Here is a 72,089-nt window from a genome sequence, read left to right as displayed (position 1 = left end):
CTTTCTCTCTAGCAGAACTGCATGCATCACTCGCCTGCTGCAACCAATCTGCCCCCGGCTCTGACCGCATACTATATGAAATGTTGAAGAACCTGCCCTCTGAAACGAAGAAAACCCTTCTCTGTCTGTATAACTCCATATAGAATTCCGGCGAGATCCCCTCTGCCTGGAAAGAGGCCATAGTGATCCCTATCCTGAAGCAAGGCAAGGATCCATCGTCCGTATCGAGTTATCGGCCCATAGCTCTAACAAGCTGCATCTGCAAAATCATCGAGGAGATGATAAACCGCCGTCTGATACATTTCCTAGAATCAAATAAGCTGCTTGACCCATACCAATGTGGGTTTCGCGATGGGTGATCCACCACTGACCATCTGATACGCATAGAGGCTCAGATTCGAGAGGCTTTTGTCCACAAGCAATTCTTCCTTTCTGTTTTCCTCGATATGGAAAAAGCATACGACACCACGTAGCAGTTCGGAATACTGAGAGACCTCTCCCACTTTGGTATACGTGGTAATATGTTAAATGTGATTGAAAGTTATCTGCTGAATCGCACATTCCGTGTTCAAGTTGCCAATGCATTATCACGACCTTTCGTGCAGGAAACCGGAGTGCCACAGGGTGGGGTGCTCAGTTGCACTCTCTTCATTATAAAAATGAATTCCTTGCGTCTATGCATCCCACGCAACATGTTTTATTCAACGTACGTCGATGATGTACAGATTGGATTTAAATCGTGCAACCTTGCAATCTGTGAGCGGCAAGTTCAGCTTGGTCTGAACAAGATGGCTAAATGGGCAGACGAGAATGGGTTCTGCATAAATCCGCAAAAGAGCACCTGCGTCCTTTTTTCTAGAAAGAGAGGACTGCACCCCGAGCCCGACATTGACCTGCAAGGACAGCATCTACCTGTAAAAACGGAACATAAATTCTTAGGCATAATTCTTGACACAAAGCTAACATTCATACCACACCTAAAACATCTAAAAAACAAGTGCATGAAAACAATGAATATTTCAAAAGTGTTGTCACGCACTACATGGGGTAGTGACAAAAAGTGTCTGTTAAATTTGTATAAAAGCCTGATACGAACACGCTTAGATTACGGGGCCAAAATTTATCAGTCAGCCACTCCAACCGCGTTGAAGATGCTGGACCCAGTCCACCATCTAGGTATTCGCCTCTCTACAGGTGCCTTTAGGACAAGCCCTGTAGAAAGCCTTTACGTGGAATCCAATGAGGGGTCACTCCACTTGCAGAGGACCTACACAGCTTTCATGTATTTCCTCAGAGTGAACGCTGACAGTCAACATCCCACATATTACACCGTAAATGATTTGTCCAGCTCCCACCTGTTTCATAACCGGCCTGCAGTAAGACAGCCCTTCTCGTTGCGTGTGAGAAGTTTGGCTAAGGAAATGGATGTCCCAGTCCTTGAACATCGTCTAATGACACCCACTCTGCAGGTCTCACCGTGGCAGTGGCAGATTGTAGACTGTGATTTGTCCTTTTTACATGTTACGAAGCACGCCCCGGTTACACACATTCGAATGCACTTCCTTGAACTGCAGCATAAATACTCCTGTCCGGAATTTTACACCGATGCATCAAAGTCTCATGCTGGCGTCTCTTATGCAGCGGTTGGCCCATCATTTTCAGATGCCGACGCCCTGTACCCACAAACGAGCATTTTTACAGCAGAGGCTTATGCAATACTGTCGGCTCTTAAACACATCAAGGACTCGAAAATACCAAAAGAAATCATCTACACAGACTCGCTGAGCGTAGTAAAAGCTTTAAAATATCTTAAAAGGCACAAAAATCCAGTAATAGTATCACTTTATTCATTCATATGTAGTATTTATGCGTCTGTGCAGCATGTTGTGGTGTGCTGGGTGCCAGGGCACCGAGACATCGAGGGAAATGTACTGGCAGACCAGCTTGCCACATCCATCGAGGCAAAAGCTGGCAACACATCTATGCCCGTCCCTGTACCCGATATGAAGTCATATGTACGTAAGAGACATCGAGTCCACTGGCAACGTTTGTGGGACGGCCAGACTCATAACAAGCTCCATTTAATTAAGCCCCATTTAGGAAACTGGCCATCGACCACGAAATCTAGAAGAAATGATGTCCTATTCTGTAGGCTCAGAATAGGACACACTTACAGCACGCATAATTACCTGTTGTCTGGAGGCGAACCCCCAACCTGTACTAGATGTGGGGAAGCACTTACTGTACTTCACATCCTAGTACAGTGTCCACTAATAAAACCTGAAAGACAAAAGCACTTTCTTCAAGCCTATAAAGAGAATATACCCCTTCACCCAGCGATGTTTTACATAATGACCCGATATTTCCGCACGATTCAGTTTTAGCCTTTTTAAACGACCTCGACATTTTGCAAGTTTTTCGCCCGAGAGATTCGTAGTGGCATCCTCTTTCAGAGGACGCTGCTGCGACCGTATATTTGAAATGCACTCTCCTCCAGGCCCTTGCTTCTAAGGGTCCCTGTGAGGCAGTAGTTCCTTGTATCTCTTACAACTTTTTTATACTATATTATATTCATTCATTGTCATGATCTATCATGACAATGAATGAATCACGAATGAATCACAAACCCTATCACGTCATTGTCATGATCTTAGTATTTTTGTCTTTTACGCACCTTTAGTGCGCAGGATTTTAGGCCCCTTTACAGCCACCCTACACCTATCCACTGTCATTGATCTTACCATTGCTCATTCAGTAAGTACCCCATGTCTTGGCGCTCTTTGGCCATAGCTGGCCCTTGCGCCACAAAGCAACATATATCATCATCATCAAGAGTGGGTCGAGCCCAAGAGAAGAAAGAAGACCGCGCGCTCCTTCTCTGCTCGAGCCAGCCCCGACGGTCGCGTCTTCCGAGAGCCAGCTGCTCTACGTTTATTAAACCTTCAGGACTACTTCTCGAGGCTCGTGACAAACTGGTGGAGGTGCTGGGTAAGCGTCTTCACGGATGTTGCAGACCCCTCCAAGGATCCGCGCTACGAATCCAGTGCCTGTCGACACTCCCGTTCATCGGGCCAGCCGCAGGATCAGGGGACTGTCTCCAGAAGTCATCAACGCTACAGTTCCCACCACATCAACCGGTATGACCAGCGCTTCTCTTCAAACCGCCCCAACCGGTACGGGAAGCACAATGTCGAACCGTTACACACTTGAGAGCCCACGGATCCCGAAGACGTTTCATGGCACAGTGTTCGAAGACGTCGAAGACTGGATGGTCGAATACGAGCGCGTGGCCTCCGTGAACGAATGGAACGACACGGAAAAACTCCGACACGTCTACTTCTACCTGGAGGATGGCGCGCGTACGTGGTTTCAGAACCGCGAGGAGCAACTGACGTCGTGGTGCGAGTTTTGTCGTCAGCTTTTGGAGACATACACCAGTGCTGATCGCCAGGAACGAGCGGAACGTGCGATTCAGGCCCGCGCCCAGTTGTCAAACGAAACTGTGACCACTTACGTCGAAGACATGACGCGCCTATTCCGACGGGCGGATCCAAGAATGACGGAGAAGAAGTTACGTCATCTGATGCGCGGGGTCAAGGAGCAACTCTTCGCCGGCCTCGTACGGAGCCCTCCGAAGACGGTCGCGGAGTTCTTGTCCGAGGCCGTGACTATGGAAAAGATGCTTCTGCATCGCTCGAACATGTATGAGCGGCAAGCGAGCAGCATGTCTACTGCTGACATTTTCACGGCCATAGGAAGCAACGGTGACTGTCTGCTGGAACTCATCCGCTCTGTCGTGCGTGAAGAGTTGCAAAAGGCCGCCGTAACACCGCACCCTACGGTAAGCTCCATAGTGAGCATTATCAAGGACGAAGTGCACCAGGCGCTCCGTGACACCTTGCCTCCTGCTAACGCTGCGGCAGTACCTCCTGAATAGCCGAGTGCGACCTACGCGGAAGCCCTGAAGCGCCCTGCTCCCTCTCCGCCGCTGTTCGTTCGTAAGACGATCGCAAGACGACCGCGTACCATCCGCAGACCAACGGACTTACCGAGCGACTGAATAAGACTGTCACAGACATGCTCGCAATGTACATCGACGTTCAACACAAAACATGGAATCGGATCTTGCCTTACGTGACCTTCGCGTATAACGCCGCCGTGCAAGAGACGACGCGCTTCACGCCCTTTCGCCTTCTCTACGGTCGCGAAGTCCAGACGATGCTGGACGCTATGCTGCCGTGTCAAGACGCTGACCTATTGACAACTGACGCCGAGAAATTTGCAGAGCGTGCTGAGGAAGCTCGGCAGCTCGCGCGGCTGCATATCGGCCAGCAGCAGCGGGCAGACGCACGACGCTACAACATCCGCCACAGGGACGTGTCCTACAACCCCGGGGACCAAGTTTGGGTGTGGACCCCCGTTCGCCGTCGTGGCCTCTGTGAAAAGCTTCTGAGCCGGTATTTCGGTCCGTATAAAGTGCTCCGCAGCGTCAGTGACGTAAACTACGAAGTTGTTCCGGACACAACATCGCAGACACGGAGTAGGACACAAAGACAACCGACCTCAGACATAGTTCATGTTGTTCGCATGAAGCCGTACATTGCGCGTCCGTAATTTTTTTTAATTTTTTTCTCTCATTCCCTTCTTTGTTTCTAGTTTTCATTTATCTTTCGGAGCTCGCTTCTTCGTTCATTGACTGTGCCGGCGTGACGGCTACATTTCTTTTTGTGCACTTTCGCTTTGCCTGCCTTCTTCTTCTTTGTCTTCTACGCCTATTTTTTTAGCATATAGGCGATGCTTTTGTTCGGAAGGGGGGATATTGCCACCTGTAGGTAGTGGGTCGAGGGCAAGAGTGGGTCGAGCCCAAGAGAAGAAAGAAGACCGCGCGCTCCTTCTCTGCTCGAGCCAGCCCCGACGGTCGCGTCTTCCAAGAGCCAGCTGCTCTACGTTTATTAAACCTTCAGGAATACTTCTCGAGGCTCGTCACAATATTCACGCTGTTATTCTGGGGTCTTTACTTTCCGTGATCTACCCATGGTAGCCTGGACTGAACTGAATGAGTTGCTAGACCGTGGTCACGTCACTACGTATTTCTATGCTGTTGGTTACTTTCCCACTCGGAGTAGCTTACGCAACCGTAATCTTTACCGGGAAACACATGCGGGAGAAGGAACGCTGTAAACGACACCCCACAACGATTACCTATTGTGAGGTCACTTGAATTCACACACGTGGCTCTACAAAGAGTGAAGCCAGAGACACTGCATGGTTTCACAAGGGTTTTGAATGACGTCAACGCCTTTCAAAGCAGCCGCAAGTCTAATCTTTACCGGAACGCGTATACGAGGGTGTTCATGTTGTTCACACGCGCCTTATCATACATCATGTGGTTTTGATGCTTGTTTTGCGGTTTTTCTTTTGGAAACGAGTGCTGAGCTGTATGTCTGATTTTAAATTCAATTTTTACTGTGGCGTTTTTTGCTTACGCCGACACGAAAATTTCCTTGGCTGGTAGAGGTATAGACCGTTTCACTGATTACAAACATAGGCCCTGCACGGCTTCTGGTTTTGCCCACTGACGTAGCTGCTCAATGTAACTGGCAAACACTGTTGCCAGGTTTGGCTATATATAGCCAAATTGGGCTACAGGAAGAAATTTTCGCGTCGACTTGGACAAGTTGGCTATGTGGCTATATTTTGGCTACTGAAAATCTGCGACTTGGCTTTCTTTGGGCTATAAGTGGCGCTCTAATCCATGCTCCAGTACGCTCCAGAGGTGGCTCTGATCGGGTAGAAGCAAATCGCGAAGGCTGTGTTTTAGCTGGCTGAGCCGGCCGCGTGGCTGTGCGTGTGTGCGTGCGCGAAATGCCCCCCCCCCCTTCCCTTCCCTTCCCTGTCTGCGCCGTTGTCTGAGCCGGTGGCTTTGATCTTTGATGCACTTAAACTTAACCCCGCTTGACCGTTATGCACCCGATCCCCGGGCATCGGGATGAGCCTGATAGTAGTGGGTTTTTCATAGTACACTGTACTAACATTGCTATGCTCAGGAAGGGAGAGCCATAACATAGAGTCGGGGCTGTCGGGCGATCATGGCGCCGACATGAAAGATGGGAAGCACGGGTGGATGAGACGCTCCAGTGTGATGGCCATGCCTTCTGGGTGAGGTATCGCGCCGGGCACAGCTTTCGACCTACTGCACGTTTCTCGCGCGAAGCTTTACTGCCATTTTACTTCTCCTGCTAGATGCATTTTTGTTCGTGCTTACATTCGAGATTCATTTCGATAGGTTCGACTTAAGGTCGGATCATCCTCAGAGAGGAGAATCCAAACAAGGGTAAGTGGGCCAAGTATGCGAGAACGTATAAAAAATAATGGGAGCAAAACCCCGAGCCAAAGGTGGGTTCGAGTGCTTTTACTTCTAGATGGTCTGCCCGTAACGTCACGGATGCAGATACTCATTCTGCTAATATCGAAACATGTTTGCCATGATGACATCAGTGCACCACGTCACATGAACTTGACCTACCATGTTAGCTTAGCTTGCGTGGTGAGACGCTGCTGGCTCGAGGACGCGGGTTTGATTTCCGGCCACGGCGCCGAATTTAAATCAAGGCGAAATGCAGGAACACCCGTGTACTTAGATTTAGGTGTACGTTAAAGAACCCGCGGTGGCCAAAATTAATCTGCGGAGTTCCCTACTGTGTCATGCTTCCCAATCATATGGTGGTTTTGGCACGTAAAACCTCAGCAATTATTAAAGAGTTTTAGTATATAGGGCTTCAAACGTTTTGGGGCCCCAAACAAATAGCGTCGAAGCCACTGCGCATGCGCGAGACGCAGACTGTGTTTGGGTTTTGCGTCGAGCACGCTATTTCATTGATTTAGCGGGAGCCCCAAAAGCTACCCCAAATGTTTTGCGTCAACATACATGACGGCGCCCATCGGAGCGACGGCTCTAACGTAGCACCAAACTGGGTTCGATTCGTGGTAACGCGTGAAGTTCGTAAGCTAGGATAAGTGATTGCGGTTATCCCTTTCTCTCAACTAACATTTGTAATGAAGATTGATTTATTAGACGCAGCTGATTCTGAATTCAATTGTCGATTTTATAGCTCGTAGGCATAACACGGATTGACTTGGCTGGGTGAAGGTACGTAAAGTCGGTTGCTCAAAACTAAGCACAACAAGGTGCTTGCTGCTAATAGAATAAGTTCTAAATTGTAATTGAACGCGAAAACACGAAATTCTAAATTACTATTCTTATCATAAAATGGTATATTTCATTTTAATATTTATGACAGCTTTTCCTTGACGCTGTAGTGACGGTGCAAGCGTAGCACGCTATCCGCAAACGCAAAACGTCTGTTATAAAACTCTTCACCCCTGCATGCCCGAACGCTAATACGCGCAAAGCTCTTTGGGGCCCCAAACTTTGGGGGCCCCTATTCTAAAACTTTAATAACACATTAACGTGGTTTGCTTTTTGACAGTAACTGGTTTTCACAGCATAGCCACTGTTATCAATTTGTTGTTTACCTTTGCTCTTTGTGAGTCGTCGCAGCTTTTACCATTTTGAGCGAATTACATTCGGGACTGCGCGCTTCTTAGACTCGTGTGCCATTTTGCGCAGTAATCTTTTAAGGCTTCGCTTACACCTATTCAGACAGTGAGTGGCATCTGTTGCCGGTCACTTTATTTTAACGCATGTTCTTCCGTGCTAAAGACATAAGATGGCTGCCAGGGTGATGTAAATGGACAGTATATACAGCATGTACCAGATAACCTGGGCCAAGCTAATTGAAAAAAAAACGACAAGACAACATAGGACGATGAGACAGATAACATGACATATTACAGCTGGAAAGACTTGTTTTAGCTTATTAAAAAAGAAGCCGTGAGCACGTCACGGTCGCAGATCGCTGGACAGCTGTACTACGCCGCAGGCAGAGATGACGTGAGAGATCGGCGATACTAAACATTATTTTGCATTCACGACAGCTAAAAGGCAGAGTTCGTATAGTTAATATTACTGTAAATAACTAAAAATACCACCTTAGTACTATCGGTCATAAAATAAAAGCACTAATTTCGCCCTCTGCACCGATTCGCTGGAACTTAAGTGCTTCCGGGCCCAACGAAAGTGTGTTCTGTGCAAGCATAATCTGGCTATTGTTGATGTCGAGGGCCGACTGTCACGGCGGCATGGGCCTTTTGTTACGACGGGTTTCGCAAAAAAATAAAGGTTGGCGTAGTCCAATGTGAAAATGTATACACAAATAAAACTGAAAATAAAAATGGCTATATTTGGCTACGAAATGTTTTGCACATTTTTGTACTTTTTTGTGTTTGGCTACATTTGGGCCGCAACTTCTCTAGCTTTTGGCTACGCCGCCTCGTCGAACCTTGCAACACTGCTGGCAAAGAAGCAACCATGCGTTTTAAAGCATAAACCTGATGAGGCACGTGACCGGAAGTTCCTTGGGGGCGGCACGCTCGCTGCTGTTATCGCGAGCATGAAACCGTCTATACAGCTTAGCTGTAATATTAGCTTTCGAAATGTGGGCTTTGAGATGGGTTGGTTTCTGCCGGCCACCCCTGCTTTGGAAAATGGAATGTTCCTGGCACTCTCGCTATCGGCGCGCCCGGGAACAACAGCACCACGTGCCACGATTTTGCCGCTCCGGCCACCAGTCACTTGTGGTAACTTTTTTCGCTAGGACTGTACATTATAAAAGCAGTCAATGCGACGTCGTTGTCGTCTCTGGTTTAACGTGGTAATGTTAAAGGGTCCCTTAAAACGGTTGGGACAAATTTTGCAGGCGCGTAGGGTACAGTACAGCTACAGTAAAACATTCGCACAACAATTTGTGTGAAGTGTCTCATATAAAGTGTTACCCTCCTCCCTATAGCTATGCTTTTTCTCCCCAACTCGTTCGCCGAGTGATCGGGGCTAAGCTCCGATTTCACTGGCTCTACGTCATGATATGACGTCGTTTTATCTACTTCCGGTTTTCTTGGAGTCAGCACGCGAAGCCTCTCCAACCACTCCGCCAGCCGCCAGGCAGTCGATCCCAAGCGAGAGCTTCGAAGTAGCGTGAGTTGCGAGCATTCTGTCGCAGCGCCGAGCGCGTCCGGTATTCCGGTAACCATAGTCGAGCTGGGCATTTTGACGGATGGGTCGAAGCGTAAACTAAAGCTCCTCCATACTACTATTGCTGTGATGACGAAGTTTCAAGCCGGCATAGACGTAAGTGAGCGGAGTGAGCGGCCTGATTGGTCTAAAGTCGATCTGAATGGTCCAGCCACCTGGTGGCCGCAGAGCTTAACCAGCCCAACAAATATCTAATATTGTTATCATCATCAGCCTATATTTATGTCCACTGCAGGACGAAGGCATCTCCCTGTCATCTCCAATTACCCCTGTCCTGTGCTAGCTGATTCCAACTTGCGCTTGCAAATTTCCTAACATCATCACCCTACCTAGTTTTCTGCCGTCCTCGACTGCGCTTTCCTTCTCTTGGTATCCATTCTGTAACTCTAATGGTCCACCAGTTATCCATCCTACGCGTTACATGGCCTGCCCAGCTCCATTTTTTCCACTAAATGTCAACTAGAATATCGGCTATTCCCGTTTGTTCTTTGATCCACACCGCTACCCGCCGAAGTGGCTCAGTCAGCTAAAGCGTTGCGCTGCTGAGCACGAGATCGCGGGATCGAATCCCGGCTGCGGCGGCCGCATTTCGATGGAGGCGAAATGCAAAAACGCCCGTGTGCTTGCGTTGTAGTGCACGTTAAAGAACCCCAGGTGGTCAAAATTGATCCAGAGCCCACCACTACGGCGTGCCTCATAATCAGAACTGGTTTTGGCACGTAAAACGCCAGAAAGAAGAAGATCCACACCGCTCTCTGTCTCTTAGCGTTAGGCCTAACATTTTCCGTTCCATCGCCCTTTGTGCGATCCTTGACTTGTTGTCGAGCTTTTTTTGTTAACCTCCAAGTTTCTGCCCCGTAAAACGCCCGGCCCTATCAGCGTGCGCTTGCGTTTACCCGAATGCCGTACACGCGAATCACTATCCCTGTTTATAATCCTTATTCCTCGTGTGCTACTCCATTAGTCAGCCATCTTTTTTGATTTTGGATTTCCAGACCAGCTGACAATGACGGAACAGGGTAAGTGCCCCTTGTTATCCTTTGCACATGTAGCGATCCTTGCAGATAGCCAGTACAAGTACCTGAAGAAATACTTTCCACCCGGACCACATGCGCCGTACATAAGACATTTGAGCGGGGCGCAAACATCAGATATTTTTCCATTAGTTTGTGACACACCAGTGGACACCACACACTTCATCATCAATGTAGGCACTAACAACCTCAACACACACAACGCCACGGAAACGATCGAGTCCATGAACGACGTAATACGCACCATACAAACAGCTCGCCCAAACGCACACATAACCGTGACAACGGTTGCTCCCCGCCTACAAAACAAACACCGACCACTAATCCACCAAACTAACAAGCTCATGAAACACAATGAGGAAATCAACAAACTCAACTCGCTAATCTTTAACTTAGAACACGTCCACAAGAACGTCGACACAATGCACCACGCAGAAATACACGAAGCACCGCGTGAACACCTAGCTTGGGATGGCTTCCATCTAAACCGCAGAGGAATACATCTAGCTTCCGAACACATCAAATCCTTTATTAAGGACAAGTACAGAAAAACACTCTGTAAATCTAACCCTACCGACAGTGCCACCCCGCACAACACAACTGCAACAGTCACTTCGGGCACACAGACAACTCATTGTGAAACGAGCCACCGCGCACATGTTATTCCAAAGACGAAATCAACGGCAGTGCAAACAGACACAACTGTTACAGGCAACACGATATCCATAACCGACGCATTCACACAGACACACACACGCTCGCCTGCACACGCAACGGCAGTACAAACAGACACAACTGTTACAGACAACACAAAATCCATAACCGAAGCATTCACACAGACACCCACACGCTCGCCTGCACACGCAATGGCAGTACAAACAGACACAACTGTCACAGACAACACAAAATCCATAACCGAAACATTCACACAGACACCCACACACTCGCCTGCACACGCAAAGACTCAAACAGAAACAGAGGTGGAACTAAGTGAGGCATGCGGAAACAAACCTGCCAAACAGAAGCAAACGACACGCAAATCTACCCGCCAAAAGGCAAATAAATGACAGTCATTGCAAGTTAATAACCACTCTCAGCCACGCAGTACAGAATTTCTGCAGGCCATAAAACTTACCAAGAAACGTGTGAGTTACACTTTTCATCTGAAAACGTACACAGACTGCACACAGAACAATATAATCCCCAAGGGACTAACCCTGAAGGCTATACCAGCTCTAGGAACACTCCCACCCCATCATCGTGCAAACTGGCAGACAACATTAAACAATGCCTCCTTCTCACTTTTGAATATACTCACGGAACACTGCGAAGAACAACTGGAAAGTTTTAGCCATAGACTTCAGAACATAGCTCTGACACCGGATGAGACGAAAGATTTAGAACAGTACCACGAAGCACAGTCTCGAAAACTGGTTCAAAAACAGAGGAAGAAAGCGAACTTCAATCGGAAAACAACCTTCCAGGCAAACGGCTACCTCACGCCAACAAAAGGGAGCTCGAATCTACAAATAGCAGACGTGGCTGAAGGCTCCCCAAAATTAAATCAGTCAAATGTTGTAGATATTTCAAAAACATTAAGTAGGGAAGAAATAGACGTACTTAGCAAGGGCGTAAACTTTTGTCCCACGAACAACACAATAAATGAATTTGAGCTTCACAAGGATCTTTCGGAATTTTCCCGACGAATGCGGATAAGACATTTTTTCGCCGACAACAACGCACCAGACACCGGGACGACACCACTTAGAGCCCAATCTACTTGGACTCCTGAACCAGAACAAGCCATAGAACTCGACCTATACCTCAAAACTGTTACTAAAGAAATTATAAGCCAATCCAAGACAGCTAAGCGACCTAAAAACATAACTTCATCAGAGAATCGTATCATTTCAAATCTTAGTTGCCGGAACGACATTGTCATTAAGGAAGCAGATAAGGGTGGAAGTATAGTTATTTGGCCGATAGATAAGTACAAGCACGAGGCTTACAGACAGCTAAACAACCCTGAACATTACCATAAGCTAGACAATGATCCGATCCTGTACACCAACATTCCAATCCCTGATGGTTTAAACTCGATAAAAGAAACGCTGTCCAAACACAATGCACAACACTCTATTGAAGTATACTTGTCTCTTCTTGAACTAGTTCTGACATATAATTACTTCGAATTTGAGGAAAATTACTATCTACAAATACATGGGACAAGTATGGGCACACCTTTTGCACCAACCTACGCCAACATATTTATGGGTACTCCAGAAACGGATTTCCTATCTCGTTGCACCCACAAGCCCCACACATACCTACGATACATAGACGATATATTCATAATATGGGAACATGGTCAGGAAAGTTTAGATAAATTTGTAACTTTCCTAAATTCTTTTCACACAACAATAATATTCACATCGGAATCTTCAAGTGAGCGCATAAACTTTCTGGACACAACAATATATATTGATAATGGGACACTAAAGACAACGCTGTATAGAAAACCTTTTGATAAACAACAGTACCTAGAATAAACAAGCCACCATCCCAGACATTGCAAACAAGGTATCTTTAAAGGCCAAGCCACACGACTTCGTCGCATTTGCGTTGAAAACCATGACTACATAGACAGACTCGATCACCTTAAGGAAACCCTATCAAGCAGGAACTACCCGAACACTGCCCTTCAGAAAGCCTACACCGCTGCAACCAAGCTTGATCGAGCCAAGGTCCTCAAACCCTGCCCTAAGATCACAAGGACAACAACGCCTCTTCTTACTACTAAATTCTCAAACGCACTCCCCAACGTGAACAATATCCTCAGGAAATACCACCCAATTCTCACCAGCAACCAGAAACTTAATAAGATCTTTCCCGACCCGCCCAGAGTAGCCTACAGACGGAACAGTAATTTCAAGGACATTCTTGTACACGCCAAACTAAGGACAAAGACGAAGCCAACATCCGGTCCCTGTGGCCGCTCCAGGTGTTCCACATGCAAACATATTCAATCTACTACTACAGTAAAAAGTACAGCGTCAGATTACATTCACAAGGTAACTTCGAATTTCACCTGCACGTCAAGCAACGTAGTCTACTGTCTAGAATGTGCCGCTTGTAACAAGCAATACATAGGTGAGACTGGACAAGAAATGCACACGAGACTCAACGGCCATCGCGCAGATACAAAACACAATTTACCTAAAGCAGTAGCCAGCCACTTCAATGAGCACGGCCATATATTTGATGAAGCAAGACTCTATATACTACAAACAAATTTTCGTTCACCTCGCGAGAGAAAATATACAGAATCATACCTCATACACAAGTTTAAATGCCTGCACCCCACGGGGATGAATTTATCGCGTGGCAACTTAGAATCGCTGAAAGCAGTAACATAAACCTTAAATTGTTATACCATTAACAAAGGCGCAAAACAAGTTAAACCTCCAGCTAATCTCGATGCTCAACCTCACCTATTCTTCCATTTCCAGTTCTTCACTGCATCTCCCCGACCACTCAGTTTATTATCCTCCTCCATGCTTTTACTCATTGATAAACCATACGAACGCTTTTCCAGGTACACCTGTCCCCTCAGTGTTCATGTTTCAAATTATATTTCTTCCGCTGTCACTCTCCTGTGCCGGTTTTTTTTAATAGTTTTTTTTTCTTCTTTCCTTTTTTTTTCTTTTTCCCCTCAACCTCACTTATTCTTCCATTTCCAGTTCTTCCCTGCATCTCCCCTACCACTCAGTTTATTATCGTCCTCCATGCTTTTACGCATTGATCAACCATACGAGCGCTTTTCCAGGTACACCTGTCCCCCCCCCATGTTTAAATTTCTAATTATATTTTTTCTACACTGTCACCCTCCTGCGCCGGTTTTTTTTTTCTCAAACGCACGTTTTTTTTTTCTTTCTCCACACAAGATCCACACCGAGACAGTCCAAAATCCCAGACGCCAGGATAGCCTTTTTCGGCGCCTTTACCACACAAGGTCTCGCCAATTCTGTATACCGCCGCGACGACGCCTAGGGCGAACTAGTGAGGCTAACGTCCCTTGACGGACCAAGCTGCTCCCTGTCAACCACAAAATTACCCGATGCCTTGATGCTACGTCACTCAAGTCATGCTTTCAACTCGTATTGTGACCTGCACACTGACCGGCTCTTCAGGGACCCCAAACGCACGCCGACCACGACTCCTCCGAACGCTCACTCGCCTCTCGCTCCCCCAATCCCCTCTGACGGTTTTTTTTTTAATAATTTTTTTGCCACTTTCTCGCTCTCCCGCTCTTCTCCCCTCGTCTTAGAAACCGCGCCTAGCCAGTCAAGCGCCGACGCTCATTTTATTTTCAGTCTCTCCCTTTACAGCCAGCCACAGCGGACATCGACGTGACGTCACTCCACTAACCCTTTAAAACAAACCCGCCGAGGATGACGAGGCCGCCTTTGACGAAGATAGGTCCTCCTATCGAAACGTTGGCCAGCCTTTCTGAGGCACCTTATCCCTGTTTATAATCCTTATTCCTCGTGTGCTACTCCATTAGTCAGCCATCTTTTTTGACTGTGCTGTAAAGTAATTCTTCGACGTGAAGTGACGGCCGTAAAAGCGTAGATGCCGTTGCGATCGGATACCCACAACCAGCGCTGGAGCCACTTCGCTCGCACGTTTGCCTTGCAGAGGGACACGATGTCGCAGCTTGACATGTCGCCGATCGCTACGTTTGCAGCCCACAACGTGAGGGTGAACCATAGTGCTCGCGAAAAGACAGAGTGGGACCAACACAGACCGCGCAGCTCGCGTCAACACGGAGCACGTTGTAACACAAGGAGACGACACTTGCTGTGTAACGGAATTGCTTTCAAGAGTGTAGTTGAACACTGGACTTGTGAACACTGGACACTGGACTTTTTATAGGAACAAATTAACTAACATTTCAACTATTACGAACAACATTTGTTGACCATGATGTTGGAAAATGTATGGATGACGCGCCCTGGGCAGCCAATTGGATAGCTCGGCCTACTGACGTGATATGGTCAAATCGCGTCAATGGTCAGGGGCGATTTAAAATTCATCCGAGTGGCGTGCTGCGATCAGTAGCGATGTGCCTTTTAACTCCTTGAAATAAATTACGCGCTTTACGTAGAGCACTTAGATGCGGCAATTAATGATCCGAAGGACCAACCCTAACAACTCAGCACATTTGTGCAAAATCGTCAAAATCGTTTCAGGGTCTCTTTAAGGGTCCCGTGTCGCAGAAAATCTGTTGTCGGCGCCACTGTCTGTCAGCTAAAATTCCCCTATATATTTTGCTATGTGTATGTGTCACGCCTAGCTATATGACGTGCAATATATGCGGGTTATATTGCCACACCAGTCAATCACCAACGTTGCTCATACCTTGTCTTACGTTCTTGACAAAGTAATTCCTCGGAATTTTGAGAATTTTAACACTATATTACTGTATTAGCACATTTCTAACCCTATAATTTGTGTGTATGTATCACATATGTATTCTAATTATCGCATAAGTTATAATTCTTCAGCGTACTCTCCCTCCTTACAGAATGCCTCTAGGGACCGGTAAGGTATCTTTAAATAAATAACAAATAAAACAGATGTCATTAAACAAAACACCGACAGCGCATGCCTTTTATGTTAAATCTTCGGAGACTTCATTATTTAACATGCGAATCACTAACAGAAACCTGAAAATGATGCAATTTTATTGGCGCGGCTGTGCACAATCTCCGGGATCGGCCCATGCAAGAGGCCACGTTTCCACCAGAAAACTCGTCGTCGTGCATAGCGGTCGGCGCCAGATTTATCCGGTGAACATTGTGATTACATAAGCTGCAGTTGCCGGAATCTTTAGAAGCCGTCAGGGATTTTTGAATGTTATCGCTATTCACTTGAACTTAAGCGTCCTACAAGCTTTCTTCGTCCCGCGCGCTGCTTCATCGTCTTTTTTCTGAAGTATTTCGGCATCAACACGCAGCAACCACATACGATGTTGCATTTGCCCCTTCTGTGAAAAAAAAAAATCACGCGTAATGCTACTTCTGTGAAGGTGGACACCAGCGAAGCAGTTTAGCACAGGACATAGAGGTCGCACAGAATTTAGATCAAAGGTATGAGCAAATTTTATTTCTCTTAAGCGGTAATGGTGGTCATCTCGAAGAACGACGCAGACAAACACACAATTTTATTTCGAACGACGGTCTTGGGCCGCGGCATACATTCCCGTGAAAAACTACCGCCACCTCGGGCAGCCGGAGGAAACTACACACACAGAAACGCGACTTTACAATTGCTAGTAGGTACAGTGGGGGCGTGGCACTGCGGGTCACATGACTTCCGCTTAACACGTGTTGTCATGGCAATCGCGGAGCTCCTAGGTGCCTAGGGACATAATCGTATATGGACTTTAGAGGCACTGGTCTGCGCGGCCGCACGTCGGCTGCTAGTTACTGAGCGTTGCTCTCTTGTCTCCGGGACCGGGCGCAGCGACCTTGCCTAGCGATGCTCCTACGTGCGTAGGGAGCGAATCGTTTAGGGCGCGTTCAATGTCTGGCGGTGTCCGGCCCATGCCAGCCGCGCTTTATTATTGCAGCGTTTCTTCTAGTGCCGGAAATCCTTGCAGTAGTGGTAGTGTGGCATGACGGCTTTTGATCTCGGTGAACTGTGGTGGTGTAAACAAGCGGATAGCGCTCGTGTTTGCGCCCCGGTGCCGCGACGCGAAGCGGCGGTCGTTGGTGTGTTGCGGAGCACAGCGGCGCAAGAAGCTACCTGCAGTCAGGTAGACTGCTCCCCTCCCTGATAGTGAGATTATATTTATTTCTGGGGTTTTACGTGCCAAAACCAGTCCTTATTATGAGGCACGGCGTTGTGGAGGGCTCCGGAATAATTTTGACCACCTGGGGTTCTTTAACGTGCACTACAACGCAAGCACACGGGCGTTTTTGCATTTCGCCTCCATAAAAAAATGCAGCCGCCGCGGCCCGGATTCGATCCCACGATCTCGTGCTCAGCAGCGCAACGCCTTAGCGGACTGAGCCACCCCGGCGGGTAGTGAGCTTATATTTGGATTATCAAAACAGTGATGCGTTTATTTAGGAATACCACCGTTTCTCTCGCAGGCGTGAGGACAAGCGGGTGGGAGAGAGAAACGATGGTATTTATAAATAAGGGCATCACTGTTTTGATGATCTAAATATAATCTCACTATCATGGAGGGAGCAGTCTACCTGACTGGAGCAGCATTTCTTTATTAGCGGTGTTGCTACGCTGCGCTCCGCAACACCCCAACGACCGCCGCTTCGCGTCGGCGCCCGGCACCGGGGTACAAACGCGAGCAGTATCCGCTTGCGCAAGAGCGGACGCAATTTTCTCTCTTCCACCCGCTTGTCCTCGCGCCTGCGGACAAACGACTGGCGGTCCCTCCAAAGACCGTCTCGTGCCAGACCAGTGCCTCAAAAGTCCCTAAGTGATTATGTCCCTAGGCACCTAGGAGCTACACGATTGCCATGACAACACGTGTTAAGCGGAAGTCACGTGAACCGCAGTGCCACACCCCCGTTGTACCTACTAGCAATTGTAAAGTCGCCAACGGGACCGCCACGCCGAGAGAGCGGAAGGAAACTAGGCACTTAAGAGCTTGGAACGGCGAGAAAGAGAGGGTGGTGCAAGGGTATAGGCATGGCCGACACGATTCGCACAGCGGCAAGTCTTCGAGAAACCCTTATTATCTACCTGAGAGCCTACGGATGCTGAAAATGATGCGTCTTGATAACTAATCTACTGAAAATGCATATTCAAGTGATGAGACGTATAATCTTTTGCACAGAATGAGGCAATTCTGCATCATATTCGGAAGCTGAGTTTTTGCACAAGCAGATCTGTTGACGGACACTAAAAATGCATGAAACCCTAGCCATACACAGCTTCGCTGGAAAAAAAAATGCGTCGTCCCTATGCGCCAAGTTCCGAAGGCAGTGCACAGAATGTGGAAAGTTGATGCCACTACGAAAAAAGAAAAAAAAGAATGGCCACATATATGCTTGCTTCGCTACAAATGACGTCGAAAGACGACGTCTCTGATACGTAACACCCTCTCGTCTCGCTCCTCCCACCCCTCACGCTCTTTCCTTTCCCTCTGACTCCTACCATGAAAGCTGCAATGGTTTTGCTGAATGCCCTGCTCTCGCGCCATCTGTTGGGGTCTTTTATTACTGTTGGCTTAAAGCCGGCTACAGAGCCGCAGCTTCAGTCGGCTTGTATTTAACGCCGTAGCGTCTCTTCGACACAATTTCTAACGCATCTATTTTATCATTTGGAGCGTTTTGAGTTTTCATTTCTTTCTGTCTCTCTCTTTCTCTCTGTGTTTCGCTTTCTTTATCTCTCTATTTCTTTAAATGTCTCTCTCTCTCTCGCTCTCATATTTTCTTTTTCTTGAGCATAGTAAGTTCTCTTACAATCGTTGGTACAACGCAATCATATGGTTCCCATAAATGCATGTTCTACAAGCGTGGGTGTAGAGCATTGTGGTTATGACGCTCGCCTTCGGATCATGGGTACCCGGTCTCGAATCCCGCTTCGCCAAGACAGTTTATTTTATTTGTTTATTTATTTATTGCTCTCGCTCTCTGTCTGTCACTCTTTCTCTCTCTGCACCTCCCCTCGCCGTGCTTGGTTTTGGCCGGGCGGTTGAATTGAGTGACCGACAGACAAAGTTTTTCGCGTTTAGGTAGCCCAAAAAAGATAAAATATGGCTTCACAAGAAGCACGTGCACAACCTCGGGCAGATGCCGCCGGCGTCTGGAGCACTAAGGATTGTCGGGAACAACTTCCTAATCCACGTCACTGATGCGGCGCAGAACGGTGTATGGTCCGAAGTATCTCCGCGGTAGCTTCTCAAGTGGCGCCCGCTGACGAATGGAGTCCACACCCACACCTGGTCGCCGACGTTGTACGTAACGGATTTGTGCCGAAGATTGTAGTATCTGGCATCGTAGTCCTGTTGTTCTTTGATTCGCAAAGCGCAAGCGGCCTGGCTTCCTCTGCGCGTTGCGTAAACTCCTCGGCACCAGTCTCGTCATCACTGCAACCGTGTGGCAGAAGGTGTCAGGCGTCTTTTCTCTTGGCAAGCTGTGTTGTATGCTGATGCACAATAAGGTAAAACCTCGTCCCAGTTCTTGTGTGCGATGTCGATGTATATACATACTAATCATGACTGTCAGATTCTTGTTGAAATGTTCTGTCAGCTCATTAATTTGGGCGTGATAAGCTGTAGTCTTTCCGCGAGTGGTACCACTCAGTCGAAAAACGGTATCCAGAAGCGCGGCCGTGAACGCAATGCCCCTGTCATGACTAGTGCGGGAGCGCGATGCCTTAGGACGACAGCTTCGATGAAAAATCGCGCTGCTTCGGCTGCTGTTCCGCGCCTGTTTTTGCGTATCGAGTGAGATAAACTGTGACGACGATTACGCACCTATGCCGGCAGTGACGAAAAAAGAAGTATTTGAGGAGTGGAATCTGCTAGGCCGTGGCAGCGCGCGCGGCGGATCGATAATGTCACGGTCGGGCAAGGAGGAAATTCTGTTTTTGCCGCAGCACGACTGATGACGCGTCGGGAGTTTTGCCATCGTTTACATGTTCTTTTATGGACGCGACGCACAAAAACCGCAATATCGCCTCATATCTTGTAAATTTTCCCAGATTTCATTTTGTGACGTCAACAAATGGACATGGCGGACATTTAAGGAGCAGCTGTTACTGAATACTGTCCTAATTACATGCCGTACTGTGCTTGAAACGAGCTGCAAGCAGTAACGCCGGAGCAGACGACGATTGCCGACACCCCCTTACGAAAATGTCAGATATGGACTGATATGAAAAACGCCATATATGGGCATATTAAAAATTGGGCAGATATGGCCATATATGGCATATAAGGGCCATATATGGCCATATCTGCCCAATTTTGAATATCCCCATATATGGCCCCCTTATATGCTATATATGGCCATATCTGCCCAATTCTTAATATGTCCATATATGGGACCCTTATATGCTATATATATGGCCATATCTGCCAAATATTTAATATGCCCATATATGGGACATTTCTATATAAGGCCACTTCTAAAGCTTTAGTATGTCCATATATGGCGCTCTTATATACAGGGTGTTTCAGCGAACACTTTCAAAATTTATTTAAGGTGGCCTGTGGCAGATAACCCAATTCTAGTTAATGAGCTGGCCTACTGGAAGAGGCGGACATTACTTGCACAAAAAATTGAAATGCATAATCGACTATAATCAACAAAAGTTCACTAATTCAGTTTTTAACTAATTACCTGATGGCCCATATTGCAATTTACAAATTGAAGCCGGGGAGTTCGCAAGGCGATCCACTAGGAACGAATTCTCGGGATGACACCAGTTTCGGGATATTCGCGAACTTTGCGGAGAAATGCATTGGCGTTCCAGTTAATTTGGTGCTTCAATGCATAAAGCAACGATTTGTTAAGAAACTAATTGGAACGCCAATGCGTTTCTCCGCAAACTTCGGCAATTTATATCTCGAAACTGGTGTCATCCCAAGAATTTGTTCCAAGTGGATCCGCCTGGCGCCAAGGCTACAATTTGTAAATTGCAATATCAGCCATCAGGTAATCAGTTAAAAACTTAATTAGTAAATTTCTGTTAAATATTCGATTATGCATTTAAATTTCTTGTGGAAGTAACGTCCGCCTCTTCGAGTAGACCAGCTCATGAACTAGAATTGTGATACCTGCCACAAGCAACCTTTAAGAATTTTTGAAAGAGTTCGCTGAAACATCCTGTATATGGTCATATTTGGAAATTCAATAAATTACAATCTGGGTTTTTACATGCCAAAACCACAACTTTATGATGAGGCACACGCTGGTGATCGAGGCATTCCGAATTATTTTAACTCCCTGTGGTTTTTAAAAAATGTGCACCCAATGCATATGGCACACAGGCATCTAGTGCATTTCACTTCCATCGAAATGCCACCGCGCCCGGGATTCAATCCTGAGCTTTCAGTTCAGTAGAGCAACGTACGTACGCCTTAGCCACTACGGCGGGTCTGGAATTTTATATGAATATCTCCAGTAAAAAATTCCAACCAGCTATCAGCTTACATGTCTGTTGGCTAACCCTAATTTCAGACTTTGATGGTCTACTAGCCAATCGGCATACAAGTTTACAGGTCTACAAGCCTACAAGTCTACTACCTGTCTACTACCTATTCTACTGTTTGTCGGTATGCCATTGTACCGGAGACCACTGTTCAAATGTGTATTGTTTATTGAATTGATGAATTCTGACTGTGATTGCATTACAGTCTTGCAGTCTTAATTAGAATATATTCAGTGCCTTTGAACACTAGAGTATGCCAGTCGGCACTTAAGATGGCTCACTGCATAAATATGCTCACCATTCCATCCAAAACTTCAGGTCATGGTATGTGTGTGATGTGGAAATCACATTTATAACATCTGAAAGCAATATGAACAGAGATAAAACTTTATTGCAAAGTTCACTACTACAGCACATTACCCAATTGCTGCAAGGGGTACCCGTGCACTGATTTCAGTCTCTTTTCCATAACTTCCTTTGACACGGTGTCGTCCGCGTTGTGAAAACAGCTGCACAAACAAATGAACCATTATTGTCATACGACAGAAGACTAAGTACAATACTTGTTGTGTTGATTAACACACTGAGAAATGAGGAATTGAGCATAAACATTAAAAGACTAACAAGTGGTGGAAGCAGCACAAGTAATATTTATGACTGTTTTGAAGCCAGCTTTGTGGCTGGTGAAGGGCCAATTGGAAGCAAATGCATATTTTCAAGTAATTGTAAGCCAGGCACACCAAGCTGTTTTCATTACACAGATTCCTATTGAATAGCAGCAATAATCCCAACATAGGCCTTACTGCATACCTGCTTGGTTAATTAATAATAGTACACACAATAAGTTTGCACATTATGAAAATTCACATATTTTTCCCCCTCCCACACAATGACCACACTTACAACTCAACACTGCAACCGGTGGCCTGGTTTTGACTTCGACTGATGATAATGGCCAGCTGCGAATGCCAGTGGCAGTACCAGCACTGGAGCTATCTAGTGCTATATGCACAAAGCTAGTATTTTTCCCTTTTTTTTGTCAGTCTAGACAAGTCATGCTGCGCATGCATGGAGTGATCAGACTGCTAGCGTGCCACATAAGGTCGCAAGCTAGCTATAGCACCCACTTCAAGCTCAAAGCATTTCAACATGCTTTGTATAAAGGCAGTCGTTAATTCAGAAGGTACTTCGGCGTCAGCAAAGTACATATCTGCCGTTAGAGATGGCCGCATGAAAAGCTGAATGCTACCAGCAAGGCAAGCAGGAATTTCCGCTGACCCAAGACTGATTTTTACTCGCAAGTTGAAGTAGCAGTGCTTTATAGCTCAGAAGCCTCTGGACAGCTGTTCTGTGTAAATTTAAATGATACAGAAGGAGGCTCGCCGACTTACAAGGAAGCAGGGCATTCCAACTACAAACTTCAATGCAAGCAGCGACTGGATGATGTGCTTCATGTGGCGGCATAGGCTTCATGAGTGTGCTGTGTAAATTTAAATGATACAGAAGGACGCTCGCCGACTTACAAGGAAGCAGGGCATTCCAACTACAAACTTCAACGCAAGCAGCAACTGGATGATGTGCTTCATGTGGCGGCATGGGCTTCATGAGAACATGTCAGCAGCTGCCTTCTACATACAAAGAATCACAGACTTTCAGTATTTGTGATCATTCCCTGGCACCGGGAGGCAAGTTTAGAAGGCTGCCAGTGGAACTGTTCTGTCCATTAGTAATAGAGGCACAGAACATGATTTCTGATGACACTGTGATCAAAAGCTTCAAGAGAACTGGCATCTGAAGCTCAACTGACACCACTGAGGACCACCTACTATGGGACGACACTACTGAAGTTTAAGAAACTGGAGGGCCAGCCAGAAGTGCAGATTTCTTAAGCTTAAATTCTTATTTGAAATGTATGTTTTCAAGGTTCGAAAATAAGACTTGTCCATTCTTGTAAGTTACACCTTTGTTTGATTCTTTGGTAGCTGGCTTTTCGACACAATCTTAGTGTGCCGTAGATTAGGCTGAACTAGGTGGCTGTGGAAATTAACTTAAGATTTTACCCTGCATATAACATAGCCTTCCACTTTGTGTCATTTTCTTAAGTGCTTAAAATAGGAATAAACAAATGCATAAAAAATACCTAGTGCGTATGCTCGTTCCACAAGAAGTATGCTGCAAAGTATCAGCAGGACTGGTATACTGTAGTGATTCCTTTCCCTTCATTTCTATATTCCATTCTTATCATCCACTGCACATAGCCAGCCAATCATGATCATGTAGGCAGAATGCTACCCTTACAACGCACAAAACAATTCCAATAGAATAATTAAACTATCCCAGCCCTAGATGCTTTCATAAAGTGTTTATGTAGCACATGGGCATCATACATGAGCTAAATATTTATGTACCTGCCCACAATATTTTATAAATGCTGTAACCACAAAGAAGTTTTCACATATACTGAAAAGTTTTCACAGCTGAAGTCATGATAATGTTAAATTTGTTTAAATACATTGGTACCTCTGACCAAATATTAATGGCAAATCGACAATAGAATGGATTTCAATAATACTTTAGAGGGAATGTGGGTGGCCAGCTTCAAACTTGAGCGCCATGTGACATTAGCATAACTGCAGCATGAATGCATCCTGTGAAGTATCCAAGTTTTTGTGATTGAGCCTACTTCAGCAAGTTGTCTGGGGGGATGTATGAGCTGAAGCAAGAGGCCAGAACAGGGACTGCTTGCACGAAGCCATTTACTGATGGGCAAACTTACCAAGCAGTAGAAAGGTACTTCAGGCTTCTAATTTCGTTGCGCTGTGTCCGGCAGCGCCTGAGGCAAACATATAGCCGAGCTTTCAAGCGACCTTTTACTATTGGCCTACTCATTCACATAGGGTCACAACACAATTACCTGCCTGTCTCCAGTGGGTGAAACTTTCCCAAGAGAATTTTTTGCCCTGCTACTTTGGTGAGTGCATCAGCTCAGTTTGTCTTGTCAAAATGGCTCCCGCTACTTCACATGTAGAATGCATTTGTTTGATTGCCCTTGTTGTAGATTGCCCTCCTCGGCCGCAGGAAGTCGTAGGTTTAATTTCTACCACCGCACGGCGCCCACTGATTCAAATGGACACAAGTGTACCCCAGCATGGCGTTCGGCTTTCTTCAGGGAGAGGAGCCTGTGCTCTAAATACAAGTCAAAACCCTCATGAGCACAAAAAGAAGTAGATCTGGGCCATTCCCAATAGTGGCAATTTCCCATGTGGTGCCCCAAATTCCCTTTCCAAGCGCTGAGGTCCCATAATGGCCAAGCACCAGGTGAAGTGCAAGAACCTTATGAGTGTTGTTTATGTGTGTGGACTGCTTGAAAACTCTTGAGGACTGTGAATGAAGGAAGAAGAAACAGAAGGCGAGCAAGGCGCAGATTGCGTGCTTGGCAGTGTTCAGAAAAGAAACAATAGAGAAGGAAGAAGAGAGGTGGGTGCCAAATGGGCAGAGGGGGCTAGCAACTTAGAAGACGCAGGACCAGTGCGCTGTTTCGGGAGCTCCTGCCGTGGTACCTGAGGCAGCCCTGAGGACAACGCGCCTGCCTGTCGGTGCAGACGTAGAGTGGCGCCTGGCGTGATGCCGTTTGCAGCAGGCCTGGCTGTAGCCTGCTCGTAGCCACCTGTTGGAGCATCTTTAGGCTGTGTCCGGGGTGAGGCCTAACCGAGGCCTTTGCTTTGAAGCCGCCTCTTGCTCGAGGTGGCATGTGAGGTTGTGGCGGTGGAAGCAACCCGCCCGACAGCCATTCGAGTCCTCGGGCCACGGTAATGCAGCCGTCGCCTGCCTCGTCTGATGACCATTGCCGTCACCCTGCCTTGGCTGGCCTTCCACGAGGGTCATCATGCCTTGGGTCGCCTCCAACGGAAATCGTCGCGACAGCTAGACGATCTACCACTGATCGACGACACCATCAGGAATGTAGCCAAGAGACGTACTTGCTCTTTTCTTGAACGCTGCGCGTAGGACTTAGTGTAGACGTGTTTGTTTTAGGGACCTTTGATATGTATTCTGTGTTTAGTGCTTGTCTTGTTACAGTCTTATCATCTTAAATTTTGGTTCACATCGGTTCGCGCGTCTCTGACGTTCATTACTGCTTGACTGCACACAGACATACATGCCAAACAACTATCCATCACACCAGACCGGGAGCATGCTTGTACCTATTTCACCGGTAGGTACCTAGCGGCTGCACTTGCCTCAAGGCAGCCGAGGCTGATGCTCTTCAACAAGGCCATCTGTCGTTGGACAATAAGTGCCCAGAGAGCACGCATGAAATCTCTTTCAAGATGTGAACCCTCACAAGAAGCCGAGCACCAGGCCAAGGGACATCTGTACCCATCAGAAAAAAACGGAGGTTTTTTGGCGGCACGGGGATTTGAACTCAGTACCTCCCACATACGAGGCGGATGCTCTACTGCTATACCACTACTGCGGTAGATTCATCCAGTTGAAATGGTTAGTCATGAGGATCTGAGACCGCTTTAGCATCCAGGAGAACCAAAAATTGGGCAAGCTGTTATGTATTCATGGTTGAAATGTTGAAAGTGGCATGGGCAAACGCAGACAAAGGATTGCTTGCACTCTCTTCATTTCTCTGCCCCTCAGTCTGCATTTGTTTTTTAACTGCTTTAAACATTCTAATCGCTTTAGCTGCACCCATGACTGTTATTTTCATTGTCGACCTATTACAGCACCTGGCATTGTGTATATAGCACAGCATGACTAACATGGGAGTGCCAATGTTGCTGTAAGTGACTGCCATGTACTTAACAGAAAAATTTATGGAGGCGTAATGGAATAAGATGAGCATCTACAGCTCCAACAGTATCCCATATTATTATTATTAAGCCCTTGTCTTCAAGGAGCCTACTGGATAATTATTAGGATAGGAACTTTTCCTTGTGTGTGTTGAGGGCTTTACTAAATGCATTAGGAGCAAGTTTGAATTTTTTTGAGGCTACAGCACCAAGTAGTTCACAAGAAAGTTTCTCATTATTAAGCAACAATGGGAAAGAAGCATTGTTGCTAATATTCAGTAACAGTGACGAACGCTGTTTGCGGCGGTATGCATGAGGAAACAGTTCCCTTTCTTTTTGCTTTTTAGTTTCGCAAGTTTGAATTTGACTGTAGCACGCTGATGCCTACAAGATGAAGAGAAGATATACAATAAAGCTTGCTCAGAGTCGGTTACTTTAGCGAGCCCTGCTCAGATTCTGATCGAGATGTATGAAGCTATGCATGGACTAAATGTACTATCACATATTTCTACTACTAGCACTAAACTTAGTACTAAGTTAAACAGATAGATACTAAAGAACTCTTCCCTGATACCCAACAACAAACAGCTTGCTTGTGTGTGCGTCACTGATGCAGAATGTAACTAACACTTTAATTGTGTTGCCTCAAAAATGAACTTTTTTGAGAACTACCGAATGCTCCGTCCCCAAATAAGGTACGAAAAAAGCAACCTACTCCCACAGTGGCTAGTAAGGCTGCAGCTAAGCCCCTAACGATTACAATGAAAAGCATGCAAGTTATCAATTGGCTAGATTGCCATGCAGCGCATAATACAGGATGCCATTGACCCATGGGCGAGAGCCGTATACCCTGCCATGATGAGTGCTACAGGTGCTGCAAATGTTATCGCAAGCAATTATAATGCTGACACTGCCATCCTAAGACGCTGTTCTGCGTAAGTAGCTGAAGGGCCTCCTGCAACAACTTGGCATTCAAGACAATGCCATCACTGTGGAAGACAAATTGGAGTCAGATCTATCACCAAACTTGTCAAACGGGTGAATATGGTCTCAAAACAAGCACTGGTGTTGCAGTTTTGAGGCAAACCAATGAATGCACACAGGTTGAGAAGCAGCAGAAAGTTCGAAAAACTGAATTGGTAAACTTGATTCAGGGTATCAAGGTAAGAATATGCCACCGACACTCAAGGCAGGCAGATGGATTTGTTTTGTGCCCATGTGAACGAGCGAGCCTGATGCACAAGATCGCAAAAAAAGCTCGACCAATTCTGTTGCCTAAGATGCTGCTGGACGCAGTGCAGTGGCAAATAAAGACCTGAAGTGCCTTCAGAAAACCAACTTACTTGGTTGGTTTTGCTTTCTCGTTTTTTGATCTGCTATGTACTCCTTCCGAGTAATCATTATAGATGCAGCATCTGCTTTTTAAGTCTTGTTTTTTTAGGTTATTATTTGCTGGGCCAGCGCACATGCTTCAACCTACCTTCACATATTTTTAGAGGCAAGCGTCATGCTGTGCGATAATCTGGATTGTCTCTTATCACATCTGGTATACTAGGCCGTACCAATCTGTCATGGCACATGACTATGATGTGGTTGTATTAGGGGGTCCTAGTGACTCCAATATTTGGTTGCTTTATCATTAATGTGATGCCCCATGATGGTCTTGTTCAGTACTTATAAATATCACATTTATTCAGTAAACTGCAGTTGAAAGTAAGCGCCAAACCCGTGTTTACGCAAACCGATCTCTGCTCTACCATTTTCCAGTGATTATGCTCTCAGTAACGTGCTTAAATAGATTTTCATTTTCTACGGAAATTGTTCATGTGTGTCACAATGGCTCAGAGAGAGATTCAGCTATACCTTTGCAATCCTCCACCTTGAAATCCCTATTCATCGGCTTACAGTAAGTCTTAAAATCGATTTCGCTCCTTTACAGACACTTTCGCCCATATTTTCACTGCACATGCTTTCGCTCTTCCCTTATATCCTCACAATTTTCTAGTGGCCCCATGACCTGTGCAGCACTCTCCAAGTGAAACAACTTATTCCATACATTTGCACTCAGTAATTTCATTTCTGTAAGTTCTGTACCAGACACTAGCTAATTATTTTATTCCTTAAAAATTTTATTTCTCTTTCATAGCAATTACTCCGGCTGCTATTAGAAAATAGCAAAACATTATTTTTATATTGCCTTCAATGAATCAACCTTCAATGATTTAGCCTGCATATCATGTACAGCATGCAGCTCTTCTGCAATGTTTCACCTTAATCCAAAATTTAACTATCTCGATCTAGATGCAGATGCTTGCTATGCATTGCCCTTCTTGTGATTACTTTTATATGTGCACCTATGATTCATCGCAGTGTTCTTAGAGTATCACGGATGAACATCAGTTCTTCCTATTTATGGAGGTGGTGTTATGCAGGCAGTGTCTGACAAATTGAACATCTTTCCTAAAGTTCGGAAAGCAGACACAATTCTATATGAAGGAAGAATAGAACCTGATCACCTTTCTTTCTCATGCAATCACCCCCAGTGAATATATACACAAAAGAAAAACTAAATTTTCTTTTAGTATATATAACCTAAGAGTAACTCATTACTCATTAGTTTGCTGAGCTATCTACAACTGAAACTGTTGCAGCATGTCAGAAATGCTACAGTGCATTGCACATTATGTTTATCATCAGTAAATCAGCATTTTCAGGCATCAAGCTCAGCATATCAAAGATATGATTTTGGCCTTTGGGAGGTTAAAATGTCCACAATTTTGGCCATCAATTCCATCCCGTATGATATAGGCCACATGACAACACAAACGCATCCAAATAAGCTAACATGTTGACATCTTCAATGCCTATAAAATCGTCAGCAACTTTCCATTTGTTGTTGCTTATATGAAGACCAAATTTACATGTCCCTTGCATAAACTTATGGCAAGAATATTATGATCACAAGTATTAATTTCTATAATTATGACTTAAACTCACTCTAAAACATAATCTAATAAATGTAGCACTGACATATATACACACCTGGCCAAAATATACCCAGAGCCTAACTACAGTGTTGGCCAATTAAACGAGGAAATATAACTTATTTCACTTAAAATATAGTCTGTGGTACTTTACCCAAATATGACTCGAAGGAAACTGCACAAATCTGAGTGGCGATGTGGGCTTGTTGGTTGTTCATGTTGAAATGAGCGAGCTGTAGCGCGAACAGGGAATAAAGATATGAGAAGGCACAATGAAGTGCTACGTGTGTGTATTCTTTGTGCCTTCTCGTGTATTTTTCCCTGTGCGTGCTACAATTCGCTCGTTGCACAAATCTGTTACCAAGCTTCTTATCGTCATTTATTTCATCTTTAAGGGCCTCTGTCAGGGCATTACGTTAGGGGTGGCTTATTCATGCAGTCGTCTCTAGCATTCACTCAAACCATTACCAAATGTTCACACCCTAAATGTATAATTGCTTTTAATGATGAACAAATCTGCAATTCTATTGTCTACGAGCATCGACAATACATATCCTGACCTCTGCAGTGACTGATCTGCTACAAATTATCTTTGAGATTCTTAAGCTGCGTGATTTTGTACTTTTATGTTTAATAATGCACTAGGTGAGACCATGAGTATACTTTATATGGCTTCGTTTTCAAATTTAAGTAACTTCAGGGTGATGAACACACACACACTTATGGAAACATGAAAATGAGAACCAGAGGGGGTTTGAATTTACCATGTTTTTTCCATTTCCTGTGGATAGCCAGGGGGTGCTCCAGCAATGACAGTCCCCTGTCTGCACCGCCCCATGGAGACCAGCTGCCACTGAGAAAACACGGATTATTATTATTACCAGATATTAGCTAGCAGCATCACATATGCAAGCCGACTTGTGTAGAACAGTGCAAGACAGTTGAAGTGACATGTACATTAGGTGAATATTCATTTAAGACACATGTAACTGCAGTCATCCGTGTTGCTCACTGCATGTCTCTGCCTGCAGAGTAATGCAAATAGGCGTGCAGCTTACATGATATATGAAGCTCAAGTGCACTGTGTAGGTTATCAAGTTAGGTGTTGTTCTCTAGAGGTCTTTGTGATCAGTACACGTGATGCTATATGCACTGAAATGTGATGGTAAAGAACCGAGTGCTCCCAGTCATTCCATGAACTCAATACTATTGCTGCAGCTACGTGACAGCAGAAGGCTGTATGCACAAGTTCAAAGAGCTACCTAAAACAGAGTGCATGCCATAATTGATTACATGAATCAGTGGAAAAATGTCACTTGGTGGCTGCCACTAGACATGGGAATGGTTAAGTAGCGCTGCAAAGTGCTACTCAATGCTGGTTCCTAATTCCTTACATAACATTCACTACGTCAAAGAACAATGCCACTAAGTCCTGACCTGTCTGCCATGCAGATAAAGGTTACGCATTGCTGAAGTTGTGCTTGCAGGATGTGAAAAAAAGCTGTCCAAAAGAGAATTTAGCACATGGACAAGAATGTCAAAATGAAATCTAACCTCACTAAAGTTGTGGTATAGTGGCGACATTTCACACAATATTTCAATAGAACCATGAAAATTTCTGTTAAATTGAAAGCTTGCCTATATTGTTGTGTTGTACCCATGTATTAGTGCTATGACAAATGAAGGATCTAAGTTGACAGATGAAGCGACAAACTTAAAATGTCCACGTGCATACATGCTAAAAGGCAGTTTCCCTGTTTCATTACATTTTCCAAACTCTTGCAGAGCTGTTGTATACTCTACGAGTACAAAGCATGGCTCGATAATAGAATAAACCGCACAGTATGTGCTGCCACGCTAACAAATTGGTAAAAGAAAAACAAGGAAAGCTTCTGCTGTCATGATTTTACCATTAAGTGGGCTCAAATACTACACGAACACATATATCGAGAAAAAAAAATTGGTTTCAACAAATGCAAGCAACGTGTGGAGTCAGCCCAATTATAACAGTTACCAACTCATGTGAGCAGAAAAGCAGGTGAGAGCACACTGGCTCAGGCTGAGCCATTGGCCTTTCCTGTAAATAAATCCTCATACTCTGAAGCTCATATTGATACTCCCTTCAGTCACGGTGTACATAATTGTGTGCACAACTTATTTTTCCCATTTCTGTGCAGCTGTGTCAAGGAAATGACCACAAAAACTAATCTTAGGGTAAATTAAACATTATGGTTACCTCAAGTACCTTCATTTCACTTCTGAGGGAAATGTATCGCTACCGAAGATAGCTTTGGAGAAGACACTACAGTGTTTGACGGAAGGTGTGATGTGGGACATTTCTGTAGCAATTGCAAAATAATTTTCTTCTTTCTAGTAAAGCTTGCAACCAATAATTAACTTGTGCAGGTAACACACTAGTGATTCAGTAATTCTTTATGAAGAGACCTATCATTACAGCGTGCACAACAATTAGATACTTAATCACTCTGTAATTATAGTGAATCATCATAATATGCAGTCATTCTACCATCTTGACTTGCTCTTAATGGAGTCTGCAGCACCTTGGCATATATTTATGTAAATTTCATACATTTATCGACAGTCAATCATACTTCGTCACTGAAGGGGTTAAGTGTAATCGGGCAATTTTTTCACGCCAGTGTGTGAATCGGGAATGCAGAACTTCAACGAGTTCCACTGAACGCAGTGTAAATAAGGTAAGAGCAAATCACAACATTAAAAAAACATAATGCCCCCCCCCCCCCCCATGCCACAAAATTGCTGCAAAACCAGAAACATGTTGGCTGGTCTCAAAGTGGAGCCAATGCACACGAACATGCTTGATAATAATCTACTGGTAAGAGTTCGTGGAATTTCTTAGTCCCGATGATAGATTGATGATGATAAATAATAATTTAGCCTATAAACATATCCATGTAAGTTCCGAACAAGTTGAGATATCCATGAATCTAGCTTCCTGGATCTTGCGTTTTACTCACCTATACCAGAAGGATACGCCACATAAAAGAAAAACCTGCATGCATGCTGGCATCTCTATGATACGAGCACTTGTCAGTTAAATAATAAAACGGACAGCTATAATTTCAGTCAATACAGAAAACAAATCAAGGTGAACACGGTTTGTTCAATAAGTTGTCCCAGACTGACCAAGGTGTTGTGTACTAACGATAAGCATTGGTGCACACGCTTCTTGGACAGCCCTGGGCAGTCCGGGGTGGCCAATCGAGCCTAGTATACATATTGAAAATCAGTCTGCACTCCAGTGAGCTATACATCAAGAGAGAAAAAGATCTCCATTTGTGTTCTCCCTATTGACTGCTCCAACTGTCTCTGGAGCTAAATCTTCGTACACCTTGCTGGTTTGGCACATCCCATTTGCTTAGCTCACCGAGGAAAGACACTGCATTAGAACGTTTTCCTTGTCGTTTCAAATTTGCCCTAGATCAGTTCATTGCTGCACATCTATGCAGCCGACATCACATGAAAACAATTTAACACTTTATCAGTGACAATCTCTCTCATTTTGGGAATGCTGTAGTAATCTTACAGTTCAATGCAAGCAACGGCGTAAAAGTTCCTTCACTGCTAAGAATGACTGTTCTCAAATTTTACGCATAGCAGTTATATCCACTAGAGAAGAAAAAAAAACTCATGATGCAAACAGCCGCAGCTATGCTGTGTAGACATTTGTATAGCCTTTCATATGAAACTACCGCACAGTTGAGGCCACCTAAAATACTGACAAGGAAGCTGCGCTGGACAGCTCTCTAGCTAGCGGCATCAGCAACAGCAGCAAATAGTAATAACGAAAGTTGATAATTAATAATTGCATTTAGTAATGTCACCAGGGTGATTTGGAGGTCCGCCAGCATGACAAAGCCCACTAATATAAACGAAGTTGGTTAAAATTCGGCTAGACGAATCGCCTAGCAGCCAGCCAGGTACACTCCGTCTCTGCAAAGACTATTACAAGGTGCCGCGCACACCACAGTGAAATAAATGCAAATGATATAGCTACATCTAGCTCCAAAACTACAACGCTGAATTCGAACACATAAAATAATACAAGATATTTCATAGCGTGTAGCATAGCATGACTCGAAACAAGGACGATCGATCGAATAACGCAGACCTTCAATCAAATTAATATGACAGTCAGCCTCTGTGCTAGTAGATCATTCGTACTTGTAATTGCGTTGACAGGGTCCGATGTACATACGCCACGAACTCCAAGGCAAACATAACAATAATAGGGACTGTAGACGAAACAGAAGGAGCGGATTCGCCCGCTTGTGTTTTAAGCCAAAACCGCATTCACGCGATTTTGTGCGCAACGGCGACGAGCGACGAAACGGGCCGTCGCGCGAACAGATCGCTTGGTCTTTTCGCTCAATCGCTCGGTTCTAGAAATTTAGAATACGTCGCTCGTCGCCCGGAAGTGCTATGAGCGACTAGCCAATAGCGCGAAGCCGGAATTGTATATACATCAGTCAAGTACTACCGATTGTCGCACGGAACGAGCAAACGACTAGATTTTGATACGTGCAAGGATAATAACGTAGTGAAATATTTAGAAATATTTATGCTGCTCTTTACACTAAAACCCGTTAAATTAATAAAGCAAGCGTCACGCCAGTTTCGGCGAGTATTTGCTGCCCTCATAAAGGCAACACCGGGGAGACGTCGCTCGTCTCGTCGCTTGCATTCTGTACGACTTGTAGGCGACGAACGAACGCGACAGCCATCTCCATCGCGTCGCTTGTTGTCGCGCCCAAGATTGCGGGAATGCGGTTTATACTTTACGCGGTATCGCAACACGCACTGCTTCAAAATTATGCAAATAGCACATAGCAAGAGGGGGGGGGGGATTTACGTACTTTGTAAAAGTTGCGACTGGAAGTGGCAATCGCCAGGCACGCATTCTCTTCAGAAAAGGTCTTCTCGGGCGCCGCCGTCTACGTACGTGGCAGCTCCATCAGCAGTGACGCGGTTTGTGCAGTTTCACGATGAGCACTGGCATATAATCATCACTGCACTGCGACAACGCGCAGCCACGGTATTCAAAAGTTGAACCGTGCGCGCGACACATACAAACAAAGCGATCGCCGAGGGCCGCGCCGGTGAAGGCGCCCGCTGCTTCCCTTTACTTACAGTCGCGTTAAACTGCGTTGATGAGGACTCGTTCCGATTGCGTTCACGAATAACACACAAACCGCGCAGAACATTGCGTTAACACGGATGCACGAACGAAAATTACACACGAAAACAGGCCTCGGTATCTGACAGCTGCCGTCCATGTGCTGCCGGTACAGTGGCTAGAATAGGGGAAGTGTGCAGACCGCGCCGCCTGCGCTGACGCTCTCCACCGATGCCTCGACCGGCGCTGTCTAGGTGGCGCTGGTTGTAGCTTACACGTCGCTCGCTCGGCTCGCTGCAGCGAAGCTGCTATGTCAAGGCTGATTTGTAGCAGATATGGTTTTGTTTGCACCGTAAATCTTTATGTGCTTCTACTATATTGCAGGGCGTAAGTGCATCATATATAAATGAACTTCGCGGCAGATATTATCAAACATTATCGCCGTATGGTATGACCGTACGCACAGTATCATAAGTGAAGCTTTACAACAATCGCAAACATCGCGGCCAGCTAAGCTTGCCACTGCTTGCGATCGTTCCTTGGTGCTAAGAAATGTAACCGATTAACATTTTGGGGGGATTGCCATTTCACAAGGTTATAAGCAACCTCAATAAGCACGACAAAATGCTACTGCGACATTGATATCAATTTCCTTCATGTTGTTATACTTAACATTTTGCAATTAATAACTGCACAGAAAATCGGAGAGCATTTTACTCTTCTTACACATTTTATTTGAAGTTGGGGGCATCAAAGTAGGGAACAAAGCTAGCACACTACAGGGTGATGCACATCACATCGTTCTTCGAAGCTTGAGGTGCTTTGATCTTTCTCTTGCAGAACTTCTCTGTTTGTTCAGAGATTTCGTGAAGAAGTGAAGCCGTGTGAGAACATAAAACTTGATTATGTTGCTCGTCAGATCTTGCTTGTGTGAGTCGCACCCTACAGATGGCACGGTCTGCATTGAGTTAAGAAGTTCAACTATAGTATCCCTTTGGAGCTTATTATAACTGAACCACAAGGTGAATGTGTCCTCCAGTGCCTCCACAAATGAAAATAGTTCAGGTGACGGGTACAAGAGCCCTCCAACATCACAGAATGATGTGAATGATGCAAGATCCTTATCTGCGTTCTCGAGGGATGTGAGCAGCTGCTCAAAACAGTCCCGGCATTTTGTTGCCATAACTTTCCTCCGTGCCACATAGCCAGCCAAATAGTACACCAGTCTTGCGTCACTGACTTGCACAGGATACACATGGTCAGAAAGGAGAGTCGATGCCTGTAGTACACTCGAAGCTTCGTCCAAGTTTCCAGTGTCCAGTAAATTGTCGACATGGTTGGCCACTTCATCAGTTCCAACTAATGACGTAAGTGTGCCACCTGCACAGTTGCCCGTGTCTGGTGCTTTTACCAAATTGTAAAAGCTAAGGGAATTTACGGCAGTAAGGAACTGGGTCGATGTGGGATGATCGTTGCATCCGGATAACTGACGAATTATCCCGAATAGCTTTTCGATTGGATCTTGGCTGAGGCGTGAAGTCAACAAATATTTGTAGTGCACTTCCTCTGACAGGTATGTTAAAAGTTCCAAAGTGCCTTGCAGAGTTACTCTTAGACCTTCTGCAGTGCTAGCAGACAAAAAGCCTGCCTTCGTAGGTCCGGTGCAGGCTTCCCAACGGTCTAAGTATGCTAGAACACCCTGCAGTAATCTTTCCTGTTCAGAATTTTTTCTCAGTGCCGTTGAAGGCACTCTTGATGTCATTACAACAATCAACTTTTCCATGAAGCGAACAAATTGTTCTGTCGCTTCTCTATATGAACATGACTTTGAGATTGCTTCTTTGTATAAGAAAAGCCCTCGTGTAACCTCAAGGCTGAAGAGATGAAATGCATAATTAACTTTCATTTTTTCAAAGTTGTTGGGGTTCAAGTGCACTTCTGTAATCTTCGGCATAGCTTTCAACGTTGTAGCACACTTGTCCAAGTCGTGAGCTATCCTGATTGGCCTAACATCAACATGCCCGTCTGGTGTTTTATAGCCATTTTTGATGAAGCCATTCCTGATGCACTTTACTAAATGTGGAAAGTCAGACACAAAGAAAAGCTGCCTCTTGACGTCAGTTGGATGAGGTGCTGAAGGCTTAATAGCTGATGCCGAACCAGATACGCCAAATCGATGCCACATTGCACGGTTCCAAGATGCTCCATCCGATGTCACATAGTCTACCCTGAGGCCAGCATTCTCTGCCAGGACAACTGCTTCTAAAATGATTTTGGAAAGCAGTGGGGCTTTCACATTGCCTCTAGACGCAAATACCCCCAAGATTTGGTGCCATGAACCTGACAAAGGTTGAAACATTATCACTAGACCATGATCACATGGAACACTTTTGTCAGCCTCGGGAGTGAAAGAACCGAGGTCCACAAATCCATCAACTTTTCCGCTTCCCCGCTGAACACCAAAGTTTTCTGCAAGTTTCATCTCGTCAATGATCAGTCCACCATGACGTTCAAAGTCTCCCATATTAGCAGTCTTCTTAGAAATGCCCGAGAGGACACATTTGTTAAAACCAAAGCATGTGTCGTACTTCTTCATGAATGCTCTGAGGCATGTACGACTGGGCAGCACAAGAATTTTCTCCCTACGCACATGCTCATAAAGTCGTGGGCTCTTCATGTGCATGATGACACACTCCAACATCCACTCTGGGTTGTAGCGCATGCCATTTAGGGACTTGCGCCTTGCAGCTTCAAAACACTGCATTATAGCATTTTTCTGTTTGGATGGGAGCTTGTCTATTTTGCTCAAGAGTGCGCCCTCTTCAATTTCTTCATTCTCTAGTTTTAGTTGTGCAATGGTATGGTCGAGAGTCTTCACCTTGTTTCTAAGGCGGCGTACTGTTTGAGCTTTAGCTTTAAGCTTTGTTGCACGGGTCAATTTGCCTGCTGCTTGCTTCTTCCGGTATCTCTGATTGATAAGGAGCTTCCTCAAGTACTTGCAACTCATGCAGCGTCTTTCATCTTTACTTGAGGTACCTTTACACTTGTGTTGGTAGAGCTTCCCATTCCATACCTTCAAGTTCTTACCAGATGATGCAAAAGGAAACTCGCACAACAAGCTTGCCCCTGAACACACGGGCATGGCATCAACAGCCTCCAGAAGAGAAGCTGGTTCACATGGCCCATTCATCGAAATCTTCACACCACGCACAAATACTTCGTGTGTTATGGCACTTCCACTGGCACAAAATTTAACAAGTTTCTCTGCGTGTAGAAGGCTCATATCCGAGCTAGGCGTGCACAAGCTGTAGGCGACATTTAGCGGTTCCTCACTAAATACGTTCCTTCCCCACCGTGTTGAAGGAAGTGGAACGTCCTTGTAGTCGTAAACAGGCGCAGTTGGAAGGTCGGGTGGCTCCGGTTCATCCTGCAGCTCCTCTTGCGGCTCCCGGTCGTCGTCCTTTCGACGTCTTTTCTGAGGAATCACAAGCGGTGGGTGTGACCTCTCCTTGGGGTTTCTTTTTTGCGCCACACGTTTCGAAAGGTAGAAAGGAGCATTTGGAAATATCGTTGGGACGGCATGCGGCAATAGCACAGGCCTAGCTCTGTCCAAACGCACTACCTCACCGTTAATAACGTGCTCGAAGTGGCGCGAGATGAACTGCTGATCGAAGTGGAGCTCACAAACGGCAGCGTTCTTTTCCAAAGGCTTGTCTGCTCTTGGTATATTACGCTGCCATTGCTGGAACAAATGGTCGTCTTTCGGGACACCAAACAATGAAAGTTTCTCCTTGCACGATTTGTACCCAGTTGAGCATCTGGGCACAAAACAGTGGCTCTGACGTCTGCTCATGGCACACACCCCGCAAAAGACAACGTAAGCACGACAAGGCTGTCCGACCAGCAAATGCAGCACGAAAGAACAGCGAAAACAGGCAAAAGAATCACGTTTGACCGGCTAGTTGCAGCGTTGAACAACGTACTCAGCCTGAGAGCCTAACGTGTATACGACAGCGCGCGCCACCTGGCGGAAACTTCGTAAAGCGGCGTCACTACCTCCCATTGCAGCCGCTTGGCGGTGATCACACTTCTAGTATTCTAGCCACTGTACTGCCGGCGCAGCAAGCTTACCAGTGTTGCCAAGCGATACATTGCATTGGACATTCCACGTTTGGTTTCGGTTTGGATTTCACTGAATGTGTCAAAAATTTAGCTTGGTGGTAATTTTTGGCAGTATTTCATTTAATGGGGCTTGAATAAAGTATCTAGATTGACTGATGTAGCAAACGTTTTGTCTGTGCTTGTGCAGTAGCTGATATAACGAATAGGAATTCGTGCAGCAGGTTTCCTAACTCATGCTTTAATATTCCCAGGCTGCTTTACATAGGCCGGTATATATGATTGCAAAAGTATATGATCATGCTCTCTCTCAAAAAGTAGACATATTCATCGGGTGTGGTTGTGAGCCAACGTGCAAAACGACGAGTTGATTGTGTGTGTTTCTGCGATAAAATTCACTTCAACTCGTTACTACCTGCTCGGTGCAAGCACATTCATTTCGATCGAGATGCTTTGCCTATAGCTGCAGTGCAAAGCATCGCATGTGTTACGTGCAGTATAGCTACATCTCGTATATAAGGCCATGCTGTCCGGCAGGCGCGGTGCAGACGGCAGTAGCGCACCCAGGATCTCTGCCGGGGGGGGGGGTACATTTGTGTGTGTGTGTGGGGGGGGGGAAGCAAACACTTTACATAATATGTAATTATCTTGCTTTAGCCAGAGGAATCCAACAGCAACTCAAATGCCTAATAACTATCATACAAAACATAATTATAATAATAAATAATAATTATAATAATTATAATTTTAATATATAAGGGTGATGACAATGTTCATTTCTGCAGTGTTTTACTCAAAGTAATTTAAGAGTGAATGAGTAAATAGAAGACAGTAGGTGATAGAGTGTTTTTGTTAATCCGGAAAATTCGACCTCAAGCCATCTCCTGAATGGTAATGACAGTGTGCACTGAGCGCTGAAGGTGCACGTTGGACTGGTGGGGCTGGACGCGTGAGTGGAGGGGGGGGGGTTACAACTACAATTTAGGTATATTTTTAAATCCTTATATGGCAATATAAGGCGCTTACTTGCAGCCATATATGACAGTAGAACGCCTATTTGTACCCTTATATGACGTTATAAAGCCTTACTTGCAGTCATATATGGTAGTATTAGGCCATATCTGGACCCTTATATGGCAGTGTAAGGCCATATCTGGACCCTTATATGGCAGTATAAGGCCATATATGGACCCTTATATGGCAGTATAAGGCCATATATGGACCCTTATATGGCAGTATAAGGCCGTATCTGGACCCTTATATGGCAGTATAAGGCCTTATATGGGCACTTATATGTCCAAATATGGCCATATATAAAACATATAAGGGCCATATCTGACATTTTCGTAAGGGCCGCCATAGTTTACTAGCTCTCATGTGGTGTGAGCGCATTAGTAGGTAACCTTTGGAGGAAAAGCTCCCAATTTGGGCATGCAAACTGTCGCGGTTCCTTTCACGATCTGCAGGCTTTCCGCCTCTATTAGAGCTCTCGAGGGTTTCCGCATTGCGTCGGCGGCGCTGGCTTCTCAGACTTTGCGCGCACTTTCCACGTTGCAACAAAGGCGAGCGCATTCTATCCATGCTTTATAAGATGGGGCAGAAATGTGTTGTGCCGAACAGCAGCAGTGGCTATGCATCCTGCAAGGAACCGGTAATTACCTTCAACGTTCCGACTGACCCGGTACGGCCGGATTTGTGGGCTCGTGCATTTCCAAGGAAGCATCGAGAGCTCACGTCTCGCGACTATGTTTGCGAGAATACTTCTTGGAGAGCGACATAGAGAGGCAGCGGTATTATGGCGAGCTTGGTGGCGAAGTCCTTCTGGACAAACGCAAACGGCCTGTCATGTTACCAGACGCCCTGCCGTCAATATTTTCGCACTGTGCCAGCTAGTTCAGTATGACTTCCCTTGAATCCGCAAAAAAAAAAGATTGACGTCTAGCGAAGACGGTATACTGCCGGCTATTCCTCTAGGAAATGGCTTTTGCACTGGAAGCTGACCTAGTCATATGCGAATACAAGGTGAAGGAAGTAAACAAGAACCGCTTGGAAACTTGAGGCAAAACGCACGCTTTCCTTAGACGCGCTGTGCGCTCCCGAAGGAATGTGTAAAAGCTGCAAAAAACTGTGTTGAAGCGAGCAATGCGTTACCATCAAGATTGGTTGTTGCTGTACCTTCTACATAATCGGACATAATCCGGCTACAGATTTCTGCGCGACAATAACATTCTGCCTCTTTTAAGGGTGAAAACAATAAGAAACTATCTCGCCATGGTTCGAATGCAATGTGGTTATCATGTGGATGTTTTTGAAGCGCTAAAATCAGAACTGGTCTACACAACTGAGTTAGAGAGACGTGGTATGCTTATATTTTACGAAATCCTAGTGAGAGAGCAGAAAAGTGTGAACTCCAAAATGCTTACGTAGACGGGTCTCGTGGACTACGGTGAGAGAGATAAGCAGTGCTCTGAGCTGGCTGGCAAATCATGCGTTAATGTTCATGTTTTGTCCTTTCGGGGACAGTTATGCGCAACCGATTAGTGTATTTTCATCAAAGGGAGCAACTAGAGCGATAGTACTAAACCAGTTGGTTCTTCAAGTCATCGTCACGCTTGAAAACGTTGTGCAGTGGTTGATGGAACTATCTGTGATGGAGCGGCAACTAATCGAAAAATGTGGACGCACCTGGGCGTCAGCGGAAAGCACGATTAGGCGAAGAATTGTTTTAAGCACCCCGTAAATGAGGAGCCCAAGGTGTTCGTCTTTTCCCAAGTACCGCATCTGTTCAAGTGCGTCATGTGCAAACTACTTAAGCAGTGCATTCTCAAGGTGAACGGACAGTGGCTGAAGTGGTCTCTGTACACGGTTGTGTACAAGGAAGACTGCAACTACGCGAGGGGCTTAAAAGTTTCCCCGAAGATAATTGAGCCCCACATATACCCACCAGGAATGGAGCTTATGCGCCTGAGGCTGGCAACGCAAATCTTTAGCCGGTTCATTTGTTGGGGTATGAAATTGTATGCTGACCAAAAAGTAATAAATTCCCATCATGACTCAGTATCAATAGCTTGCGCATAATAGCTTTCGCAATACCTTTCGCATCAATGCGCAAGGACTCTTAGATAGCCGAGTAACCATGTCCTCAAGCATCGTCTTCACTTGTTTTTGTATTGCCTCGCGCCATTTCGGTGCTACACGGCGAGGATTCGTCCGAATGAGTCTTGCGTCGCATTTACGATAATACGGTGCTTGTTTTGCGGCGTCTGGCTAACGCTTGAAGCCGATGAGAATCAGCTGTGAAACTGAATGCTGAGCTAAAGATGCTGTTGCTTTCGACAGGCGATAAAGTTAGACTGATATCAATCACAGGTGCCGGCATAGGCACAGCGGAGGCTTCGTGCTGCTCTTAAAGGTAGTCTTGTATTCGGCCAAATTCGTCGAAGTAAGCAACATCAGTGCATTTAGTAATGTGTCAATATTTCCTGCTGAAATTCGTCAGGAGGAGTTCAGCATGTCCGTCCAGTACATTAATTGCGGCCCGGGCGATTGAAACCCCGTGACTCAGGAACAGCCTGTCGATGTGTTCGGCGACTGCATTCCTGCCGTGTAAGTTGTCTCAGATGACAGGCACGAGGTAACAGCTTCGCGGCAGACACCTCACGCAATCGTCGGCGATACGTAAGCACGGTGGCTGGTGCCCTGTGGGGTCGACGTCGTCAGAGCTCATAGAAAATGTAACGGTGCAGTCGCGGACATAAATCACTGAACTTCACTCTCAAGAAATCCATTCTCAGAATAAGTTCCTGACAGCACCCGAAGAGAATGACGGCGGTGGCGACGAATGCTTCACCTGTGATTACTATTCTGGACGTGCATTTTTCAATCGGTGTGATCAACTGAGCCCCGGCAGTTCTTATGTTGGGCCCGGTCCCCGGCGTCTTCACTATTCTTAGTTTGTCGGCTAGGTTTAGACTCATTATCGAAAAATGAGAACCAGTATCAAAAACAGCGGTCATATGGTGGCCATCAATGCGATCAATGTCGGCGCTCACGGCGTCGGTTACATGGGGGGTGGTTGGAATCGACGGATCGTTAGAGTCGTCGATAATGGGCGATGGGGACTCTTCGAAAGCTGGACTTGCCACGTCACCCCTAGGATGGCTGCTTATAGTTTCCCCGGAGCGGGCTAGGTGACCTGTTCCTGGAGACGTCAGAAAAAGCGCGACGGGTCTGTAGACTGTAACGAGCCGCAGATGGGGAACTCGATAGAGGCGTCTGTGAAGCTTCCCGCTAGCAGTTTGTAGAATTGTCGTCGCCGGTACGTGGAGCGTCAACTTGAGGGTAATTGTAATTGAAAGCAAACCTTGGAAACCCAGATGCGCGAGAGTCGCGAGCTCGTTAACATGCCCTGCTTCGCAACAATGAAAGCATAGCGGCCGGCGGTCAGCGGTGCGCCAAAAATCAATTTACCGAAACTCGTGTCCCACTGGAAATTCTCCGCAAGACTGAGGCGCAACGTTTGGCTGTCGACCATACGGCGTTGCTTGTGGTGGCGGTGACTCTCGAAGTCGGGCGAAGAAAATTCCTGTCGGTCTTCCTCCAGACGGCCTCAGTGACAGAAGTCACCACTGGTGCCAGGGGCGCATTCCCGAGCTGCTGGATCTCCTCTCGCACCATCTCGAGGATGACTTCACTAGAGATGAGCCCGAGCTCTCAGGTAGAATTGAAGCATTCATCGGTGAGTTCGTACGGTCATATTGGCGGTAACGCTGCTCTAGTGCCTGTTCGATAGCCGTAGCCTTCTTGGTGAATTCGGGCACTCTCTTCGGGGGATGCCTCACGAGTCCGGCAAATAGTTGATCCTTCACTCCCCGCAAGAGATAGCGCAACTTCTTTTCTTCGGCCAGCTCGGAGTCTGCTCTGCGGAAAAGTCGGGCCATATCTTCAGGAAACATGGTAACGCTCTCATTTGGTTTCGGAATACGCTATTCGTGAAGACGCTGCTCATTGTCTCTTCTGTCGCTACTAGTGAATGTCCAGCAGCTGGGTGCGGAAGGCATGCAATGTGGTCAAACTGCCTATGCCGATTCACAACCACGTCCACTCACTATGTTGAAGAGTAAAATAGACATTGGGGAGCTTTTTCTGGGAGCTTATGTCATTATAATTTGGGACACGCTCGAACTGGTCTAGCCAATCTTAGACATCTTCAATAGCTTCCCCATGGAAACTTTCTGGACTCTGATGATTCTGCAGCGTCACCTGCAGTGGCGATGGTGGAAGTCAGCAGACGCGTTCCTTCTTCTTTCTGGGGATTCACGTGCTAAAACCAGTTTTAATTATGAGGCGCGCCATAGTGGAAGGTTCCGGATTAATTTTGGCCACCTGGGGTTCTTTAACGTACACTACAACGCAAGCACACGGGCGTTTTTGCATTTCGCCTCCATCGAAATGCGGCCGCAGCGGCCGGGATTCGTTCCCGCGATGTCGTGCTCAGCAGCACTATGCGTTAGCTGACTGAGCCACCGCGGCGGGTAGACGCGTTCCTTCAGAGTGCTGCGGAGGGTTGAACTCAGGCGTCAGGTCAAGGAGGCGGCGACTGTATCAGTGAAGAGGCGTTTCGACGAACGAACGTGATTGCACGTTTCATATATGTGACTCAGAAAGGGTGCCAAGCATGAGGTAATCCTAGCCAGCACCTCAACCAGTGTTCCAATCTAGTAGGAGACGGGAAAGCCGGTGTACAGCAAGGATACAAGCAGTTATCAAAACAGGGAGGAGGACAATTGTGGCATCGACGAGTACTGCCGTGTCCACATGTGCTACGCGAACTTTCCTGCTTTTTGGGGAAACATGTGTGTGCGACTAATTCCCATGGTCATCACAGATCTGTCAAGGGGTCCTGCTTCGATTGAAACGTTGCGACCATGCCAGTCGGTGCGGAGGTTTGTGCGATGCTTCAATATATCGCGAAATGGAAATACGTATATACATGCGCTCATATTTCGTATTAAGGAGTATCGTAATCATTGGCGATTTCTTTCGCCAACATTTCCTACCCACGTAGAGCACCTCCCAGCCATCCTAGACATTTTTCGTCGAGCCGAGTTACAGCTAAACACGTCGAACTGTCACTTTGGGCACAGTAAAATTACTGTGCTTGGCCATCTCGTCGATGCTAATGGTGTGCAACCAGACCTGCGAATCTCTCTGCAGTCAAGAACTTCCTTGTTCCATGATTTTCAAAGATATCAGTAAGTTTCTGCGTCACATTTCTGTTCCTTTGTGAAGATTTTGTGGACAGTGCGACGCCGCTTACTGAGCTTTTCAGCCAAAAAATAAACCCCGAGGATACCTAAACACCTTTTAAGACTTGTGAATGTGAAAGCATTAGTATACAATTGAATCACGCTTAGCGGTCATTCGAGTTTGCGCTGCGAATAATTTACCATGGCGGTACGTGATGCCCGAGCCAGCAAGCAGCAGCAGCCTGCGGTGCCAGCGCCACGTGGCCTCTCCCCTTACACAACCCCTGGCGCATTATTGTGGCACCAGCTGTTCTCTTTCACCCACTGTTCTCTGACGAGACAAGCCCGTACCGAAAGCGAGGGTGAGGTGGCGTCGCGGTGATGCCCTCTCCCCTCACGCAACACCTGGCGCGCTATTGCCGCAGTAAGTGGTCCCTCTCGCCCGCTCTGCTCCATCGAGGCGCGCTCGTGACGTGGCGTCGCAGCCAATGCCAATGCAAGTTCAGGTGCCGTTTTGCTGCTACAGACGACAGAGGCTCGCTTTTACATTCAATGAGCCATTTGAAGCTTTCTAATAAGGTTTTGTTGCGCCGGTAAAGCACATTCATATGGTTCAGATATGTTCCCCACCTGCAAGCGTAGCTCTTTCGTATAACACTCGGCTTCTGAACTTGAGGTCGAAGGTTCGAAACTCACAACCGGCAACGTTTTTTTTTATTTCGAAATTATTTTCTTTTATACATTCATTTCTTTAGAACGGTTAGCCTTATGTGATGGACTCATGACGTGGCATCGCAGCCAATGGCAATGCGAGTTAAGGTGCCGTTTCGCTTCTACAAACGACAGACGCCGACTTTCTCGCTCAGTGGGCCCTACGCCTGTAAGAATTTTGATATTCATCCATCCACTAATCCGGCCGCCTCGACAATGATGCACATTCTTGTAGCGGTATACTGGCGACGACCCTATAAATACTAATGAGTACACCAACCCCCTAAACTTCCGTGCCGGACTTTATTCGCATCGATAAAGAAAAAAATTTTGACCAATCCTTGCGAGAAGTCATCACGCGCCTGGAAGTGTCGCCTACTGACCTATTCTTCCACAAATTTCTGCTTGAGGAGGGTATCCTACATTTTCCTACTATTTTCAACCCCTTATTGTTGTGGCCAGACAGTTACGCCAGGGAGTTCTCATCAAACTTCATGATGGTACATTGGAGTATCTGAGACAAACGAGCGTTTATGGCGTCTTTTCTGATGAATAGGCCTTGTACGCTCCTACCACCGTTGCGTGGCCAGTTGAAAATTATTCCTACGTGTCAAAACGCTTCCGATGCTACCTGCTAGTCACCTTCAGTCAATAGTACGCACGGAACATTTCTTTTGCTTTCGAATAGATGTTCCTGGTCCTTTTCCTACCTTCACGCTGACAAACGAATGGATACGCCTTGGCCATGATTATGCCACGCGCTACGAAATTACCCAATCGCTGCCGTCCAGTTGTGCAATTGTCACGCGCTTCCAGTTGCGTGCCGTTATATTGATCCAGGGTACCCCGAGACAGTTGCTCACTTATCATCGTCGTAACTTTCTGTCTGAAGTCTTCGCCAAAATCCGGCGTGCCTGTTATAATCAACCCAACCTAAAAAAAACTTCTTACCATCCACAGACCAACGGCCTGACGAAACGCTTCAAACACACTCTCACAGACATTGTCGCGGTGTATATTTCGCCGAACCCACGTGACTGCGACCTTCTTCTACCGTAAGTAAATTTCGCGCATTAGCCATGCCGGCATAATACAGCTGGAGTTTCAATGTTCCAGCTGTTTTATGGAGGAAAGATGACTTTACCTCTGGACCCTACGGTTACACCTTCTGTCGCTTCGACTAACAGTACGCTCGTGCTCACCACACCCATCACGTTGCCCGCGCTCGACCCTCGGCGTCACAAAGCAGCCAGCAACGTCAGTTAGATGCTTTGCACTGCGACCCACATTTCCCCTCTGGCACGCTTGTGCTTGTCTGGTCCCCTCACAGCCGTGCGGTCCTCTCTGAAAAGCTTCTTTTCCGGTACGCAACACTCCAATTGCTAGTAGGTACAGCGTTTGACCGCTGGCGCCACGCTGCGCCGCTCGTGCGTACCACGTTTCTAGGTGGTTTCTTTCGCCGAGGGCGCTCGAACGCAATCATATGGTTCGCCTGAATGCAACCCTTAGAAGCGAAGAAGAAGAAGCCGCGTCGAACGGCCGTGTTCAAAATGTGCTCTGCTGGTAACAGCGCATCGGCCCTAGGCCGAGGATCTCTTGCACCGTCTACCGTTACCGGTAATTACAAGATCGTTCTTCCTCGTTTGCCATCGGGAAACACCGTTCTCAACTCAGTGTTCCTACACGCGGACCTCGCTGGTCGGCCGTACCGCGCCCCGGATTTTCGTGATGCCCTGCTCTCGGTGCTCGATACCAAGGACATTCTCGGAGCAGGCCAGTATCAGATGAGCCATCTGTGGCTCGTCACCTGCGCCAACAGCCTTTCCAAGCAGAAGCTCGTCGATAAAGGTGAGCTACTAGTCAAAGGACTCAAGTGCCTTGTCATCGACCCAGAAAGCCGGAACATCAAAATGAAGCTTCTGTGGCTTCCTCCTCACCTAGAACAGAAGCGTATCGTTGAAGCGTTGGAACCATATGGCATGGTGCAATCCATAACCAGAGAAATGTGGCGTTGCGAAGGCATGGAGAGTTGGCAGATGACGAATCGTGATGTAGAATTCACGCTCAAAGAAGGCCTCTCTACCAGTTCCCTCCCTCATCTTCTGACGATCTTGGGACATCAATGCTTACTTTTGATTCCCGGACGACCTCCCTTGTGCCTTCGATGCAACAGAGTAGGGCACATAAGAAGACAGTGCAAAACACCACGCTGCGCGAAATGCCACCGTTATGGTCATAACGCAGAGGCATGCGTTGGCACGTATGCTGACAAGCTTCGTGGCAGTAAACCGGTGGACGATGACACCATCGTTAACCACCTCATGGATGTAAGTGAGGTCGTAGATGCCTCTGGCGAAGCGCCTGCTGAAGACCACCGGGCTGAAGAAGTGCAAATATCGACAGCTGCGGACACAGCTACAGCGAAGGTTACTGAAGAACAAACAGTGACTAACCGTGAAAAGGACCCTTGTGCAACGTGGGCCGAATCACAACCCTTTCGGGACCAGCTTCATCCTGCCGAGGATACTGAAATGACTGAGACATCAAAGAAGCGTCCAGCGCCGGCAGATGATTTGGAGTGCTCTGGGAAAGAGCCAAAGGTCGCCGCGGCTAAGGCGAAGAAACCCCTTCATGGAGTCCCTGTGAGTGCAGATGCCGCTGCAGTTCATGAAGTTGCTGCAGCTGCGACACCTCAAAGGGATGGGACAGGCAGAACAAAGGTAGCAGCGCTACGTGTAGGCGCTGCGCCTCAGTAGTGGAATCATGGCGGGCGCCCTTCCCTTAACGTTTGGAACACTGAAAGTCCGTGGCTCACGTAGTAAGCGACGGCAGGGTCAGTTATAACACTTGTTGCGTAGCCGAGCGTTAGATGTTATTGCAATTCAGGAAACAAAAATTGAATCCGATGACGACACAGCGGCTGCTGTAGCTCCATTTCTTTCGGAGTATGAAGTATGTGTTAGCCACGCGATTGGTGTCTCAGGAGGATGTATGATATTTGTGAGAAAAACGCGGCAATGCAACGTGTTGGGACTGTGCACTGATAGGGAAGGGCGCCTTGTATGGTGTGATGTCAATATGGATAGTCATGTTTGGAGGTTTCTTTGCGTGTATGCGCCACGTAAGGCACGCGACCGGGAGGACTACTTTCTCTCATTGACCCAGCACTTACGCAATGACCGTGTATTAGTTGTGCGTGTAGTGGTCAGGATCGGTCGTCTACAAGGCAACGCCATGATACCAGCGCTGTCGTTTTGAATGCCATGACATGTGACTACCAGCTTGTTGATGTAGGGGATCATGAAAAGGTCCCTTTTCGCTACACACATTTTCAAGGTACATCTCATGCAAGGCTTGATCGGATTTATGTATCTTTACCTATCCTCCCTAGACTATACGGCTACAGTGTGCACCCTGTGTTCTTCAGTGATCATTGTTTGGTGTCGGTTTGTTTTGGCAACCGGCAGTGTCAAAGTTCGCGAATGAACTGGGATTTATGGAAAATTAACAATCAGTTACTCTTACATAAGCCTTTTCTCAAGCGCGTCCCGGAAATTCTTATTGACGTTTCAAGTCGTAATTCTTTATCTGTCTTTGCGCAATGGGAGATATTCAAGCAAGAAGTTAAAATGATAGCCATTGAAGAAGCTTCCATATTGTCTTTTGGAAAAAAAGGAAAATATAAAGAGTTGTGCAAGTTGCTAGATACGCTACACGAACTTGAATGCCTGCATCCTGGCAAGTACATTGAGGACATTCACAACGTTAAGGCACAAATGCAGACAATGGACACTGAGAGATACAGAGGTGCACTAGTTCGAGCGCGTACTCGTCGGTATTTGGAGCAACAGCCTTGTAGTCGTTCGCTTGGTGATGAGCGTCAGCATGCTCTGTCGAAGCAAGTTCTCGAGATAGAGTATACCAGAGCGATTGTTAATGACCAGGATACAATAATGAAAGCGTTCACGGATCATTACGAGAATATCTTTCAGTCTCATAAAGCAATTAAGAGTGAAGCTGTAACGGAAACTTTATTTCGTTGCTGCCACAGCTCAGTCAAGACGAATGCGATGACGTTGATAGAGACATAAATATCAAGGAAGTGGAAGCAACCATTGCTTCGCTAACTAAAGGCAAAACTCCTGGGCCTGATGGCTTGAGTGCGGAATTTTATCAATGTTTCTGCTCTATATTGGCTCCCTTTCTGCTTAAACTGTATGAAGAAGCTTACAGGATTGGGTACCTACCTGCCACGCTCTATCAAGGGCACACAGTACTTATTCCAAAAAGCAGTGATGTAACAAAATTGCAGAAAGTTGAGGGGTATCGCCCCATATCACTTTGCAACGTGGATTACAAAATATTTGCTAAGATATTAGCTAGTCGTCTTCAAGAAGTAATTCGATCATTCGTGGGAGACCATCAAACATGTGGCATTATAGAAAGATCAATTCAGACAAATATCCACGTTGCACGGTCTGTGCTAGAGTGTGTGACAGAAAGTGCGGGTCAGGTTGCAATAGTTCAGGTTGATTTGGCAAAAGCATTTGATAAAGTTAATCACTGCTTCTTGTTTAGTGTTTTAGAGCACATAAACATTGGATCTCTTCTTTTTAAAGGCATCTCCATGTGTTATGCTAATGGCACAACAAGGCTAATAGTTAATGGTTGTCTATCTGAATCTATCCACCTCAGGGCATCAGTAAGACAAGGTTGTCCCTTGTCACCTCTGTTATTCGCTTTGTACTTGGAACCGCTTTGTGCACGAATTTTGAAGGATCCTACCTTTCATGGGTTCAGATTGTTATCCAATGAGATCCGGGTACTTGCCTATGCAGATGACATAGCCTTCTTCTGTACTGACAAGAAAAGTGTAGAGACTGCCCTTGCCACAACGCAGCAGTTTTGCTGAGCTTCTGGAGCAACTGTGAACTTTGAGAAGAGTTCCGGATTTTGGTTCGGTCAATGGTGTACAATGCCAACTCGCTTCGCAGGTATTCAGTGGAGGCAAGACTTTAGGTACTTAGGTGTACCCCTCTCTCAATATCGCAATAGTAATCCTCACTGGTCAGCGGAAGTTGCAGAAGTACAGCGTAAGGTTAACAACTGGCAGGGGCGGCAGTTGTCCATATTTAGCCGCGCTGAAGCTTGCAATCTGTTTCTAGCAGCTCGACTTATGTATGTCCTGCAGGTATTACACTGCTCGCGACTTAGGTTGCAAGCTTTCCATCGTGTGTTTGCTACCTATGTATGGAGCTCACGTGTTGAGGCCATGCGGCGTGATAACCTTTTTCTTCCTCTTGAGAGTGGTGGTCTTGGCCTAGTTCACCTTTTTGTTAGGCAACTTGTCTCCCAGTTATTCTTCTTACGTGATGTAAACAGTCCTTTTCTAAGAGAGATGTTACAACTTCGATTAATGAATTACCTTCCAGAAATAGTTGTGTCGTCATCGGTCAATGATGCACCACCTGCTCCTTGGGGCTTCTTGAAAGAGGTTGTTGAAGGCTTTCACTTTCTTAAAGCTCGCTTTAGCTTGGATTATATTTTCACTGCATCCCGTAAAGAAATTTCTGCTGCCTTGATAGACACATTGTTTCCTGTTCCCCATTATCGTGCGCCTTATTTGGAATGTTGCTGCTTAGATGTACTCAAACGTGTCCGTCAAATGATCATTCCTCCAGGGATCAAAACTTTTTTCTTTAACTTACATTCAGCAACCCTACCTGTCAAAACCTGGTTAGAAAAAAGGGGCTGTTTCGTGCCGTGGTCTACAAACTGCCGTTTGTGTCCGCATGCTGAAACGATTGATCACTGTTTTGTCGATTGTAGGGATGCCGTGTTCTTCTGGGACATTCTCCAAAGAACACTTAAAAAGATTTAGACATCCCACCATACACAATTCGTTTCTTACCTTTTAAAGATTCCTGTGACCCACCATATGACATGTTCATAGTACTTGGTCTACATAGTCTTTGGCGCAGTAGAATGTGTGACAGGCACGCTGAACCACCGCGAAGCACTCGGTCGTTTTTTCGGGAATTTGCTGCCTACGTCCGTAGTGTGTACGCTGCTCAAGAAACAGCGCCGGACTGGATGCCTTTATTGGACGCGTGCACACGCTTGCCTGACTTTTGAATATGTACCTGTAGCGCCTTGTTTCTTGTGTTGCTGAAGAGTCTGCTCCCATGTAATAAAGAAAAAAAAAGTGGCTGTATGGCTGAGTGGCTACGGCGCTCCCTTTGGGATCATGCGTACGCTGGTTCGAATCCCGCCCAGGCCAGAATTTTTTTTCCGAATATCACGCTTTTCTTTTTTTTCCTCTCTGTTTGCCAGCGCGGTCGGTTGAACCCCGGTGCGACGGCGGCAGCCGTGGTGCCGGGCACCGACGCGAAGCGGCGGTCGGTGGGGTGCTGCGCGTAGCAACACCCCAAATAAAAAATACTGCTCTAGTCAGGTATGCATCCCCAGCGCAACGTGGAAAGAAGGAAGGCCAGGGCCGTGGCGCTCCTACGCCGGGCGACAGAACTCCCTGGCGGCAGCTGCTTCGTTGACGCGGTCCAATGTGGCAACAGCAAAAATTTCGCAGTAGTGTCCATCAACCACAAGGGTTCGACCGTTAACGCAGCTTCGGTACGAAGCACGTCGTCATGTGCGGCCGAGCAAGTGGCCATTGCCTTGGCCCTCCTGGCCGAGAAACATGCCAACATCTTCAGCGACTACAGGGCAGCCATCCGCGCCTTCAGCGTTGGCGCCGTGTGTAAAGAAGCCTGTCGCATCCTCGACGGTAAAAGCATTGCCACCCACACTCTCACGTGGTTCCCCGCTCACATGGGATCCATCATGGGAGGCCCCACAAACCTCAACGAGCTGGCCCACTCCAAGGCGCGAGGTCTCGCTTTCCGCGACCATGGAGAACTCCCCGGCCGGCCAGGAGTGGTGGAGAACAGAGATCAACCGACAACATACAATGAAATTACGCAGTACTTTTATCTCGGCAGGAGAGACTTTCCCCTTCCTCACAAGAAGTTAAATACAGCGCAGGCATTTACCCTCAGATTATTGCTAACAGGCTCGTATCCCAGTCCGGCTTGATTACACAAGCTTTATCCCGACACTTATGCCAGTAGTTGTTGCAGACACTGCAATGACTTCGCTAGCTTAGACCATATGCTCTGGCGTTGCCCCTCGTTACGAGGCACGGAACAAATAAAAGAGGACAAGTGGCTCTCCGCTATCAAGAGCCCCGATGCCGGGGCGCAACTATGGGCTGTCCAGAGGGCCCATGATGCGGCGGTTGGGCATGGCCTGACTGTCCCAACGTGGGAGCGGCCCGCTGCGCGCTGAGTCGCGTACCTCAGGACGTTCATTAAAGTTTTACATCCATCCATACAGTGAGATTATATTTGGATCGTCAAAACAGTTATGCGTTTATAATACCACCGATCCCAACAGCAGGCTAGTCACCACCAGCCCAGCGTTTTCTCCGTCAACGCCTCCTCCGTTCCAACGGCGGCGGCTTGAAACATGGTACGCGCGAGCGGCGCAGCGTGGCGCCAGCGGTCAAACGCTGTAACTACTAGCAATTGGAAATACGCTTCCGGTACATGGGATCATACGGTCTGCTGCGCCAGAAGAACCTCATTGAGCGATAACTTTAGGTTGTTGGCGGGTGATGAATTGCATAGCAAAATCATAAGTAAGCACACGTGTAAAAATATGCATTCCTTTGCCTCTTTCTGCGTAACAATATATATACCCAGTCAAACAATCTGTCAGAGTGCTCTTGTTGGACCACCAGGATTCTTGAATGGCAGTCAGAAATCTCTATTGGAAGCCTTCCCATACAATTATGATTCCTGACTGTCAGTAAGAAGTCTCTAATGACAGCCTTCGAACACCATTAGGACTGCTGGCGGTCAGTTAAGAGCGTCTGCGTGCAGCATTCCGATACAAACAGGATCGCTGACAGTCAGTCAAGAGTGTCTGATCGACGCATAAGGGCAGCCTACCGATACAAATATCATCGCTGACTGTCAGCCAAGAGTGTCTAAAGGCAGCCTTGCGATACAAAGAGTATTCCCGTCGTTCGATCATTCGCGGCGCCTGTAATCTAGCTCTTAGTAATTAAATATCTGGCACATAACCATCTAGCTTACTCATTCATATGTATCTAAATATGTCTAGGTCGAAGTCTCCACGACCAAACAGACCTCCGTGTGCAAATAAATGTGCGCGTAGTGGCCGAAGCGGTCTATAAATGTCTCCGGCTGGGCGCGTCGACGCGTTGCGCTACTAAAAACGAATATGTTCTTAGATATCTAGCTGCACACGAAAAATATCCTAGCTGGCTGCACCGCGCTTGCTGATACATGGAAGCTTGATTTTGTGCAGCGCCGCGGACGATTATTAGCATATTGAGGTGGGCACAATAGAGTACGTACCTGTTGACGTGGCGGGACGCGGGCGCGCATCGCATCCTCAATCCACTGACGTGCGGCGGTTCAATCGCACAATTTACGCATCCTATATAAATTGCGTGTGGGGCCCGTACGCATTTAGGCATACCGCAACTACAACACCGATGTCGCGATCAACTATCGAAAGATACAGCGATGATTACGGTGCGACAACAGCAAAGCTGACAACCGCACGACGCGTCACGCTCACACTTACTGGCCTTCGTTGGAAAGCTTCACTAGAAGCAGATATAATTTTTATATCTTCGGCGATAATTGTAATGGCTGCGGTATTATCTTTACAACCTCATGGGCATTTTGTGCATAGGCATGTGTATTGCTCATACGTACGTTTTGCAAAATTAATCTGTTGACTTCATCCAAAGCTGCTACATGCAGTCTTAGTGTCTTAACTTTGTTTCCATCTTCCAGTGCAGACACTTATACCAGTTGTTTTACTAAACCAGTCTGATTGTTCATTGGTGTAAGTATCCAGGCAGCTGTGCACCTATATATATCCTAATTCCTACCCCCACCTAGGAAAACACACGAATCCAATGCAATGGTGGAATCAAAATAATGCAAAGCTTGCTTGGGTTAGCGAGCTAGCAAGTGGATGGCACGCGAGCTGCCATGTTGATGTATGCACACAAGGAGCACTACAAACATTGTATATACAGTATTAGGGTCTTCATAGCCCTTGTGCCTCAGTGGCACATCCATTCTGGGGAGCGGCCAAGAATGGGCACAAAACCAGTTGGTCATACCCAGTGCCGAAGTTTTCAGTTCGAGTACATACCCACGACCCAAGTCTACTATGTCAGAGCCAGCAGCGAGTTATCTACTCTAAAGGACAGCATATGTGTATAGAAATGCTTACAAATAAACAATGCAGACCATAGGGGCACGAGAGATCACATATAGTGAATGACCCTGAATTAGCTTTAATTGCCAGGGATTTAATAATACAAACACGAATTTCACTATTCAATCAAGTCATAACGAACTGTCTGAGGATCCAAAGTATTTATTTTTATTTGGATAGTTTTCAGTTACCTTTAGGAACTATTATTCACAGCGATGACTACAAGCGATAAAATCTTTAACGTTTTCATGAACAATTTAAGAGTATATATGTAGAATTAGGCCAGCACATTGGCCATCATGACTATTCAAACTGTTGGCAGGTTCACACAGCGTTTAACCGTGTCTATGTCACAGAAAGCCCCAAAAAGGCAGCGCAATCTTTTAATCAAAGGAGGGGCATCCCACTACCGACGCTTAACGTGGGAAGTACAGCAACAAAGGCGGAATCGAAAGGACATGGGTACAGCACAAAATGAGTTTATCAGGTGGCCAAAGTTGCAGATTTCTCAGTGACCTCATCAATTCACCTAGCCACCTATTAGACAAACTCACTGTATAGAAAATGAGACAAAATAAATTGTACCTTGCTCAAACACATTGACAAACATCATAGAAACTGTAAAGAGTCTTGGTATTCATGTTAAAGGCATATTCACTTAAGCTTGAAAAAATTGAGAAAAAACATTTATGCAAGTTAATCCACTTCCTTGGAGCGTCCCTTATAGAAAGCGTGAAGTCACATACAATGAATTTCCAAAAGAAAGCTGCTTAAACTTTGGGGGATATAGAGAAATGTGGAAAGGGTAACTGTTTAGTTTTGGGCACAAAAACGATAAAAGTCAGGGTGCTCTTCCAGTATGTTCCTGTATATTTGAATTGATGTAGTCAATTTGCGATCTTAACAGGAGAAAGCTTCTCGCCATTTCATGCGGCGACAGCTGCTGGCCTCATTCTGCAGTTGGTCAGTTAAGCTGCCACATGCTTTGTGTGTTGGTTTGAGTGCTTTAAATTGTAAATGACCGCGTGTGTGTGTGTGTGTATGTGCGTGTGTGCGCCTACTGGTGGATATAAAACGACAACTCTGATGCTTGACTGAGTGCCGAATTTTCGTAACCCAATTGTGCTTCATATAGGTAAACTGCAGAGTGAGGAGCACTACGGCACAGTGGTAGCAAGGGAGACAGAGTATCCAGCCTGTGAAGGAATAGGTGACATTCTGGGCTTTCATGCAGTTTTAGAGTAAATTAGAAGTGCGGCAGATTGGGCTAGTTGGCAACCCATTGTGGTTACACAATGTGAAGGGGAAAGTAGTGGAGAGGACGACAAACACCAACACTAATTTTCAAATGAGGTTTATTTTGGCATGAGCAGGGGCTCATATTGGTTAAATATGTACAGTTTACGAGACACCAGCTGAAAACCAATCAGGAGAAGTAAAGAAAACATGGGACAAAATATAGAAGCACAGTGAAAAATAGAATATCAGTGAAATTGGTAACTATACCTGCCAGCACCTCCAAAACAGCAAGTTTTTAGTTCGACATGGATGGCTCGCTGGCACTAACACCCTGTTTGCGTGTCATCGGTGTGACCTCTCCAATGGTGCAAGAGTAACTCTGTTCCAGACATCAGGTGCAATGCTGTGGAAACTACAGATACTTTTTATAGTGGCTGCGTTCGCACTTACAAATAGTTCGGTGTTTTTGACCGATCTTTGTGAAAATGTTTTTCAGATAAGCTCAGTTCTGAATGAAAAAAATAATTTACCAGTAAAAACAAACAAACCATGTACTCATACGGCTGCTAACACGTTGTTTTAGGTCAATTTGCTTTTGGTTGTTCACTTATTTGCAGCGCGACGCGGCAGCCTCACGTGCACGCTCGCGCGAGCAAACGCCGTTGGCGCGCAGCAAAGCACATAGATGGAACGCGCAGAGCGATAAATTTTGGTGACCGTACTTATTGCTTAGCTTCCACAGCGTTGCACCTGATGTGTGAAACGGAGTATAGTCATCCTTGCAGTTAAAATTACCTCGGTGTGCTTGAATAGAATACAGCAACATGTACGGCAATGCAGGGCAAAAAAAAAAAATGCCGTTACCTTGCTACTAAGAACAACATAGCAAATTATGTTTGCTGCACCACATGTTTTGATCACGAAAATCATTGTATCTCATTAACAGTACTGCCTCCAGTCACACCTAATGAAACAACCGTGGTTTTAAACCAGCACTGACATGACATTTACAGCTTTTCATTTTCCTGCATAAATGAAGATATCCCACAAGTAGTAGCAAGCTTCAGAGCCCCCTAAACAACTTACTATAACAGCTGCAAACCAGCTTCGCTTTCATTTTCTAGTAGGTGTATGTGTGGCGAAATTTTTATGCAGAATTGTGCGCCGCGAGAGTAAGACATTCTGACATTTCGTCGATTTCTTTTTCTTACTTGATTTACTTGGCTTCTCGATCGTTTTGCAGCCGAGCTTATAGCGCACATTGCTCGTGTCTTGGCAAGATGCTGTTATCAAAATCAACATTTATGCAGTTCCCTGTAATGTCTCAGTGCATGAAATCCAAGCTGAGCTGGCTGTAAGCGGTGGTCAACTAAAATTGTCTAATAAACTATTACCAACTTGCAAAATTCCCATTCTCCTGAACTGCAGTTTGCACCAAAATGGAGATGATTTCTGACGATCCCCTGGCTCTCTGTAGTACCACGGTTTTCTAAACAGCTTTAGCCTTTGCTGTTGCCTCTAATATCGTTCCCCTCTCAAATATGACAGATTGGACTAGTTAGTGACTTTCCATGGCACTTGGATACAATGCAAATGCAAGATACAGGACATAGAAAGACGAAACGAGCTTGTTCTTGACGTGTCTGTGCTCTCTCCTGCACTTCTGTCTCCTCCAAAAGCAAAAGGTTAAGCTTGCTTCATTAAAGCCCCTAGTTTTCCTGCATAGTAATTCTGTGCTTCGCTTGTGCATTCTCTTTCACCTGTTCTAGTATCTTTTGACCTCCTTCACCCATCTCACTCAAAGTAGCATGCATGAGATTATACATTTCCAGCACATATCTATCTTTAATAAGCGCTCCTCTCTCTCTAAGGGAAAGAATAACAGGCATATTTCATTGGCAGGAACACACACTTGAAATTTGATATATTTAATATTCAGTATAAGACAGATTGTACACATCACAATACGGCGGCTGTTTACTATATAGAAAATCACAAGGTAACAATAAAAAAGAGCATGAACTTTCAAAGAAACCATCATTTTCTTTCTCTGCTTGAGGCAAAATCAGCAGAATTCGTGCGATGTGTTAATCTGCTATGCAGCATGCACCCATCTGACTCAAAATAGCACGCTTGAGATTAAGATCATATATTTCCAGCAAAAATCTGTGTAAAGGGGCGAGTGTAAAATAATGTATATTTACAACTGATGTATATGTTGTTCAGGCAACTGCCATAGTCTTCGTATCTCTCTAGTTCGTGTCACCTTCTTTCCCTTCACCGTAACATCACCCTCCCGGTGGGGTTAGCTCCGTCCCCGTGCAGGTTATAGAGCCTCACTTAATGGGGAGACATAGGGCTTGAACCTGACGACGTGAACAACATCGCTGGTGGCATTGGGAGGCACTGAAGGCTCACCGACTGGGGCGATCTCGTATTTCACGTCGGACAGTTGACGTTAGATCTGGTACGGACCAGAATAATGGGAAAGTAGTTTTTCCGACAAGCCGACACGACGTGAAAGCGTCCATAGAAGGACAAGGGAACCAGGTGAAAAATGGTGGTCTCGGAGGCAAAGGTCGTACCGTCCTTTTGAGAAGCTTGCGAGAGTGTGAGGCGATGACGGGCGACCTCTCGGGCCATGGCAGCTAAGGCAATAGCATGGCGAGCGTAACCAGAGCTGGGTGATTGTACTGCGCAAAGTAGCAACACGTCGAAGGGCAAGGTGGGCTCGCGGCCATACAAAAGGTAAAATGGTGAGAATCCGCCAGTGCCGTGACGGGACGAGTTGTATGCGAAAGTGTTGTATGGTAAAGCGACGTCGCAGTCGCGGTGATTGTCGGAAACGTATATGGCCAGCATTTCAGTTAGTGTTAGGTTGAGTCGTTCGGAGAGGCCGTTCGTTTGAGGGTGGTACGCGGTAGCAAGCTGGTGTTCTGTAGAACAGCAGCAGTGCAGATCTACGACGACCTTCGATAGAAAGTAGCGGCCACGATCCGTGAGCAACTGGCGAGGGGCGCCGTGGTGCAGGATGACTTAAGAAGTCGGCGACATCTGTAGCGCAGCTGGTTGGCATCGCTCGTGCGATGGCACATCTCGTGGCATAATCTGTTGCTACTACAATCCATTTGTTTTTTTAATGTAAATTGGAAAAGGGCCAAGGAGGACGAGGCCCACAGCGAAGAAGGGCTCTGTAGGGATGTCAGTTGGTTGAAGCACACCAGCAGGAGGCATAGCAGGCGTCTTCCAGCGCTGACAGAGGTCGCAAGAAGCGACATAACGGCTCACAGAGGGATAAATTCCGGGCCAGAAGAAGCGGCACCGCAGGCACTCGTAAGTACGAGTGACGTCCAGATGTCCGGCAGTAGGAGCGTCGTGAAGTTGCTGGAGCACGGCCAGTCGAAGGTGCTTTGGAATGCCTAGGAGGAGCTCCTGGCCATCAGGACGAATGCTACGATGGTATAAAGTTCCATCGCGCAAGATGAACATCTGGAGGAACCGGTCATCGGGCGACGAGCTTAGGCGTTCCATAAGTGTTCGAAGAATAGGATCTTGGCGTTTCTCGTCGCCAATATTGCCGCGGTACAATGCCAAGAGAAGACGGGGAGACGCTCTTCAAGAACAGCAGGACAACCTTGCTTGCTTGCTTAATCCTCATCGGTGGCGCTTACCCACTACGGGGGATTGGCCAAGAAGCCGGTGGTTGAAGGGAAGGAGAGAAGGAAAAAAACTAGACGAAAAAGTAAATCAGGCTAACGTTTATGATAATTTGAAAATAAATTTACAGGGCAGAGACACAATTAAATTAATTGTAATTGTATATAAACAGCAAACAATTTTTTTGATGGTATAAGAATAATTTCGAAAGAACAATTAGCAATTTATTGAATCATTCAATTATTTATTTGGAGAATTAACAGTGTAGTCTGTTCAAGCAAAACAGAACAGACACGTCTTCTTCGTCGTCGGCAAAATCCTACTGACCCACATACGGACCCCGTTAATTCTCCCATCGTCGTTGTCGTCTGCCTAGAGCACACGCGTCAATATGGAGAAAGCCGGAGAGGGACATAGTACTGATGGTGGAGTCTGCATCGGTATCGTCACGTTGATACGGGATTGCGAGGCAGGCAGTCAGCGTCTTTATGCAGGCGCCCTGACTTATACATAATAGAAAACGTATATTCTTGCAGACGCAATGCCCAACGTACAAGTCATCCAGTTGGGTCCTTCAAAAGGAGAGCCAGCAGAGGGCGTGATGATCGGTTACAACGCAGAAGCTCCGACCGAAAAGGTACGGTCGAAATATCGCGACCACCCATACGAGCGCGAGACATTCCCTCTCAGTAATGGAGTAATTTCGCTCGGGCGTGGATAGAAGGCGGCTGGCCTAAGCGATGACACTGTCTTGGCCCTGTTGACACTGAGTGAGGACAGAGTCGACGCCATGACCACTCCCGTCAGTTCGCACTTCAGTGGGCGCAGGAGGGTCAAAGTGTGACAGAATCAGGGAAGTTGTAAGCCGTTCAATCACGGTAGAAAAGATATTCTCCTGCTGTGGTTCCCAAGAGAAAGAGACATATCTTACTTAAGAAGGTCAGTGAGAGGGCGAGAGATGTCGGCGAATATTTTTCAGAAATCGCCGGAAATAAGAGCATAAGCCTAGAAAACAAGGTACAGGAAAGTTTCGCACGTCGTGAACTTTCTGTGGATTCAGGTTGGATTCAGGCGTCGTTTACGAGATGGCCGAGCATGGTAATTTCACGGCGACCGAAATGGCACTTGGAGGAGTTTAGCTGAAGGTCAGCCCTGCGAAACACGGAGAGTAGGGTCGTGAGGCACCGCAGGTGGCTTTCAAAGTTCGGCAAAAACAATCACTTTGTCGAAGTAACAGAGACATGCAGGCCACTTCAAGCCGCCCAGGAGAGAGTCCATCATTCGCTTGAATGTAGCTGGCGCATTGCTTAATCCAAAGGGCATGACTTTAAATTAGTACAAGCCGTCCGGTATGACGTAGGTGGTTTTCTCGCGGTCCCTCTCATCGACGCTAATCTGCCAATAGCTAGAGCGGAGGTCAATTGATGAAAAGTATTGGGATCCGTGAAGGCAGTCAAGAGCGTCGTCACTGCGAGGCAGGGGATAAAGATCCTTCTTTGTTATCATGTTGAGGTGACGGTAGTCAACAGAGAAGCGCCACGAGTTGTTTTTTTCTTTACTAAGAGATCCGGTGATGCCCACGGGCTACTGAAAGCTTCAATGATGTCCTGGTCCATCATCTTGTCGACCTATTTCTGTATGATAGCCCTTTCTGTTGTGGAGACACGATATGGCCGGCTATTAATGGGGTTGCCGTCACCGGCGTTGATGCAATGCGTGGCAACAGATGTCTGGCAAAGTTGACGGCCGTCCAAATCAAAGATATCCCGATAAAATAACAGGAGGTCACAAAGAGCTGTTGTTTGCTGGGAAGGAAGGCCAGGGGCAGTCATCTTACAAACATCGTCCGCAGGCGTCGAGTAGTGGGGGAGTAGTGGGGGACAAAGGTCCGTTGGTACTGCGGAAGAATTCAGAGGCCAAAGAAGAAATCTGAACTTCTTCTAAAGGAATAATATGCTCTATGGCGATACCGTGTGGCAGCAAATGCGTCGAAAAGCCAAAATTGAAGATTGGCACGCGAACGGGTTAGGTGCTCGGTAGGGCAATATTGCGCGGCAAAAACACGTCAGTGGGTGGAGACACGACGTACTCGCCATCAGGGACGGGAGGACAGGAGGACATTTGTAGCCGCCCGTAGAGACAGTGTCACAGACCCCGTGAACGAGGCGCAGATGCCGGACTAAATTCCAACGCCGAATTATCAGCTTCCGAAAATAATCCCACGAAAGGAATGACAATTAAGAATGGGCCCTCTGGTGCGCCAGCGAACGCCGGTTGCTCTCCAAAGACCGAGTCAGAGCCCAGAGTTGTCAAAACACAACAAAATATATTCTTCACACACGGCAGTTACACACAAAGTTGCACACTTAGGCTAGACAAAACACAATACAAATCAGATGGGTATTAACAACACAAGCAACTAATTCACGACAAGCACTAAGAGTCCAACACGTAAAGTACAAAATAAATAGGAACACTAAGTGTCCAATCGTATTCACCGTGCTGGTTGGTCAGACGATCTCGGCGTGGCTCGGGGCAAATCTCGAAGAAGGAACTTCTTCCGGAAATACAGACGCTCGATGAACTCGTCGACTAGCTTGCCGGGGAATCCCCTTCTTCCGCAGACGCTCGGTCTTCACGTTACATCACTTCACCGGTGCGGACTGAACTCCTGAATTCCCTGAGTTCCGGAACTCAGGCCGCTCCCCACACAACGTGTAAAGGAATAATCAGACACATCGACCTGAACGACAGTCAATCGGACCTCGAACGCAACATCGTCAACGAGAGAAACCCGCTGGCCTTGGCGGTCAAGAGAATTAAGAACACAGGCACAATCATCATAGCTTTCGACGGGCTCAAGGTTCCGAACTTTGTACGCTATGGCCCAGTCCTTGTGAAGTGCTTTCTCTTTTGCAAACAAGTCGATATCTGCTACGCGTGCGGCAAGCTCGGCCATCGTGCCGACGTTTGCCCGACTCCTGAAGAGTCTACCTGCAGGGGATGTGGGGCAGTCAACCCGGACGATCAACACCAGTGCACGCCAAAGTGTGGGTTGTGCGGGGGCCCACACCATACGGCGGACAAAACATGCAAGGAGAGACGATGGAAGAGAGCGACTGTGGAAGCTTCGAGAAATGGGGCTTCGCCACCACCACAGAGCAGCGAGATCAAAAATAAGTTGCAGCAAGCTCCACCGCACGAGCATAGGGAACGCTCCCGATCCAGGGGACGTTTTCGCTCCAGAGGGAGCTCCCGGAGACGCTCTCGATCCAGAGGGCGCTCTTGTTCCAGAACCAGGACCAGATCCCGCTCCAGGGGTCGCTCCGGATCCCAGCGCCGAGGCAGTCAAGTCCGGTTGAAGTCCTGCTCGAGGTCCTGCTCCAGGGATCGCCGACCTGAGTACCATACGACCTGGGCCGACCGAGTTCGAGGAACGCCGGAAAAGGTAACGCGGGGCTCACCGCCAGAGCATGATAGAGGTAACAACAGACTAGCACAACTTGAGCGCGAAAACGAGATGATGAAGAACACAATAGCTCGACTCATGACAGAAATTGCCGAGATTAAGAGGGGCAGCAATAGGAAACCGGCCATGGCAGACAAGCAACCTGCCACTCCCCAGCCAATGGAAGTCGCCATGGCGGAGAAGAACGATACGGATAATCAACCGGCCGCTCCCCAGCCAATTGAAGTCCCCATGGTTGAGACGAGCGATACGGAGAGGCCAGCTAAAAAGAGGGCAATCACTAATGAGCCAGAAAGAGCATCAGGTAGGGCCAAATCTGAGATTCGCGAGATGCTCTCCGCTCTCAGTGACAGCATTAAAGAGATAAATGAGAAGTTCTCGCTCTTCCAAAGCAACATGGCTTCCACGGAGGAGCGCACTAATAAGCGCATCAGCAAAATTGAATCCTTCTTGGAAAACGTCGTAGCACCTGTGCTGGTACCTAAAGCTCCTACGCCCCCAACAACAGCATCGACTATTAACAGCACGGGGGCAATCGGGCCTCCGAAGGCTAGCACAGCAGCTCCACAGCAATACGATGGCCACTCAAACTAGCTCATTCAGGATGTGGCAATGGAATTGCAGGGGTTTCCTTCCCAAGAGGGCTCCCCTGCAGCAATATATTCGATCACACACAGAGAAGCCACATGTCATCATTATACAAGAAACACTCACATCTAACGTCACGCTGTCCGGCTACAGGCCCGTAGCGAAGCACGAAGAAGGACGGGGGGTCGCTGTACTGATTAGCAACAAGCTGACCCACATCACTCACGACCTTAGGATGACCGCAAGTAAAGTGGAATATATAATGATAGAAATCATCCCAAGCCCAGCGAACCGCGCCAGTATATTCATCCTAAATGTATATAGTAGTCCCAAAAACCCAAGACAACGCTTCAAAGCCCTAATCACCAAGGCCACGCAACTAGCGCGAGACTCCCCTTTGATCGTAGCTGGTGACTTCAACGCCCCCTACCACACCTGGGGCTACCCATACAACACTAACAAGGGCGAGGACCTCTGGCGTGAGGCTCTAAACCTAAACTTGATGCTAGTCACGGACCCGGCATTCCCCACCAGATGCGGGACCTCGTCGAGCCGTGACACGACACCGGATCTCACCTTTGTCAGGAGCATCGCAGCGGTTAAGTGGACGAACCTCGGGGTAGACTTTGGTAGCGACCATTATATCTTGGCCACACACCTCCAGGTCGAGCAGAGAGAGACAGCGCATGTTCCAGTACACAGACTGGGACAAGTTTCGCAAGATTAGGGAAGAGCGAACGGAGAGTGAGGGCAAGCCTAGCCTCGAACAATGGGTGGCACAGGTTAGAGACGACATCAAAGCTACCACAAAAGAGGTTTGTACCGACCTCCCGGTGGAAAAGATGGACAGTCGTCTGGCTCACCTGTTGCAGGCTAAGCAGTCCCTCCTCACCAGGTGGAAGGGACAACGCCTCAACCGCAGGCTCAGAAAAAGATCTCGGAAATCAACAGAACTATAGAGGAACATTGCAGTGCCCTCTCTAAACAGCAATGGGATGAGGTGCGTAACTCGATCGACGGGCAGATGCGTAACGGGGGAACCTGGAACCTCCTAAAGCATCTCCTCGACGAGACGAACACTAAAACCAACCAACACAACACACTGGCGCGCACCCTACACGCAGCCAAGCGGGAATATTCGAGCGAGGAAATTTTATCCAGACTCGTGAAGAAATACCTGTCTGTCGCATCGGGCCCTACACCACCTTCACCTGACTACGACGGCTCCGGGAACCCTGAACTTGACGCAGAATTCGGGATTGAGGAGATCAGGCAGGCGCTCCACGCCCTGAACGGCAGATCGGCTCCGGGTCCCGACAAGATCACAAACAAAGCTCTACGGAACCTGGACGACAAGTCCATCGAATTCCTAAAGGACATCATTAACCAAGCATGGAGCAGTGGTATAGTTCCGGAAATGTGGAAATCGGCCAACACCATTCTCATCCCCAAGCCAGGCAAGCCGCCCAGGCTCGATAACCTCCGCCCAATTTCGCTCACATCGTGCGTGGGGAAGGTTGCTGAACACGCAATCCTAAACAGGCTTTCTCGCTACCTGGAGGAGCACGACATTTACCCATACAACATGATCGGCTTCAGGGCGGGACTATCGACGCAGGACGCGATGAAGCTCATCAAGCATCACATTATTGACTCTAATACGCGGGACACGAGAGCCATACTAGGTCTAGATCTGGAAAAGGCCTTTGACAACATTCTTCACTCGTTCGTTTTAGACACAATCTCGAGCCTCAACCTGGGGAAGCACTTCCATTCCTACACGAAATCTTTTCTGTCAGACAGAGAAGCCACCCTAAAGATCGGGGACCTGACTTCAGACATGATCAAGCTGGGGTCTAAGGGGACGCCACAAGGGGCAGTCATATCCCCAACCCTCTTTAACCTCGCCATGATTGGTCTATCCAGGAAACTCTCTGCTATCGACGGTATCAGTCATACCATATACGCAGACGACGTTACCATCTGGTGTACGGGAGGTAGTGATGGACCGGTAGAGACGGCCCTGCAAGAGGCGATTGATGCTACCAAGAGATACCTCGAGTCCACGGGCCTTCGGTGCTCACCTCACAAGTCGGAACTGCTACTATATCGACCCAAGCGCAGAGGCCCCAAACCAAAGGGATGGAAGCCACTCGCCGAATGCGACATCAAACTACGGACAAACGACGGAGGCTATATTCCGAGGGTGGATGCCATCCGGATTCTCGGCATGATGGTCGAGTCGAGTGGCTCTAACAACCAGACAGTGCTGCGTCTCACTAAGAAGACGGACAATGCCATCAGATTAATAAGAAGAGTGGCCAACCGGCAGCAAGGCCTGGGAGAAGACAACCTCGTGAGATTGGTGCATGCGTTCGTAATGTGTCATTTCACTTACGTCGCGGCCATGCAAAACTGGCAAAGATCGGAGCGGGATAAGCTGAACGCATTAATCAGGAAGGCAATCAAGAGAGCCCTCGGCCTCCCCATATACACACACACGGAAAGCTTACTTCAACTCGGCATGCATAACACGCTCGAGGAATTGGCGGAAGCGCAGGAGAGGGCCCAGTTCGTCAGGCTATCTACCACACAAGCTGGAAGACACATCCTGCAGGAGCTGGGCGTTCCCCCCACAGTAGTCAAAACAAAGTTCTGCAGCATCCCTCGAGAGCAGCGGGACCGCATCACTGTCGCCCCGATCCCACGAAACGTCCATCCGGAACACAACGTGGGAAGACGTCGGGCGCGCGCGAAGGCCCTCCTGGAAAAGGCTCGGGAACGGGCTTCGGAGAACAGTTTTGTAGACGCAGCTCGCTACGCCGACGGACAGGCCTTCGCTGCGGTTAGCGTAGACCATGAAAGTAAAGTAACGAACGCAATCTCGATTCGGACGACGTCCTCTGAGACCGCAGAGCAGGCTGCAATAGCGATGGCCTTATTGGACGACAAGAGGACATCAATCTACAGTGACTCGAGATCAGCCGTTCGGGCATTTGCCAAAGGAACCATATCCGAGCTGGCCCTAGGGATACTAGGAAGCAAGCAGATCAAGCCACACACAGTGATCTGGTTTCCAGCCCACATGGGACAGATCGAGGGTGCCCCGCCCAACCTCAATGAGTCGGCACACAATGCTGCGCGAGGAATTATCAACCGCGTAGCTACGAGTATCACCGGGCAGCATGACGTTGGGGGTACTGACTATCGGGACTCTCCTCTCTCGTACAACGAAATTACTAAGCATTTTTACTTGGCTCGTAGGATCTACCCCCTCCCGCATTGTAAACTCAATAGACCTCAGGCTTTAACACTAAGGCTTCTACAGACGGGGGCATACCCAAACCCCCTACTTCTTCACAAAATGTACCCCGAAATTCAGACAACAAACACATGTGCACTATGCAATGACTTAGCGAGCTTACCTCACATGCTCTGGCGGTGTCCCGCGTTACGCGGCGATGAAAGCAACAGTTCTTCACGTTGGGATGCGGTTCTACGCAGCCCCAACCTCGAAGAACAGTTATGGGCTGTCCAACGGGCCCGCGACGCGGCGGAGAGGCTCGGCCTTTCTGTCCCGACGTGGGAGCGGCCCGCTGCGCGCTAGCACGCGCCCTAAAGGACACTAATAAAGTTATTCATCCATCCATCCATCCCACTGGACTCCGAACTGACAATGCTCGCACGGCATTTATATAGCCGTCGACGGTCCTTCTCGAACACTCGATCGGAGTTGTGATTCCGTAGCACGGCCAAAGCTTGGGAAACTTCGAGTCTTTTCTCGTACCTTCGACCGCTGCTGTCGGAACATTCTCGAGGGGGGGTGATGACTCATGCTGTTGGCGCGCGTTCACGCTGTAGTTATGTCTGTCGACTCGCCGGGTGAGAAGGTGTCTCGGCGCGCGCGTGTGCTCTCTCTCTTCGGTTAACGTCGCTCCGTCGAGTCTCTTCCAGACGTTTCGGCGCCCTTGTTAGCGTCGTTGCTTGAGGCGTATGCGCTCTCCCCCTCTGTTGAAGTTGCCGCGGGGCTGGCGTGTTCTTTCGCTGGCTTGCGTGACACGCGGCGCGCGCTTGGATTACGCGCTCTTTTGTGACACTGCCCCCCACTTTAAGAATATTATGCAATAATATTCAAGAAAACACAAAAGAAGCGCGCACAAAAGTCCGCTACACACGAGTCCGTAAGTTCATAAATCAGTCTACCACAAATCACACATCACTCGCGATACATCCAATGCAAACACAAGTCACACAAGTACACTTGGACTACACAATAACACATCGCTCGTATAACTAGTACACTTATATTATACAATAATACATCTCTCACGTAACAATTACACTTGTACTATACAAAAATACATATCTCGCGTAACAAGGCAAACATTTGAAATATAACATGTGCAACAAGTATACAAAACTATGACGGGGTAGTTTACAGAACACAAACAAACACTATGTCCATGATACGTAAATAAGCACTCGGTGCACTCATCCAAAACACTTTTCACCACACACTAACCGTCAATGGTTCTTAAATTTGAATTTTCTGTGCTTGGGTTTCCGATGTTGGTGTTTGACTTGGTTATGAGTCTCGGTCGGTTTATTTCCGGAATTGGGCGTGGAAAGGAGCTGGAAAGGTTTTGGCGGAGTCTTTTGTTGAGCTCGGGTGTCTGCTGCCGCGGTGTTCTCGTCAGCTGCTGATAGTTTTTCACGTGGTTCTTCAATCGCCGATGGTTCGATTTTAGGCTCTGGCAAAGGTTTCGGATCATCTGGGGCGCGAACTCCCTCGATGTTTCCTAGAATTAGGTCATACAGTGGGTTATCCATGCAAAGCGCAGTGACCTTCCCACTGTAGTAGGGGGTCTCGACCTCAATCTTGGCTTCAGGAAGCTTCCTAGTCGTACCATCGATCAGGAAAACTAAAGTGGTTTCGCCCGTGAGCTCCTCGTCTTTTACTAAGCCCCTTCGCACGATCACTGTGCTGGTGCCGGAATCTCGTAACACCGTGATTTGCTTGTCTGTCAATTTTCCGGCAAGTACGGGCATTCCCTTATCGGTAAATTCGGGGCGTTGGGTCATCACCGCATTAACAACCGGACTTGTTTTTCCGTCTCGGAGCTCTACAAAGTCGTCGTTTATGTCTTCTTGGTGTTTTGGCGGGGCATACACACAGGATGCTTGATGAGTTTCCTTCACTGCGTTGCGACATGAATCGGCTTTGTGCCCCGTTCGCCCACATTTAAAACGTTTAACCTCGTTGGGGCGCGTAAAGTTGGTCCGACAACTGCTAGCATGGTGGCCCAGTCGGTTACAGAGATAACACCTCGGAACAGGCTTCGGAGGGTTTCTTCTTTCATCGGATGCCGGTTTCTTTGCGTCCCCTGGCTCCTCTTTTCTGATCTTGGAGAGATTGGTGCCTCCCTGTGCTTCCAAAAATTGGTCTGCCAATTCCAACATATCTTGAAGCGTTTTAGCTTTCCTTTCTTTCAGATAGAGTGACAGGCTCGGGTGGCAACTGATGAGTAATTGTTCCTTGATCAGAAGCTCTCTAAGTGCACCGTACTCCTGTGCAGTCTCTGAAAGTTCGGTCCACCTATCAAAATAGTGACTGAGCCGCGTGGCAAATTGCGTAGCAGTCTCGCCATCGGCTGGCTTTCCAGTCCTAAACTTATCTTGGAAGCCTTCTACGGTGAACCTAAATCTCTTCAGTAAAGCCGCTTTCACCCTTCCATAATTAGAGGCATCGGTTGGCGTCAGCCTACCGTACACACTAAGTGCTTCGCCACTCAAACACGTACTCAACGCAGTGGCCCATTGACCATCTGACCAATTCTGGCTTTTAGCAACTGTCTCAAATCTATGCAAATAAGCATCCAGGTCATCTTTTCTTTCATCGAATGCAACAAGCAGTTTGCTTGGGTTCAGACGGAAGCTTGTTTCTTCCCTTTCAGTGCTATCGACTCTTGGCTGAGCGGGAGCGTCTGTGCGCTGCTGCAAACGAAGTCGTTCGAGTTCTAACTCATGCTGTCTTTGCCTTTCTCTCTCAGCTATTTCGGTTTCTCTTTGTTCTCTGATCTGTCGCTCTTTGCTTCTCTTTCTTCTTTTCGCTCCATCGCCCTCTCGTTCTTCTCTTATCTGTCGTTCTTTTCCTTCTGACTAACCCACTTCCGTAGTTCCGCTCCGGAAAGACCCATCTTCTCACCAAGGGCAACTAATTTCTCGAGATCCATAATGTCCTTCAAAAATCTAGCCGCGTGCAAAAAATATCTGCCTGGATTTCAACAATCGAACTGCTCTCTGCACACAAGTTAGCGAAACGTGGTGCAACACTCAGAATCGTTTACAGTAGAAATGTAAACGACCCTAGGCTCTTTCTCCCTACTATGGACACACAAATTGCACCAGAAAGGTCCTTGTCGCAGACGCCAGAAATATTGTCACAGACCCCGTGAACGAGGCGTAGATGCCGGACTAAATTCCAAAGCCGAATTATCAGCTTCCGAAAATAATCCCACGAAAGCAAGGACAATTAAGAATGGGCCCTCTGGTGCGCCAGCGAACGCCGGTTGCTGTTCAAAGACCGAGTCAGAGCCCAGAAATGTCAAAACACAACAAAATATATTCTTCACACAAGGCAGTTACACACAAACTTGCACACTTGGGCTAGACACAACACAATACAAATCAAATGGGTATTAACAACACAAGAAAACAATTCACGACAAACACTAAGAGTCCAACACGTAAAGTACAAAATAAATAGGAACACTAAGTGTCCAATCGTATTCACCGTGCTGGTTGGTCAGACGATCTCGGCGTGGCTCGGGGCAAATCTCGAAGAAGGAACTTCTTCCGGAAATACAGACGCTCGATGAACTCGTCGACTAGCTTGCCGGGGAATCCCTTCTTCCGCAGACGCTCGGTCTTCACGTTACATCACTTCACCGGTGCGGACTGAACTCCTGAATTCCCTGAGTTCCCCACTGGACTCCCAACTGACAATGCTCGCACGGCATTTATATAGCCGTCGACGGTCCTTCTCGAACACTCGATCGGAGTTGTGATTCCGTAGCACGGCCAAAGCTTGGGAAACTTCGAGTCTTTTCTCGTACCTTCGACCGCTGCTGTCGGAACATTCTCGAGGGGGGGTGATGACTCATGCTGTTGGCGCGCGTTCACGCTGTTAGTTATGTCTGTCGACTCGCGGGTGAGAAGGTGTCTCGGCGCGCGTGTGCTCTCTCTCTTCGGTTAACGTCGCTCCGTCGAGTCTCTTCCAGACGTTTCGGCGCCCTTGTTAGCGTCGTTGCTTGAGGCGTATGCGCTCTCCCCCTCTGTTGAAGTTGCCGAGGGGCCGGCGTGTTCTTTCGCTAGCTTGCGTGACACGCGGCGCGCGCTTGGATTACGCGCTCTTTTGTGACAGACAGCCTTTGAAACTCAGAAGAACATAAGCGGTGTGAAGCACAAATTGTTGCGTCGGCAGGAAGTGGCAGGTGCAACTGAGCAACACCTGTGGAGCAGTCAATTTGGGCAGAGTGTTTCGAAAGCAAGTTGAGGCCGAGAATTAGGTTGTGTGTACAGTGCTCAAGGACGATAAATGAAACAAACGGTACAATGGCCCCCAGTGGTCACATGTGCCGTGCACATTCCAAGAACAGGTGAAGTACTCCCATCGGCGACTCGCACAGTGCATGGTACGGCGGGCGTGAGAACGTTTTTGATCCTTCGGCGGAGAGCAGCGCTCATAACTGAAAGCTGCGCTCCTCTGTCAATGAGAGATGTAACAGGAACACCATCAACTTCAATGTCCAGTAGGTTTCCACGTGTAGGCAGGGTCAATAGAGGATTTGTGGTCCGGGTCGGAGTTGCAGCTTCACCCCCAGGAGCTGCACCGCCTAGTTTCCCGAAATGAAGCGACCAGTTGCAGACGGGGACAAAGAGCGCGAAATGAGAGGCGAACGGGACTTACGACCTTGCGGAGACGTGGAGTGATTGGATCTTGCTGGATCACTGTCGGCATTGATGTTCCCCTAGTCGGCGTGTAGGGCGAGAAGGTGCGATTGTCAGGCACTTGGCGGTAGTGACTCGGAGACGACCACTGATGAGGCGACGACCAGCGGTTGCAGCAATGACGGGCGATGTGTCGAGTATCGGAACAAATAAAACAGATGGGTCTATCATCCGCTGTGAGCCAGTCAGCTGGGTTGGATCGGAGTGGCGGAAAGCTTTGCGTCTGGGAGCGAGCGGCCGGAGAAATCTGGTAGGTGTTCGTATGGCGGACCGAGCAGAGAGACGGAATGCCCAAACTCGCGATTTCCTCCCGAACGACCGCTTGTATCAGCGAGATAGCGGGCACGCTTTCCAGACAGTCGGAATGAACTCGAGCCGGAGGCATGGCCTCAAGCTTACGGCGAACGG

At 47.1% G+C, this 72,089-nt stretch overlaps 1 protein-coding gene and 1 long non-coding RNA gene across 2 annotated transcripts; one reads left to right on the top strand and one right to left on the bottom strand.

Annotated features, from left to right (window-relative positions):
- Positions 1–21,808: 21,808 nt before the first annotated feature.
- On the bottom strand, positions 21,809–29,582 carry LOC125940878 (uncharacterized). Its single transcript, XR_007464053.1, has 3 exons — positions 29,220–29,582; positions 26,471–26,561; positions 21,809–21,884 (listed from the first exon to the last, which is right to left on the bottom strand). It is a non-coding gene; the product is annotated as an uncharacterized LOC125940878 (long non-coding RNA).
- Positions 29,583–46,947: 17,365 nt separating this feature from the next.
- LOC119431627 (uncharacterized) lies at positions 46,948–63,016 on the top strand. The gene is made up of 2 exons (XM_037699107.1): positions 46,948–48,039; positions 62,861–63,016. The coding sequence occupies exons 1-2, from the start codon at positions 46,948–46,950 to the stop codon at positions 63,014–63,016; spliced, it is 1,248 nt and encodes a 415-aa protein (XP_037555035.1).
- Positions 63,017–72,089: the final 9,073 nt, after the last annotated feature.

The sequence above is a fragment of the Dermacentor silvarum genome, chromosome 10 (genome assembly GCF_013339745.2).
Source record: "Dermacentor silvarum isolate Dsil-2018 chromosome 10, BIME_Dsil_1.4, whole genome shotgun sequence".
NCBI lineage: Eukaryota > Metazoa > Arthropoda > Arachnida > Ixodida > Ixodidae > Dermacentor > Dermacentor silvarum.
This window is presented reverse-complemented; position numbering and strand designations above follow the sequence as displayed.

Bases quoted from the DNA above. Each gene is read 5' to 3' on its own strand.
- LOC119431627 (XM_037699107.1), top strand. From the start codon at position 46,948: ATGTGCTCTGCTGGTAACAGCGCATCGGCCCTAGGCCGAGGATCTCTT. The intron at 48,040-62,860 runs GTGAGTGCAGAT...TTTTCGCTCCAG, and splicing joins AACCCCTTCATGGAGTCCCT to AGGGAGCTCCCGGAGACGCT.